This window comes from Pinus tabuliformis, chromosome X (genome assembly GCF_031772625.1).
Source record: "Pinus tabuliformis cultivar Carrire ecotype Pingquan chromosome X, CPIR1, whole genome shotgun sequence".
In the NCBI taxonomy this organism is placed as follows: Eukaryota; Viridiplantae; Streptophyta; class Pinopsida; order Pinales; family Pinaceae; genus Pinus; species Pinus tabuliformis.
In genome coordinates this window covers 368,776,942-368,849,030 of record NC_142308.1, presented here as the reverse complement: position 1 = coordinate 368,849,030, position 72,089 = coordinate 368,776,942, and the positions used below count along the sequence as shown (strand labels likewise).

At 36.2% G+C, this 72,089-nt stretch overlaps 1 protein-coding gene, 1 long non-coding RNA gene and 1 pseudogene across 3 annotated transcripts; all 3 read right to left on the bottom strand.

Moving 5' to 3' along the window:
* Positions 1-8,398: 8,398 nt before the first annotated feature.
* On the bottom strand, positions 8,399-9,351 carry LOC149140035 (uncharacterized). The gene is made up of 3 exons (XR_016264241.1): positions 9,162-9,351; positions 8,973-9,068; positions 8,399-8,472 (listed from the first exon to the last, which is right to left on the bottom strand). It is a non-coding gene; the product is annotated as an uncharacterized LOC149140035 (long non-coding RNA).
* A 21,318-nt stretch (positions 9,352-30,669) lies between these two features.
* Positions 30,670-35,993, bottom strand: LOC149140034 (disease resistance protein RML1A-like; annotated as a pseudogene). Its single transcript, XR_016265029.1, has 5 exons — positions 35,464-35,993; positions 33,637-34,798; positions 33,178-33,492; positions 32,188-33,036; positions 30,670-32,026 (listed from the first exon to the last, which is right to left on the bottom strand). The product of XR_016265029.1 is annotated as a disease resistance protein RML1A-like (transcript).
* Positions 35,994-39,916: 3,923 nt separating this feature from the next.
* LOC149140033 (toll/interleukin-1 receptor-like protein) lies at positions 39,917-43,233 on the bottom strand. Its single transcript, XM_089450193.1, has 2 exons — positions 42,029-43,233; positions 39,917-41,371 (listed from the first exon to the last, which is right to left on the bottom strand). Exons 1-2 carry the CDS (start codon positions 42,553-42,555, stop codon positions 41,311-41,313), a joined length of 588 nt encoding a protein of 195 aa, XP_089306319.1. The 5' UTR covers positions 42,556-43,233; the 3' UTR covers positions 39,917-41,310.
* Positions 43,234-72,089: the final 28,856 nt, after the last annotated feature.

Genomic DNA, 72,089 nt, shown 5'->3' with positions numbered 1-72,089 from the left:
TAAAACATTGGTTTCCTTATGTTTGTGGGAAATATAGCTCTCGTACACATTGCTAACCTTGCTAGTTACCAAATTAGACAAAATGAATCTCATAAAATAGGACTTTCGTGCATAGTTTTGGTCAATGAATTGCCATACAAGAAAATTATTTCTTCACAAGCTATCCCAACTCTAATGTCGCTTGTACAAACTTTGGGCTGGTCATTGTTTTTAGCTTAAAGAACTCCAATACAAAGGTGGTCTTCTCATACCTATCATGACTTCTTTCTTTGTTCGTTCCACGACTATAAAAATCATTCCGTTTTATATTTGTATGCAGACATTGACCTCCAATCTCTTCCATTCTGCTAGCAGGCATAAGCGATTGAAACACCCAACGATGTATAAAGTCGCACAGTTGTTTGGCTACAACATCATGTTTACATCTACACAACACAAAATTAAAGGGGTTGCGGTGATATAGAAAAATGTTTTGGATTTAAATGATTTCACTGCAGACATCAGAGATGATCTCAAAGAGTTCTTTGGGAGAAAAGTATCATTGAAGCTTCTCAGCATATCTCAAATCGATTCCAGCAATGAAAGTGCAAAGTTAAGTGAAATGTGCTTCTACAAGACTGGATCTCTATTGATGAAGGAGTCACCACCATCAAACCACCTATGCTTGGGTTTGTGTGAGTTTGCACCATGTGGGCAAAGAACCCAAGCATTGAGATTTTGTACCCAGGGTGTGGGTGTGAAATCAAGAAAAGGAATTATTATTTATTCATTGTTGCAAGTGGAGAACCCTTAGAGGAGCAAGGGTTTGTCTAGAAGCTTCAAGTCGGCCTAGGCTTGGAAAGACGCCTTTTGAGGGCAATGTCTACCCTCATGAGAAAACAATAAGAAGGGAAGTTGTGAAACTCATTTGATTATCCAACAAGTGCAAGACTTCCAGTGAGGATTGATCGAAGGAGGCTGCATACCTCAGGAAGCCGAGCTAGATAAAGAGCAAGAAGAAGGTCCCATGTTTATCTTTTTGTCTCATGCTCTGCTTTAGGTTCAAGGAGGATGTTGGCTAAGTTTGGTGAGGGTTTCAGTGGGGAAGTCTATGCATCCAAGTAGTGGAAGAGACTTGTGGAAAAGGGTCGAAAGTTCTAGGCTAATGGCAGTGGTACTTCTATGATCCACCTGCAAAGTCTTGTAGATTATTAAAGGGCCAAAATTCCTAGAATAAGGTTGTTTTGGTATGCCGTGAAGATTGGAGGAAAGTTGGAGTAACGCCGCATGCCTTAAAGGACCAATGCAACAGGTACAGGGCTGGAAGAAGGGTACCGCAGGTCTGAGGTGACCCTAGATTTGGGGCCTCAGAGGTCTGTAGCAAGGCTTAGGATATTAGTGAAAAAAATGACCAAACTGTTGTTGCTTGGGGGCTAAGTGGTAGCGTCCTCAAGAAGATAGATTATTAAGGTTGGAGGGTTGTCCATGAGGTTTTGGACAACAATTTTGATATTCCCTAGTTAGGGTTTCTTCTTATGTAGAGAGCTATCCTATGGTCTGTCCAAATCTCAGTGAATGAATAACCTAGATCTGTGATGAATGAAGAGTATCGAGACCGTAGAAATGGAGCAGATAACTCTTTGTTGCAGTTAGAAGTTTGAGATGGAAAGACAATGACAAGGGTGATGTAGTAAAGGAAAAGAGAAGGCTTGTTCAAATGTTTAAACAACAATTGTAATTAGCCCTAAGAATAGTGATATCGAATGCATCTTATCACTATTGATGGGTTGTTTGGAATAGCCCTAGATCTCGAAAATTTAAGGAAAAAAATTGCAAAAGAAACGAAAGTCTTGGAAGCCCTAGATTAGAAATGGTGTTCACTGTGTATGGGTAATTTTGGAATCCCTTTAGAATGCATCTTATCATTGTTGGTGGGTTGTTTGGAATAAACCTAGATCTGGACAATTTAAGGAGACAAACTGCAGAAGAAACGACAATCTTGGAACCCCTAAGGGTTGAGCTTTGAAGGATGAAAGGGCAGCCGAGAGGGCTAGCTCTGGGGTGGCCTAGGAGTACCATTCTGAAGCATCCAAGACGTTGACAAGTGGGTAGTCTAGAAGACCTCAAGTACAATGTTCATGAAAGTAATCAATGGGCTGTTAGGAAGCAGAGTAGTGGACACCTAGTTCAACTTATGAAAGGAGCCATATGGTTGACAAGAGGGCATATATAGAAGACCCAAGGAGCAAACTTCTTAATTGAGCTAGAAGGCTGTTAGTGGGAAGATCTGTGAGCTAAAGTTCAATGACACAAAAGGAGTTGTGATCATTGATAGTGGCAACTGGAGATGCAAGTGCATTGATCAACAGATTGGGCGGCAACAAGATCTGCCAGATGTGTTCAAGGTACGTGTTGAGAAATGGCAACAAGAAATTCCAGTTTAATTTGTCTTTGAATTAAATTGTGAATTAAATTTGAATTCTATTCTCATAGCAACTTAAAATAGTTAAATTAAGTTTAATAAACTTAACTTAGGAAATTCGAGTTGGAAGTCTTTCTGTCGTCATGTGTATGTTCTCCCTACTTAGTAGGAATCAGTTATGAGTTAATTGTGAGTTGTAAAATAGAAGACTTAGTTTCATGAGTCAGTTTAGTTAAATTAGTTCTCAAACTGATTGAGAGAACTAATAGTGAGTTAACAGTCAATGGTGTCACTAATGAACTCCACCAGTGCTACTCTAATTAACTAAATATTTACTCATCAGAAACTTATGCTTGTCAATTCTAAGAAAGACGCAATTGAGACTAAAGTGCAGGGACAGTGTACTATTTGTTTTAGATTTTTTTGAGTTGCACTGATAGTGCATGCATTCAGGAACTCATCCTTGAGGGATCGTGCAATTTTTAGAGGCTTTATTTCCCTTTAAATACAAGCTATCCTCCATAGGAATTACGATTGGAATAGAGACTTGGAGAGCTTATGAAGAGGCTAAGCTTTGGCCTTGAGCTTGCTTATGAGTTGGAGATTGAAATTGCTGAGTGTTGGGATTGTTCTAGAGAGAACAAGCATTGTAATTTCATCTTATTTTTCTGGATTAATACAAAAAAAATAGTGGGGTTTTGAGCTGTGGCTTTCCCCAGATATTTATTGTGTTATGTGCCTTTGATTTTCTTCCTCTATTGATTATTGTTTGCTCGATGTTTATGGGCTTCCGTTGTAAAGAGTAGAAGTAGATTCTTGTCTCTTGCTTTAGCAAATTACATTAGCTTGTGAATCTACAGGATTTTCTACATGGTATTGGAGCTGAGAACAATATACTAGAGGAGATTTCAAAGTTTTGAGTTTCTGGGTTACAGGTGAAAGTCGAATTTGCAATACATACTTCAAGATCGACAGATGGCATTCCATGGGTTGAGGCTTGAGTATGCCTTGGAAGGCAGCTCAAATTTCATAGCCTGGAGGGACAGGATGGAGGTTATGCTAGAGGACAATGGCTTGAAGGAATTTGTTGAACAAGCAATTCCTAAGCCAACAACTACTGATGCACAAAACTTGGCCGAGTGGAAGAAGTGTGTGGCGAAGGCAAGGCAGATAATCCTTGAGGGAGTTCAAGATCATATTGTCTCGAGTCTCCATGGAAAGGAAACCCTGCATGCTATGTGGAAAACATTGACGGACTTGTATCAGAATAGCAGTGATCAAAGGAAGTTGACACTGAAGGATAAACTATGTAAAATCATGATGGAGAAAGGCGAAATGATTCCAAAGTACTTGAGAAATTTCACTCAATGTCGGGATGAACTTGGAAGTGTTGGAATCACAGTTGCTGAGGAGGATATGGTGAGCCTTGCTCTTCTTGGACTCCCAAAGAGTCGGCATAGTTATCAGGACTTTTTCAATGGTCAGATTTGACGCAGGATGAGATCAGAAGGAAGACTGATGATGAAGAGAATTGTGCCTTAGCGATTAAGACAAGGAAAGGGAAAGGTAAACTTTCCCATTCCAAATTAGATTCTTATCATGGAGGTAAGAAGAAGGACATGGCGAAAGTTAAATGCTTTCATGGTCACAAGATGTGTCACTTTGCTACAAATTTTCCATTGAAGAAGTCCAAGGAGAAGTTCTCGGGAGGAGTGGCGGGTGAGGCTTTGGCCTCCTAATTAGAATTGGACTTTTCCCTCATTGCATGCATGGTGTCTTTAATGATGGGAATTTTCTGGTACTTAGACAGTGGAGCTTCTTTCCACATGACTGGCGACAAAGAGTTATTCAGTGAACTGGAGGAGAAAGATCTTAAGATGCATATCGAGATGGGTGATGACGGTAAGTATAGTGTTATTGGTGTGGGCACTATTACTTTTCAAAGGGAGCATATGACTCCACTCACCTTGAAGAATGTTATGCATGTACTCGGATTGACGAAGAACTTGGTATTCGTTGCCATTCTTGAGGATAGAGGCTATGATGGGATCTTTTCAAAAGGAAAGAAAGGCGTTATTTCGACACATAGCCATGGGTCAAGTAAAGAAGATAGGGATTCGAGTTTAGAATCTCTATAAGATATAAGTAGAGGATTGTGTTGCTTTGAGTTCAAAAGCGGAAAAGATGTGGAGCTGAGACGTCAGCGAGTTGTAGCACAGGCGATTGGGCCACTTGCATCATGGGGCTTTGAAGATATTGCAACAAATCTCTACCTGTCTTCCCAAAGGTATACTTGAGCAAGTTGATACATGCAAGGGTTGTATTTTGGGAAAATACACCAAGTCTTCCTTTAGAGACGAAGACAGTCAAGCACAGTCTATTCTAGAGAGGGTCCATTCATATGTGTGTGGACCATTCTCAACATCATCCACGACCAAACACAGGCATTATGTTATATTTGTTGATGACTATTCTCATAAATGTTGGGTATTTTTTATGCAAAAAAAGGATCAAACTTTCACAAAGTTTTGTGAGTTCAAAGCATTAATAAAGAAAGAATTTGGCAAGAAGGTTAAAGCTCTATGGAGTGATAATGGTGGTGAGTATGTCACCAATGAATTTAAGAACTTCTGTGCAGTGGAAGGGGTTAAACAAGAGTTGATGACACCCCATAACCCTCAACAAAATGGGGTTGTCAAGAAGAAGATCGGGAGCATAATAGGGGCAACAATGGCGATGTTGCATGATTAGGGCCTACCACTACCCTTGTGGGCTGAGGCACGCAACACCACTGTTTATGTTCAGAACCGTAGCCCACATCGGATACTTGAGATGAAGACACCAGAGGAGGCTTATTCCGGTAAGAGGCCAGATGTTGGTCACTTCAGGATTTTTGGGTCATCGGTTTATTGCCATGTGACCAAAGATGCATGGAAGAAGCTTGAGCCAACAATAGAGTTGGGGATCTTTGTGGGGTACACTGATACACCCCACAACTATCGGGTGTACATGCCGACCAGTTGGATGATAGTGGTTCGCAGGGATATCAGGTTCGATGAGGAGAAGGCCATGCAAGTATCCCTTGAGAGGGAGCTTGAGCTACATGCGGATGAGGAGCTTTTAGCTCCTAAGGTTGAGGGACCTCAGATTGATGTGGAGCAGCCACATGCAGAGGTTTAGAGAGTGGAGACATCCACTCAAGTAGAGTCTTCCAGAGAGGGAAGAAAGTGCACTAGAGAGGCTGACAGATTGTTGGATGATGCACAGGAGAATGTGGGAGCACCCTCTTCTCAGCGTAGACAGAGGAGGTCACCAGAGAGGTACACTGGATACATGGCACTTATGGGTGCATGTGTTGTGACAGAGCCATCTTCCTTTTAGGAAGCACTACAGCAGCTGGTTTGGGTTGATCCGATGGTGAAGGAGTATGACTCCATAGTTCGAAACAGTGTTTGAGATGTGCTCCCGAGACTAGAGGACAAGTCAGTTGTGAGCTCCCGTTGGCTTTACAAGGTAAAGCAAGATGCAGATGGTAGTGTGGAGAAGCATAAGGCCAGATTTGTGGCCTGTGGCTTTTCAGAGGTAGAGGGGATTGACTATAATGAGACCTTTTGTCCTGTTGCAAGGTAATCATCAATCAGATCTATTTTAGCACTATCAGCACAGATGGGTTGGAAGATCCATCAGATGGATGTGAAGACTACCTTCCACAATGGCATGATTGAGGAAGAGGTGTACATAGAACAACCTGAAGGTTTTGAAACTTTGGACCATGAGTCGCATGTGTTCTGACTCAAGAGAGCGTTGTATGAGCTGAAACAAGAAACCTGTGGTTTGTACACCAGGATTGATAGCTACTTCACTAGGTTGGGCTTCACGAACAGTGAAGCAAATGCGAACCTATATCACATAGTGGTGGAAGGTAAGTTGTTGATCACTGTACTTTATGTAGATGATTATACACTGAAAGGTGATGAGAAGCTCATCAAATATTGTAAGGAGGACCTTGCAAGAGAGTTTGAGATGAAGGACATGGGGCTCATGCATTACTTTCTTAGCATGGAGGAAAGGCAGGGATATGGGGATTTGTTTGTATCTCGTTGGCATCTCAAGGCAAGTATGCCAACGAGATACTCAAGAGATCTTGCGTGGAGAGCAGTAAACCCATCGAGACTCCTCTAGTTGGTAACTGGAGGAAGGAGGATGCTACATCAGGGGATGTAGTGGAAGCTACTATTTACACGTAGCTTGTGAGTTCACTCATGTACTTAGTGAACACACGACCAGATATGTGCTATGCAGTTAACCAGCTTAGTCAAGCGATGGTTAGGCCTACCAAGTTGTCTTGGAAGGTGACAGAGCATGTATTGAGATACCTCAGAGGTACTACTAAGTTTGGGTTATGGTACAGACGGGCAGAGGGAATGAAGCTTCAAGGCTTCACCGACGCAAATTGGGAAGGGAGTCGATTCGACAGGAAGAGCACATCAGGAGGGATCTTCAGTATTGGGTCAGCGACAGTTTCTTGGTATAGCAGGAAACAGAGATCGGTTGCACTCAGTTCGGCAGAGGAAGAGTACATGGCTACAAGTCAGGTAACACGTGAGGCTATCTGGATGAGGAAGATCCTAGTTGGTTTGTTTGGTCAGTAGATGGATCCGACAGTGATTTATTGTGATAATCAAAGTTGTATCAAACTCTCTGAAAATCCAGTCTTTCATGATTTGTCCAAGCATATTGATATCTGGTATCATCATCTCAGAGGTTGTGTATTGAGGTGGATCATGTCGTTAGATTACATTCCCACATAAGAGAAAGATGCTAACATCTTGACAAAGGCATTGTCAAGATGTAAATTTGAGTTTCACAGAGACAGGGTCGGGGTAGTTGATAATCCCCTTCTTATTGAGAGGGAGTGTTGAGAAATGGCAACATGAAATTTCAGTTTAATTTGTTCTTGAATTAAATTCGAATTATATTCTCATAGCAACTTAAAATAGTGTGTTTGTGTTCATGATTTTAGACTCAAACCAGATTCTTGAGTGTCGTGGAAAAATCAACAAGCTTACGCTTGAATTAAGCATACACATACCTGCCCTCCCTTGGCTAATATTATAAAAGCAACAATCATGAAAAATAAGCACTAAAGATGTGAACCTAAGTATAACTTTTCTATTTCTTTCATATCAAAGTTTTAGGAAAAATTCTTGAATCTCACACACATGAATAAGATCATACTACCTTGAAACCATTACAAAAGGATAAATTGTTGTGCAAAAAGCAAATATTTCAGTGTATTAAAGGACAATAGTATTTTGTAGGAGAAAAGTATGGCTCACCCATCCTTTGTGCCAAGTTTGTAGAATTTCTAGTGTATCTTCACCACTTTGTAGATTATACAATTGTAGTGGTTCACTACATAAATAAGATCATTATAGTTGATTATGAGAAAATAGATAACACATAATAAATTGAATAACAAACAAGTGGAGCCACAAATTAGCAAAAGATACTTTTAAGTGAAATGCACTGCATATAGGTATGTTAACTCACTTTCATTTATGAAGAATAACCTCCATTTTCTCTATCTGCTTCCTTCATTTCTTTCTCTGTCTGCATCCTTCATTTCCATTTGCGCATCCAACAAATGAAACCAAGACCAAACTACAAAAAACGAGAAAACAAAGGAAAACAAAAGAAAGCGAGTACAACAAACCCAACAAATGAAACCAAGACCAAACTACAAAAAATGAGCCAAGAAAAAAGGAAAAAGAAAAAAAAGAACAACTCAAAGCATGGCCATACTCAAAATCAGAAAACAAAACATCTAAAAAAAAAGGAAAAATTGTAAATATCCCCTTTGCACACCATCTCTCCGGCAATGTATTGTCCTTTGCTGAAAGGAAAAAAGTGGTTTGAATAAGGTTAAAATATACACACAATTAGTAATGGTAAACATATTTCAAAACCAATAATTATTCATAATAGAAAACGCACCTCCTCTAGAGTTTGTTAATAACGATGGACACTCTTTTGTATTCCACTTGTTCATGCTCATCAAAACAAGCCATCTACAATAGATACAAAATAAGATATTAGAATCGTTATATAAGTTAAACTAAAGAGTTGAACACAATAATTAATCGTAATAAGAAACACACCTTTCTTTAAGACTGTTATATAAAAGGGGAGAGTCCATTTTGTATTTCATGTATTCATGCTCAATGGAACAAGCCATTTGCACTAGATATACAATAAAATATTAGATTTCTAATAGAATTTAAACTATAGGGTTTGAAGGTATGAGCTTGTCATGCAACTTAAGTTCAAGTATAGTTATATTTTGTGCTATATGTCAAAAGAATATAAATTTTATAAACCAGATATACTTCTACTATAAGTAATAAAAACAAAGTTTTCATAAGATGTAATTTTTTCGGAAAAGCAATCTAACCATATCTAAACATATTGAAGACACAAAATCCCATAGTCCACAAGGCAGTAATTGTATGTTAACACAATGGTTGATAGGTTGAAGGGTTAGTATACTTGTCTGCTTGACCTTACCCACCTCCTCTACAAGGCACGTTGTGTGGGGGTGTGCATGTGATGTGGAGCAAGAACACATATGCTACACCATCTTAGACACTGCAACTATAGTCACTCACTACACAAAGTAATATTATATATGAGATCACAAACAAACCACGAGAGAAAATGAATAACAAATATACAAAATAACAAATAATCATACAGATACCTGTTCGCCCTTGGCTAATGTTATATCAGCAACAACCATGAACAATAAGCCTTGAAATTGTGAACCTCAATATAGCATTTCCCTTTATTCTGTGTCGAAGTTCTTAGACAATCTCAAACCTCACACCCATTAACAAGATCATACTACCCTAAAGGCATGACAAAAGGATAAATCGAATCGCAATAAACAAATATTTTAGTCGATTAAAGGACAATATTCTTATGTAGGAAAAAAATATGACTTATTAATCGTCCAAGCTGCGTTGGTAAAATGTCTAGGGTATTTTCACCTTGACCATCATAGACTATACAATTGTGGTCGCTCACTACACAAAGAAGATCGATATAGTTGAGCGTGAGACCACATATAAAACATAATTAATTGAAAAGAAAGAAAATGGATTCACAAATAAGAAAAAGATAATTGTGAGTGAAATGCATTGCATATAGTTAAGGTGACTGAACTTCATTTATGAAATGATAACCTCCATCTTATCTTTTTGATTTTCTCCCCTTGTTGCCTATGAAATGATATGCTCCATCTTATCTCTTTGATTTTCTCTCCTTGTTGCCTTCCTTTCTTATTGCACATCCAATAAAAAAATTCAAGACAAAACTACAAGAAATGAGAAAAAAAATGTAAAACAAAGCTATACGTGTACAACAAAAAGCATGACTATGCTCAAACTCAACAAAAACAAAACATGTAGACAATAACAAAAAAAAATTGCAAACTTCCCCTTTTGCACATTATCTCTACGGTAGTCTCCTCTCTTCACCTAAAAGGAAAACAAGTGGGGTGAATAACATTAAAATCCAAACATAGATAGTAATGGTAAGCATATTAAAAAACCAATAATTAGTCATAATAACAAACACACCTCCTCTAGAGTTTATTATATAAAGATAAACACTCCATTTTGTATTCCACTTACTTGTGCTCACCAGAACAAGACATCCACAAAAAATACACAATAAGATATTAAAATCAATATACAATTTAAACTGGAGAATTGAATGCAATAATTAATCATAATATGAAACATACTTGTCTTTGAGTTTTTTTATATAAAGGGGGATAATCCATTTTGTATTTCATGTATCCATAATTTGATGGATTGTAGTAAATATAACTTACTGCACACCAACAAATGCGCTTTAATTGTTTCAGTTTGTATTTATACCATAACACATTGAATTCCCATGGTGGGAGCTCTCTCTTGTGAGAGGAGAGGGAGAGGGATTTTGAAACAGAAAATCAAGCAAACTATTGAGTCTTGAAAATGTCATTCATTTCCATTACACTTTCACTATTATGTCCATTATATCACCTCCATTTCACCTCCATTTCACTACTATGTCACCACATTCATCCCACTTTCATTATCATTGGGCTACCTTTATGTTTTTCCAATATTTATTATTTCTAAGCCTTTTAAGTGAATTTGTGGTTAAACATTAGAAAATAATGTGCATATGCTTATACCTAACAAATGGGTTGAGTTTGTTGACATGTGTAGGTTGAAAGGAGGCTTCTAGAAGACCCTTATGTGGCACTCTAAGGCCAAATTCGAATTTGGTTGGAAAGAATCATGGGATCATGAGGATATGTGTCACATCTCCTAATTGTATTGTAATTCTAAAAGACATGTGTCTTATCAGTTCCTATTTTGATTAGGACTCTAGAGGTAGAGGGAGAGATTCATGGATTATCATTAATGAGATGGCTCTCATCTTTTTGTATAAATAGGAGATCTCTCTCCTTCATTAGTTAGTCTCTCTTTGGTCTTTCCTTTAGTCTTTTCCTAGTCCTTTTAGTTTGTTAGTCCCATGGCTTTTGAAAGCTTTGGAGAGCTTTGTTGTACTTTGCACTTTTGAAGAAATTGAATAAAGCTTTGATGTTCTCAACATGGAAGGAGATGTGAAGTAGATGTCATGGAGCATATTAGGATGTAAGTAGATTAGATTTCATTTTGTAAATATTGCTTTGTAGAATGTAAGGTAGATTAGATTTTCATTCATGCAATTTTAATTTATGCAAGTGTGTTTAATTTTGCTTTGATTTCATAGGTAGTAGGGGGCCCCTGCCTTGTACAGTTTGAATTACTGCATTTTATTTTCTCCCGGGATTTTGTGTGTTGTATTTGCTTTAATATCTAATGGTAGTTGCAGTTGTCTTATTCATAGTGCTGCCCTTTTTACTCTGTTTTCTAGATTAGCTTTTAGTTTAGTTTTACAAGTTGTATGCTAACTAATTTATGGTCTCTTTATCATGAATCATTTATCTTTAAGAGAACCGAATACTAATGAATTGCAGTTTGTTTTGAAGTAGTCTTGGCTTGTAGCACTAATTCTTTTTCCACTTGTTACACATAATCATGTATGTAGGAAGCAGTATGATGGAAAAGGCATAGTAGTGTTATAATTTGTCATTTAGAGTTTTATTATTTCTTGGATTTGTCTTTAGCTACTTCCTAATCGTGTTTTACACAGTACTATGTGATAGAAGCAGGGAGTTAGGAAGAGATAACCATTATCATCAGTCCTTGAAGTGATTTTCTTATTTCTTTTATTTGCAGCAATATGAGTAGTGACTAATGCCATTAGAACGTGGTTCTTTGCTTTCAGTTTCATTTCAAGTTATTTCTTTCAAGCTCTTTCTTTGCAAGTTTAAAGTTTGATTACTTTCTAGACTTATTTCTAACTACTTCTTAATCGTGTTTAACATAGTACTATATGTTGAAGCAGGGAGTTAGGAAGAGTTGAACATTATAACTGGTCTTTAAAGTGGTTTTTCTTACTTGTCACCTTAGGGCTTGATTACTTTTTGGACTTATTTCTGACTACTTCTTAATCGTGCTTAACATAGTACTATATGTTGAAAGCAGAGGGTTAGGGAGAGTTGAACATTATAACTTTACAAAACAACGAAGTAAGAAAGAGGTTAACTAAGCACATATAGTGCACCACACTTCATCAGTTTACGATACCCGGATTGATAATTTATGTAGAGCAATTTAAGACGTTAAATTGACTAGACACAAACTTACTCTAAGAACTTGTGACAAGGGTTAGCTAAGATAGCCTTGAAGCTATCAATGTATCAAATTGTTTTGAATAATTCCAAAAGAGACAAAAGCCTTGGAAGCCCTAGAATAGTCATGGTGTTCATTGTGTATGGGTAATTTTGGAATCCCTTTAGAAAGCATCTTATCACTGTTGTTGGGTTGTTTGGAATAGCCCTAGATCTGGAAAATTTAAGGAGACAAATTGCAAAAGAAACGACAATCTTGGAAGCCCCAAGGGCTAGTTCTGGGGTGCCTAGGAGTACCATTATCGAGCATCCAAGACGTTGACAAGTGGGTAGTCTAGAAGACCAAGTACAATGTTCATGAAAGGAATCAATGGGCTGTTAGGAGGCAAAGTAGTGTTCACCTAGTTCAGCTTATGAAAGGAGCCATATGGTTGACAAGAGGGCATATCTAGAAGATCCAAGGAGCAAACGTCTTAATGGAGCTAGAAGGTTGCTAGTGGGCAGATCCGTGAGCCAAAGTTGAATGACAAAAAAGGAGTTGTGATCATTCATAGTGGAAACTGATGATGCAAGTGCATTGATCAACAGATTGGGCGGCAACAGGATCTGCCAGATGTGTTCAAGGTACGTGGACTAAAAGGGATATAGTGCGCGTTGTCAACAAGAAGGTCAAGTGTACTTTGTTTAGGGTAGATTGGTGGTCATAGTAGTTGACATCAAGTCTTAGTTGTGTCCTTACATCAAGGTTTTATGTAAGGGCCATGATCCTTAGTATGTGAGCCCTAACACCGTTGTAAACAAGTAGAGGGTTTAGAAAGTAAAAAATTGTCATGCGCGCTAGTTGATTCATTGATGTATATTATTTCATAGTGCAAAGTAGAAGTGTTTTCGCATTTGAGTATGTTTGTCTTCGTGATTTTAGAGTCAAACCAGTGTCTTGAGTGTAGTGGAAAAATCAACAAGCTTACGCTTGAATTAAGCATACACATACCTGCCCTCCCTTGGCTAATATTATCTTAGCAACAATCATTAAAAATAAGAACTAAAGATGTGAACCTCAAGTATAACTTTCCTATTTCTTTCATATCAAATTTTTAGGAAAAAATCTTGAATCTCACACACATGAATAAGATTATACTACCTCAAAACCATTACAAAAGGATAAACTGTTGTGCAAAAAGCAAATATTCTTGTTTATTAAAGGACAATAATATTTTGTAGGAGAAAAGTATGGCTCATCCATCCTTTGTGCCAAGTTTGTAGAATTTCTAGTGTATCTTCACCACTTGACCTTTGTAGATTATACAATTGTACTAGTTCACTACATAAATAAGACGATTATAGCTGATTATGAGAACATAGATAACACATAATAAATTGAATAACAAATAGGAGGAGCCACAAATTAACAAAATATACTTTTAAGTGAAATGCATTGCATATAGGTATGTTAACTCACCTTCATTTATGAACAATAACCTCCATTTTCTCTATCTGCTTCCTTCATTTCCTTTTGCACACCCAAAAAATGAAACCAAGACCAAACTACAAACAACGAGAAAAAAAGGGAAACAAAGGAAATCGAGTACAACAAACCCAACAAATGAACCCAAGACCAAACTACAAAAAATGAACCAAAAAAAAGGAAAAAAAGCAAAACTCAAAGCATGTCCATGCTCAAACTCAGAAAACAAACATCAAAACAAGAAGAAAAATTGCAAATATCCCCTTTGCACACCATCTCTCCTGCAATGTGTTGTCCTCTGCTGAAAGGAAAAAAGTTGGTTGAATAAGGTTAAAATATACACACAATTAGTAAAGGTAAACGTATTTCAAAACCAATAATTATTCATAATAGAAAACACACCTCCCCTAGAGTTTGTTTTATAACGATGGACACTCTTTTGTATAAGACTTGTTCGTGCTCATCAAAACAAGTCATCTACAACATATATAAAATAAGATATCAGAATAGTTATATAAGTTAAACTAAAAAGTCGAACGCAATAATTAATCGTCATAAGAAACACAGCTTTCCTTAAGACTATTATATAAAAGGGGAGAGTCCATTTTGTGTTTCATGTATTCATGCTCAATGGAACAAGCCATTTGCACTAGATATACAATAAAATATTAGATTTCTAACCGAATTTAAACTAGAGAGTTTGAAGGTATGAGCTTGTCATGCAACTTAGTTCGAGTCCAGTTATATTTGTGCTCTATCTCAAAAAAATATAAATTTTATAAACCACATATAATTTTACTACAAGTAATAAAAACAATGTTTTCATAAGATGTAATTTTTTCGGAATAGCAATCTAAGCATATCTAAAGAAATAATTGTATGTTAGCACGATGGTTAATAAGTTGAAGGGTTAGTATACTTGTCTGCTCGACCTTACCCACCTCCTCTACAGGGCACGTTGTGTGTGGGTGTGCATGTGATGTGGAGCAAGAACACATACGCTACACCATCTGAGATACTGCAACTATAGTCACTCATTGCACAAAGTAATATTATATATGAGATCACAAATAAAACACAAGAGAAAATGAACAACAAATATACAGAGCGACAAAATAATCATACACATACCTGTTCGGCGTTAGCTAATGTTATCGCAGCAACAACCATGAAAAATAAGCCCAAAAATTGTGAACCTCAATATCGCATTTCCCTTTATTGTGTGTCGAAGTCCTTGGAAATTGTGAACCTCAATATCGCATTTCCCTTTATATTTAATATGAGCAGAGGGAAAATAGTTAAAGAAAGGAATTCCTTTGGGTATGAAAGCAATTAGTCTTCGCACTTTTCTGTCTAAGAATTCAACCCATATTTTTTCAGTGTCACATAGGAGTGACACGCTAACAACTATATAAAATAACTTTTCCAATCATGGTAACTTATGGTTTGTTGTGTCTGATTAAAACAAAAGGGCCATGGAGCAGTGCGTAGGTTGGGTGGTGATTTCAACGATATTTGCAGCCTACAAGAAGATTAGGCCAGCCATGCATGTGAGGAGAATCACTGCAGAAAACATTGGTTTCCTTATGTTTGTGGGAAATATAGCTCTCTTACAACTTGCTAACCTTGCTAGTTACCATATCAGACAAAATGAATATCATAAAATAGGACTTTCGCGCATAGTTTTGCTCAATGAGTTCCCATACAAGAAAATTGTTATCTTCTTCACAAGTTTTTCCTGACGCTAATGTCGCTTATACAAACTCTGGGCTGGTGATTGTGTTTAGCTTAAAAAACTCCAGTACAAAGGTGGTCTTCTCATACCTATCGATACTTCTTTCTTTGCAAGTTCCACGACTATAAAAATCATTCCGTTTTAAATTTGTATGCAAACATTGACCTCTATTCTCTTCAATTCTGCTAACGCGCATAAGCGATTGAAACACCCAATGATATATAAAGCTACACAATTGTTTGGCTACAACATTATGTTTGCATCTACACAACACAAAATTAAAGGGGTTGCGATGATATAGAAAAATGTTTTGGATTTAAATGATTTCACTGCAGACAATAGAGACGATCTCAAAGAGTTCTTTGGGAGAAAAGTATCAATTAAGCTTCTCGGCATACCTCAGATCCATTCCAGCAATGAAAGTGCAAAATTAAGTGAAATGTGCTTCTATAAGACTAGATCTCTGCTGATGGAGGAATCATCGTTGTCAGACCACCTATGCTTGGGTTTATGTGATTTTGCACCACAAAAGGGTTTGTCCTTTCATAAACAAAGAACCCAAGCATTGGGATTTTGTACCCAAGGTGTGTGTGTGAAATCAAGAAAAGGAATTATTATTTATTCATTTTTGCAAGTGGAGAACCCTTAGAGGAAAAAGGGTGAACTAAGGCTACGATGAAGGGTCTTGATCAAATAAAGAAATTACTTTTCCTTAAGTTAGTTGGGGTTTGTCTAGAAGCTTCAAGTCGGCCTAGGCTTGGAAATACACCATTTGAGGGCAGAGTCTACCCTCATGAGAAAACAATAAGAAGGGAAGTTGTGAAACTCATTTGATTATCCAACAAGTGCAATTCTTCTCAAGTGAGGATTGATCCAAGGAGGCTGCATACCTCGGGAAGCCGAGCTTGATAAAGAGCAAGAAGAAGGGTTTCGTGTTTGTCTTTTTGTCTCATGCTCTGCTTTAGGTTCAAGGAGGACGTTGGCTGAGTTTGGTGAGGGTTTCAGTGGGAAAGTTTGTGCATCAAAGTAGTTGAAGAGACTTGTGGAAAAGGGTCAAAAGTTTTGGGCTAATAGAAGTGGTACTTCTATGATCTAGCCGTAGAGTCATGTACCTTATTAGAGAGCCAAAACACCTAGAATAAGGTTGTTTTGGTATGTTGTGACGATTGGAGGAAATTTGGAGTAATGTCGCATGCCTTAGAGGACCAATGAAACAAGTACAGGGCTAGAATATGGGTACCGCAGGTCCGAGGTACCCTACATTTGGGGCCTCAGAGATCTGTAGCAAGGCTTAGGTTATCAGTCAAAAGACTAACCAAACTATGGTTGCTTGGGGTCTAAATGGTAGTGTCCTCAAGAAGATAGATAACTAAGGTTGGAGGGTTGTCCATGAGGTTTTGGACAACAATTTTGATATGCCCTAGTTAGGGTTTCTTCCTATGCAGAGAGCCATCCTATGGTCTATCCAAATCTCAGTGAAAGAATAGTTGAGATCTATGATGAATGAAGAGTGTCGAGACCCTAGAAAGGGAGAAAATAACTCTTTGTTGTGGGTAGAAGTTTGAGATGGAAAGACAACGACAAGGTTGATGTAGTAAAGGAAAAGAGAAGCTTTGTTCAAATGTTTGAACAACAATTGTAATTAACCCTAAGAACTGTGATATAAAATGCATCTTATCATTGTTGGTGGGTTGTTTGGAATAGCCCTAGACCTAGACAATTTAAGGAGACAAATTCCAAAAGAAACAAAAGTCTTGGAAGCCCTAGATTAGTCATGGTGTTCGCTATGTATGGGTAATTTTGGAATCCCCTTAGAATGCATCTTATCACTGTTGGTGGGTTGTTTGTAATAGCCCTAGATTTGGACAATTTGAGACAAATTGTAGAAGAAACGACAATCTTGGAAGCCCTAAGGGTTGAGCTTCAAAGGATGAAAGGGCAACCGAGAGGGCTAGATCTAGGAGTACCACTCTGGAGCATCCAAGATGTTGACAAGTGGGTAGTCTAGAACACCTCAAGCACAATGTTCATGAAAGGAATCAATGGGTTGTTAGAAGACAGAGTAGTGGACACCTAGTTCAGCTTATGAAAGGAGTCATATGGTTGACAAGAGGGCATATCTAGCAGACCCAAGGACAAATCTTCTTAATGGAGCTAGATGACTGCTAGTGGGCAGATCCGTGAACCAATGTTCAATGACACAAAATGAGTTGTGATCATTCATAGTGGAAACTGAATATGCAAGTGCACTGATCAGCAGATTGGGCGGCAACAGGATCTGCCATATGTGTTCAAGGTACGTGGACTGAAAGGGCTATAGTGCATGTTGTCAACAAGTAGGTCAAGTGTACATTGTTTAGGGTAGACTGGGTTCATAGCAGTTGACACCAAGACCTAGTTGTGTCCTTATATCAGGGTTGTACGTAAGGGCCATGATCCCTAGTACGTGAGCCCTAACACCGTTGTAAACAAGTAGAGGGTTTAGAAAGTAAAAAATTGTCATGCGCACTAGTTGATTCACTGACGTATATTATTTCATTATGTAAAGTAGAAGTGTTGTCGCATTTGAGAGTGTTTGTGTAACTGATTTTAGAGTCAAACCAGATTCTTGAGTGTAGTGGAAAAATCAGCAAGATTATGCTTGAATTAAGCATACACATACTTGCCCTCCCTTGGCTAATATTATCTTAGCAATAATCATGAAAAATAAGCACTAAAGATGTGAACCTCGAGTATAGCTTTTCTATTTCTTTCATATCAAAGTTTTTGGAAAAATTCTTGAATCTCACATGCATGAATAAGATCATACTACCTCGAAACCATTACAAAAGGATAAATCGTTGTACAAAAAGCAAATATTCCAGTGTATTAAAAGACAATAGTATTTTGTAGGAGAAAAGTATGGCTCACCCATCCTTTGTGCCAAGTTTGTAGAATTTCTAGTGTATCTTCACCACTTGACCTTTGTAGATTATATAATTGTAGTCGTTCACTACATAAAGAAGATCATTATAGTTGATTATGAAAGCATAGATAACACATAATAAATTGAATAACAAACAAGTGGAGCCACAAATTAGCAAAAGATACTTTTTAGTGAAATGCTTTGCATATAGGTATGTTAACTCACCTTCATTTATGAACAATAACCTCCATGTTCTATGTCTGCTTCCTTCATTTCTTTCTCTGTTTGCTTCCTTCATTTCCTTTTGCACACCCAACAAATGAAACCAAGACCAAACTACAAAAAACAAGAAAACAAAGGAAAGCGAGTACAACAAACCCAACAAATGAAACCAAGATCAAACTACAAAAAATGAGCCCAAAAAAAACAAAGGTCAAAAAGCACAACTCAAAGCATGGCCATGCTCAAACTCAGAAAACAAAACATCCAAACAAGTAGAAATAAAAATTGCAAATATCCCCTTTGCACACCATCTCTCCTGCAATGTGTTGTCCTCTGTTGAAAGGAAAAAAAGTGGGTTGAATAAGGTTAAAATATACACACAATTAGTAATGGTAAACATATTTGAAAACCAATAATTATTCATAATAGAAAATGCACCTCCCCTAGAGTTTGTTTTATAACGATGGACACTCTTTTGTATTCCACTTGTTTGTGCTCATCAAAACAAGCCATCTACAAAAGATAAAAAAATAAAATATTAGAATTGTTATATAAGTTAAACTAAAGAGTCGAACACAATAATTAATCGTCATAAGAAACACACCTTTCCTTAAGACTATAATATAAAAGTGGAGAGTCCATTTTGTATTTCATGTATTCATGCTCAAGGGAACAAGCCATTTGCACTAGATATACAATAAAATATTAGATTTCCAATAGAATTTTAACTAGAGAGTTTGAAGGTATGATCTTGTCATGCAAATTAGTTCGAATCCAGCTATATTTTGTGCTATATCTCAAAAAAATATAAATTTTATAAACCATATATACTTTTACTACAAGTAATAAAAACAATGTTTTCATAACATATAATTTTTTCGAAAAAACAATCTAAGCATATCTAAACATATTGAACACCCAAAATCCTAGGGTCCACAAGGCAGTAATTGTATGTTAGCATGATGGTTGATTCGTTGAAGGGTTAGTATACTTGTCTACTCGACCTTACCCACCTCCTCTACAAGGCACATTATGTGGAGGTGTGCATGTGATGTGGAGCAAGAACACATACACTGCACCATCTTAGATACTGCAACTATAGTCACTCATTGCACAAATTCCAATAAATAAATATATAATTTGATATATAAAAAAATTTATCTATAAATATATATATGGCTTTCAATTATAGACTTTTATATTTACAAAATGATAATAAATTAATTTTTAAATAAAACACATTTTATGAAAACATATTGAAGCCTAAAATACTTTCAATTTTTTTTTTTATTTTTTTTTTTTGAAAAATGTACACATTAAAGTTTAAATTTTAAAATGATAAGCACTTCCAATATGATTAAGAATTTTGAGAATTTCAAATTATTAAGTTTTTTTAATATTTTAATATAATAGAATTTTATTGTTTTTATATAATATTTTAGTAAGTGTATAATTAAAATTTTTAAAAATTGGGAATTTTAAATTATTAATTTTTTTTTAAATACTTTAAGATAATAGAATTTCATTGCTTTTATATAATTTTTAAATATTTTTTGTTTTTAAATTAATTTAGTAAATATATAATTTTAATAAATTTTATGTAAATTTTTAAAATAAAATTTATTTATAAAATAATAATTAAATTTATTCAAAAAAATCAAACATATAAAAAAAATATTTTAATTTTATATTAAAAAAATATTTTTAACACTTCCAAAGAGTTAAAAGTTATTTAATTTCTTCTTGTGTATTTTTAATAATATTGAATGAATTTTAACATAAATTTATATTAAATGAATTTATATATATATATATATATATCCTTCTATTAATTATGATATACTTTTGGTCATTTTAATTTCTTTTGTTTCTTGATCTCCTTATATTAAAGATATTATTACTAATGTATTTTTACACATTTTATTTTATTATATATATATATATATATATATATATATACACTTTCGATTACAATTTGTTGATATAATCCATATCTATATACACACACATATACATTATTTTTTTATAATTTTTAATAAATATGATCGTTTGAATCATGTTCTTACAATTTTATTAATGAATTAAATTTATCTCTAACTTTTATCTAACCTAACGTCTATTTTCCACTCTTTGACCTTGCATCTCTCTCCTATTTATCTTTCTAAACTAGACCATATTTCTTATCTATGTCTTGATGATGAGCCACGGTTGCTAGCTTGAAACGTCAACCAGAAAATATATTGTGATGAATCAGGAAATATCAGATCATTTTTTTCCTTTTTTTTATTAATTTATTTTTTCAGTAAATTTAAAAAAAAAAAATAGTAAATAAATTTCAAGTGCCAATTTTAGAGTCAATTTTGATTTTTTAATCTAGATTTGTTGACCTAGTGTTCTCATTTTGAGATAAAAATTCTCATTAAGTTGGTAACTATATTATCCTTCACAAGTGAATCCATACTCTCTATTTATGGAATAGATCCCTTCACCTAAGAAGGTGCACATTGCTCAATATGGGTATCATTAGAAGCTGCAATTTTTAAAATCTTTTGTTCCTTTGAAAGACACCCTCAGCTAGGCTCTAAGTTATTCTTTAAATGATCTTTCTCAACCTCTTCTTCATTGTCAGAGATCCAAATATATTATTGGAGGGATTGGATAAGTGTACATGAGATTGGTTATCAAGTTGAGTCCCACCAAGGCTATTGTCACTTATGCTTTCTTCTTACTTGTTTGAGTGCACCTTGCTCAATATTATTTTGAGAGGTTGAAATTTTTTTTGAACTCTACTTCGAGGATGGTGAATTTCTTGGGATTTTAAGTAACATTTTAAAAAATGTCCACACTCATGTTACATTTAAAAATAACTTGCTCATAATTAGGGCCTATAGATAACTTTGGTCAGCCAAATTCAGTTAAATTGCCTCAGACACTCTCGATTGAAAGTCCATTTCCACACAAAAAATGTTTGTGGTAGTAACAATGTTCTCTAGGGATGTTTAAGAAAATCGGAGCTGCTCGACCTGCTAAAGACCTAGTCGTCGTCTCAGCACTGCGCCCCTGGCCGCAGGCCAGCCTCGGCCTTCTACGCTGCTCCAGAGGATTTCTCAGTCGAAGCCTGCCAGCTTGATAGATCGGAGAGCTTGGGCTTTTGGGAGCAAGCCTGCGCAGCCCCGCGGATGTAGAGCTTCACTAGCAGAGACTCTCCCATGGAATCCAGTGGGGGCCCTGCCCCTCCTTTCAACCTGCCTCCAGAGATTTCTGCATTCAAAGCATTGATTGCTGCAAGTTCGAAGCGCCCTCCCACGGCTAGTCAGCAGAAGTTTGTCAAGAAACTAGATTCAATCCCTACGGTTTCCCTTCCTGAAGAAGAAACATGCAAAGCTGCTCTGAATCTCGCTGAGAGAGGGTTAATAGGCCAGTTTATGGGCCTCTGGCCATCCCCAAAATCGGTAGAAGACTGGACACCCTTGATTAAAGAGGGGGTCAAGAGCTATTTTGTGGGCAAAGGGTTCTTCGTATTTGTCTTCAAAAACCCGGATGATAGAAGTCTCATCTTTAGAAATGGTCCTTATTTCATGGGACCACAAGGCCTGTACCTAAACAAATGGTCTCCCGACTTTGATCCCTCTCAGGATGTCCCCTCCACCGTCCCGGTGTGGGTACGACTTCCCCATTTGCCACTCCACTGTTGGAACCAAAAAACCTTCCAGATCATTGGTAACGCGCTCGGAAAATACATAGATCAAGCAGCAAGGAAAGATCAATACTCATGCGCCCGAATCTGTGTAGAAGTCGACCTAGAAGAGGGTTTGCCTGAAGCAATTAAGCTCACTGTTGCTGGGTGGACACACATCCAGGAACTGGATTACGAACAGCTCCCTTTCAAATGCAGACACTGCCATGGTCACGGTCATTTTGCAAAGCACTGCAAGAAAAAAGCAGAGGAGCAGGCAGACAAAACAAACGAGGATCAATGGACAGTAGTTCAAAAGAACGCCCATCAAAAAAAGGGAAATGGCAAAGGGCATACCTCTGGAGCTCCAGGCAGTTCCAAGAACAATCAAGAAAAGGATGCAACCCTGAATGACTTAGAAAAAACTCAGATCAAACCAGCAGGTACGACTCAGGAAAACCAGGTACATACAGAAGCCCCTCCACCCAACAAAGAAGGGGAAGAAGCTATACAGGTAGAGGCCTCACAAGGTAGCCCCTCCAACCCATCTTATGCTGAAGTAACAAGGAAAAAACCAGTAGATAGTTCAGGTTCTTCAGAGGATGAAGCCTTTGAGCGTCCCTCCAGAAGAGCAGGCAGGAAATCTCGCAAAGAGTTAAGGGAAGAGGAGGCAGAGAGACTCAAAGTCCAAGGAAGTCAGTCCACCATAGAAATGTCCATCGGAAGAAACACCAGACCAAGGCCTTCAAAGGGAGGCCCTATTCCCCCTCTCAAGTAAATCATGAAGCTCGCCTCTTGGAACTGCAGAGGACTGGGGAACGCCTCCAAAGCTAAAGCAGTCATGGACCTCCTGAAAATAGAACCTTTAGATATCCTCATGCTCCAAGAGACGAAGATAGAAGGCCGAGTGCTTCTAGACATCAGCAAGTCAAAGTGGAAGAAAAGTGCAGGCAAAGCAGTAAGTTCAAGGGGCTCGTCCGGAGGGCTGGCAACTCTTTGGACAAAAGATTCATTTTTGCTAAACAAATCACATGAAACCCAGCATTGGATCTTCACGGAGCTGACACATTGTGCAAGTAAGCTGACTATCTCTCTATTTAATCTTTATGTCCCTGTCACTTACTCTGAAAAACGAGAATGCTAGGCCTCCCTCTCAGCATTTTTAGAACAGCATATCCCAAGTAACATTATCCTAGCAGGTGATCTTAATATAGTTCTGAAATCAAAAGAGAAAAGGGGCGGCTCCAACAGCAGAGATCCGATGCTGACCTTTGTGGAAGAACTTTCGCAGCAATGGGATCTATTAGACTTCAGTCCCATACGCGGCCTTTACACTTGGTCCAATAACAGATCTGGGTCAGAGCATATCTCTGCTCGTTTGGATCGATTTCTGGTCCAAGGCTCCCTTATTATGGATAAAAAGATAATCAAAACAAAAATTTTACCCAAGCTGACCTCTGATCACAAGCCGATCCAGCTTCTCCTCGAAGATGAAGAAGATCTAGGTCCCCTACCTTTCCGCTTCAGCCCCTTATGGATTGAGAGAGAAGGCTTTTTCGAAACTGTAAAAGAAGCCTGGGCCAAATCATTTTCAGGGTCCTCAAGTTTTGTGTGGGAGCAAAAATTGAAGGCTACAAAACAAGCTCTGAAGGAGTGGATAAGGAAACCAGCCCCTACTCCAACCAGCATAAGGAAAGAAGCAGTGTACACTTTGGAGACCCTGCAAACAGAAATGGAAAGCAAAGAGATTACAGCGGATCTTTTGGAACAAGAAATAAAAGCCCAATCCTCAACATATCTATCCTTCTGAAAAGAAGAAGAATATTGGAGAATCAAATCCAGGAGTCTATGGCTAAAAGCAGGGGATCGGAACACCTCCTTCTTCCACATAAAATATAGAGCCCGGCTGTCCAGGAACCACATCTCAGAAATAAAGACAACAGAGGGCCAGGTCAGCAAAGGCTTTACTCAAGTCAAAGCTGCAGCGGACAGCCACTTTAGAAATCTATTTAGTGAGGGAACTCAGGCCTCCGAAGGAGAAATAGCAAAATTCCTCTCGAATATTCCTCACCTAATCAGACCTGAAGACAACGCTGCCCTCACCAGCGAGGTAACAGAGGAGGAAATCATCAAAGTTATCTGGTCCATGGAATCAGATAAGGCTCCGGGCCCAGACGGATTCACGATACATTTCTATAAAGTCTGCTGGAACATCATCAAAAGAGATCTTCAAAAAATGATAAAGGGGTTCATGAGAAAAGCTAAGATCGGTGGAGGAACCAACTCCACTTATCTAGCATTAATCCCCAAAGATTCCAATCCAGAAACATTTGCCAGATTCAGACCCATATCACTCTGTAATGCATCCTATAAAATACTGGCCAAATTGTTAGCAAGCAGGATCAAGCCTCTACTCAAGAGGCTGATCTCCAGCCCCCAAGGAGGCTTCGTGGAAGGCAGACACATTCTCGACAATGTCATTCAAGTCCAGGAGACAATCCACTCCAGCAAAAAGCGAGAAGAGAAAGGTATGTTGATTAAATTAGATATGGCAAACGCGTTTGATAGAGTCAATCGTTCTTTTCTCATCAAGGTTCTCCTCTCCTTCGGCTTCTCGCCCCATTTTGTCCAGCTTATAAATGCCTGCATCGATAACCCTTGGATCGCCCCCTTGTCAATGGTCGTCCCTCTAACTTTTTCCAAGCCCGGAGAGGCATCAGGCAGGGATGCCCCCTCTCTCCTTTCCTGTATATCTTAATGGTAGATACCCTCAGTAGAAAACTCACAGCAGAAAGAATTGTTGGCTCTCTCCCTAGTCTCAAATCCTCCTCAGATGTCGTTCCTCTGAATCATGCTCTCTTTGTAGATGACTCACTTCTCCTCGGAGGTGCGTCCCCCAGAATTGCCAAAGTCTTTGATTCGGTTCTAAAAAGCTATTGTAGAGTCTCAGGTGCTCTTATCAATGAGAGAAAGAGTGAAATTTACAGTTGGAACACAGGCCAACAAGAGCTCATTAACATCTCGAACATCCTGGGATTTAGAGGACATGCCAGTTGGGATCGGATTAAATACCTCGGCCTCCCTATTACAAACGGAGTCAATAGAAGGTCGCTATGGTCAGATATCATTTGTAAAATCAAATCAAAGATAGCAGCATTGGGTGGCTATTGGTTAACCAAAGGAGGAAAAGTCATATTAATCAAGTCTCAGCTGGCCGCGCTCCCAATCTACCAATCCGCTTTTTTACTGGCCCCCAGAAACGTCATGGAGCAGATCTCTAAATTATTAAGGGATTTTTTATGGCAAGGTGGGAAAGGAAACGAAAGCAAGATGCATTTAGCAAACTGGGACCTGGTTAGACGGCCGATAGCAGAGGGGGGTCTCCAAATTCGAGATCCCGCCCTTGTTAATCTGGCAATGGGTGGAAAACTCCTCTGGAAAATGGCTCATGAGCCCAATCACCCAACCAACAACACATTACTGTCTAAATATGCCCGAAATTCGTCCTACAGAAACCTGCAATTTGATTCCTCTGTCAACAGCATGCAAGTATGGAAACTCTGTTGCAAAAGCAGCAAATTTTTTAATAAATCCCTGTACAGAGTGCCGGGCAATGGCAAGCGCATTAACATGTGGCAGGACAGAATAATGGGGAGTGATCCACTGGAGGGGAATGAAGACATAGCCGACATCAGAGAATGGCTATCACGCGCAGGAAAAAACAGACTTTATGATCTCTCGATTTGGGACTGCCGGGGAGAATGGGCCGGTTGGGATCTCAACGGCATACCAGATTGGCTAACGCCTCAAAAAAATCTCCTTGTCGAATTGTTGGAAGGCGCCACTCCTGAAAACCGCCATATGAGAGACAGTTGGGCTTGGGGACTGTCAGGCACCTACACCACAGCAGCAGGATACAAAGCACTTCAGAATTCAAAGAACAGCAGTCATCCTCCGGCCTTCTGGAAGCTAGTCTGGGACAATCTAGCTCTCCCTAAAGTGAATTTCTTTTTCTGGACGCTGGTGCATAACAAACTACTTACAGGAGACAATCTAGAGAAAAGGAATATTGCAGGGCCTCATAGATGCGAGCTATGCAGAAGCAACCCTGAAACAACCCAACACTTATTTCTGGAGTGCAATTTTGCCAAGGAAGCATGGAGGCTCTCTCTTTTGGACCTGCAGATTCCAGCCTTCCCTTAGAGCACTGTTGCAGAACTGTTCGCCTCTTGGAACAATATCTATCCTCATAGCATCCCCACCAAATCCTTCTGGCGAAAAATTTGGACAGCAGTCCCCAAATTCATTTGCTGGCAGCTATGGTTGGCTCGCAATGACCAAATTTTTAATGGAAATAGACATTCCCCTCTTCAGGTTGCAGTTAAAGCTAAAGCACTCCTCTTGGAAGCAGCCCAACAACAGTACTTCAAAGAAGATCCTCTGCTCCGTCCTGAAGAAAGGAGATGGCTTTGCCCGCTTGAGCCTTCTCCTCGCAAGCTTCTCCTCACTCCTCAGACAGCAAATCCGGAGTGGAGAATAAGAGAACCCGAGGATGGTTTCATAAACTGGTGGAGATCCAAAAAACTTACCACAATCTTCTTTGACGGGGCCTCCAAAGGAAATCCCGGGAACGCTGGTGCTGGAGGGGTCATTTACTCTTCGGATGGGATCTTAAGAGACTGCTTCTACTGGGGTCTAGGCCAGAAGACCAACAACCAGGCAGAGATCTTCGGTCTCCTCAAAGCTTGTCTAATAGCAAGAGAAAAGGGAGTTAAAGACCTCCAAGTCTTTGGAGATTCAGAGATTCTTATAAAAAAATTAAACACGGAGGACCTCTTCAACAATGCTAGTCTCAATAAAATTCTGGGCAGATTGAAAAGAGTCCTTCAAGATTTCACCTCCTACAAGTTCTACCACATTCTTAGAAACCTGAATGGCGAAGCGGATCAGATGGCGAACAAAGGATGCTCTCTCATGAAAGGGCAGATATTTATCAATGACGATAACTTCTTTCAAATTCCTTGAAAAGGCTGTAACTCATAAGCTGAATATGCTGGCTGTTTTCTTTGTAAATGGGGCTGCTTTGGCAAAGACCCCTCCTATCTTTTACAAATAAATAAAATCTATATCTGTTACAGTTAAAAAAAAAAAAAAAAAAAAAAAAAAAAAGAAGAAGAAGAAGAAGAAGAAGTCCATTTCCACACAAATTCTAGCACATGTAAAAAAAATTCCCATAGGTTCAATGTAAATTATGTAACACCCCAACTTGTCTCCAATAATTTGAAGGAATCAAGGTCCCAAAGATAATAGGGAGGTGTGGGAGTTTGATCCAAATAGGAGCAAACATGATTTCTATATCTGGGTTAAAGTCTAAAGTCCATTGAAATAAATACATTCCCCTATTCCCCTGCAACCCATAGAATAGGAACGAGTTCTAAAGATAGAGTCCCTTTATTCTATATTTTCAAATAAAAATCGATGTGGATTGGATCGTTGCATTGGTTTTTATCAATCTCAATGCTTATAGAGTGGAAAATTAGAGAAATCAACTTACATGAGCAGTTTTAGCGGTAAGGCCCAATTTGGAGAATTGGGGCCTTGAACCTTCTAGGGCCAGTGTGAGGCCTTTAATGATGTTTTTTGTGGAGTAAAACTTTTCCCCTTAAGCACTCCATCCACTAGTGTTATTATACAACACAGAAGTTTCCAACTATCTACAAAAGTCGTTAATTAGAGTTTGCATGCAAGAGTTATGCCTCCCAAAGTTCACCTATCGTGATGAACCACCATAATTTGAGAGGATGCCACACCAAGCCCTATTATTCATAGAAAAGGCACTAGACACGTGAACATGATGAAGAGAAATCTAGAAGGGTCGATATTGTAACTTTACTTAAGAGTTCAAAGCACTCAAACTTAACCACTAGTTGGCTACCAAGCTATGTTATAACCATGCCACTAGGAGGAAACAGGGTTCCATTCTATTCAAGTGCATTATGTTCCATAGTTGAAAAAAGTTGCTAAGAGTGGATAGAGAGAGAGAGAATAACAGAGGGTTTTGTTTTGTAGCAGCCCACTGGCCGTAGGTCTCACTACTTTGTATTTGCACCATTTCCATTTAGAGGAAGAGAGAGCAAAGCAACCTCACCTTCCAACTAATTTTTCTCCTAAAAGGATTTCCCAAAGCATATCTTATGTTCATTGTGGTTTGTTGATGTTTACTTTTCACTGTCCTCTATTTTCCGTATTTTTCGTTGTTCTAGATTTATTAAATTAATAAATTTAGAAATCTAAGAAAAATAAAACCTCATAGTATACATTTTCAATTTTAATATATTTTATCAAATATGTTGAGACGAACTATTCAATGAAATATCCACTGCATTTTATAGATAAAAAAATATATAAAAAAGTTTTTTTTTTTGCAGTAATAATAGAAATAAAGTTTTGATTGATGCAATTCTTAGGGGTCAATTCTTGAACAATATTGGGGCTAGACCAAAGGCTAGTGAAATCATTAATTAATCTTTTTTGCATCGAATTTTTGATGTTCGATTTTTCCATAGAGTATTTCATATCTAGAGTGGAGTTGGAACTCGCCCTTTTGACAATTTTGCATCTCCTCACTTTTTGAACCAAGGGCTTCCACATTTGATGTGGAAGGCCCAACCATTGAGATTGTTTAACAACACACCAACAAAAAAACTTAGCAAATATGAAGTGCAAGCCTAGAGAAATGAAAGGCATAAGTAAACACACAATAATATATGGGAGTGATGTTGACAAAATTGCTCAAAGATCCGTTCATGAAATTGGGATAAAGAAATTAATAATTTACAAACACAACTCACAACTTCACTAGACTAAAATAGCATGACAACAAAAGAAACCCTAGGTGCAACTTAAACACAATTTTTAACCGCATATATATATATATATATATATATATATATATATATATATGAAATTAATATGATTAATTTAATTTTGAAAATTAATTAGATTAAACTTACAAAATGAAAGATATATTGAGAAATTAAATATAATTTTTTTATTATACAATCTACTTTTATTAAATATTTTATGAATAAATAATAAATTATATATGATATTTTATGAATTTGCTTCTCTACATATTTATATAAAAATGGAGTTTAATTAAATAAAAATAAAAATTTAATTAAATTTATTGTCATCAATATTTTTATAAAAAAATTGAAAATACTTGAATTTATAGAATATTCAACTCTCAATGACTATCAACAAATATGACTCCCACTTGTGAGAAATTGCATATAAAATAAAAAGTTTCCTTAGTATTTTGCATACCCACTCTCTAATTTGTTTCTCCTTATTTATAAAAATAGGTATAAATGACAAGCAATGAAGGGTTACTTTATAGCAATATTATTATTTAGTTGGTTAATGGTTATTTGTATGTAGATGCTTTGATGAGGGTTGTAAATGCCTAGAAGTATATTGATTTATGTAAGTTAAAGATGTTATTTATAAATGTCTAGAATATAAAGTTTAAAAAAATAGAAAAATTAAAAATAAATAAATAAAATAAAAATAAAAATATACTAATGAATGAATCAATCATAAAAAAAAACTTTATTGATAGATATATATATATAGCTTTCAATTATAGACTTTTATATTTGCAAAATGAAAATAAATTAATTTTTAAATAAAACATATTTTATAAAAAAGTATTGAAGCCTAAAATGCTTTAGATTTTTTTTTTTTTTTTATATTTGAAAAATGTACACAATAAAGTTTAAATTTTAAAATGATAAGCATTTAGAATATGATTAAGAATTTTCAGAATTTCAAATTATTAAGTTTTTTTAATATTTTAATATAATAGAATTTTATTATTTTTATATAATATTTTAGTAAGTGTATAATTAAAAATTTTAAAGATTGGGAATTTCAAATTATTACTTTTTTTAATATTTTAATATAATAGAATTTTATTATTTTTATATAATATTTTAGTAAGTGTATAATTAAAAATTTTAAAGAGAGAAAATTTTAAATTATTAAGTTTTTTTTTATATTTTAATATAATAAAATTTCATTGCTTTTATATAATTTTTAAATAGTTTTTGTTTTTAAATTAATTTAGCGAATATATAATTTTAATAAATTTTTTAAATAAAATTTATTCATCAAAGAAAAATCAAACATTTAAAAAAAATATTTTAATTTTATATTAAAAAATATTTTAAACACTTCCAAAAAGTTAAAAGTAAATTAATTTCTTCTTCTGTATTTTTAATAATCTTTAATAAATTTTAACATAAATTTCTATTAAATGAATTTACATAAATTTAATGTAAAAGTCTCAATAAATTTGTGTTAAATGAATTTACATCAATTTAATATAAAACTCATTCAAAGAAATTTTATAATATCACTCTATATCTTTAAACCTTTAAAAAAAGGTTTAGTTCTGCAAATACATAATTCGTCCTCGATAATAATCTTTAATCAAAAACTTTGTTCTCCAGATATATAAACCTTAATAAATTTCTTTGATAATATAAACTGCACTGTAGCCACCAGACCACGATTGTCATTCTGAAAGTGCTGTTATATTGTACCACTCCTTTCGTCTCCCGGATACCCGCTTTCTTCACTGAAATCTATTTCTTCATTGAAACCTTCTCCATCACTGGAAACTTCTTGCCATCCTTCTTCAATAAATCCTTCTCCATCACTGCAATCTTCTTGCAATCTTTCTTCACTGAAATCTATTTCTTCATTGGAACCTTCTCCATCACTGCAATCTTCTTGCAATCTTTCTTCACTGAAATCTATTTCTTCATTGGAACCTTCTCCATCACTGGAAACTTCTTGCCATCCTTCTTAATAAATCCTTCTTCATCACTGCAATCTTCTTGGCATTGGCCCAGGCGTTGGCGCAGCTGCTCTACTATTTCCTCATCCCATTGCAGTTTGGAGCATTGAGACACATTAAGATACTTCAACGAACCCAAATGCTCAACATTGGGCACCATCTTTAAATTGGAACAACCGGCCAACGGAAGAGTTTGGAGGCTCGTTAGGTTGCCAATCGAGTCTGGGAGCCTTTGCAGAGCAGAGCACTGAGACAGGACAAGACTTCGGAGGCTTCTCAACTTCCCGCCTGAGTCCGGAAGCGTCTGCAGAGCGGAGCAGCCACTCAAGTCCAGATGTTGGAGGCCTGCTAGGTTCCCAGCCGAGTCCGGAAGCGTCTGCAGAGCGTGGCACCAGCGCAAGTCCAGATGTTGGAGGCCTGCTAGGTTCCCAACCGAGTCCGGAAGCGTCTGCAAATCGTAGCACCCGTCCAAGTCCAGATGTTGGAGGCCTGCTAGGTTCCCAACCGAGTCCGGAAGCGTCTGCAGAGCGTAGCACGCGCCCAAAAACAGATGTTGGAGGCCTGCTAGGTTCCCAACCGAGTCCGGAAGCGTCTGCAGAGCTTCGCACCCACACAAGTCCAGATGTTGGAGGCCTGCTAGGTTCCCAACCGAGTCGGGAAGCGTCTGCGGTGCGAGCGTCTGCAGAGCGTCGCACCGGCCCAAGTCCAGATGTTGGAGGCCTGCTAGGTTCCCAACAGAGTCCGGAAGCGTCTGCAGAGCGTCGCACCGGCCCAAGTCCAGATGTTGGAGGCCTGCTAGGTTCCCAACAGAGTCCGGAAGCGTCTGCAGAGCGTCGCACCAGCCCAAGTCCACCAGCCCAAGTCCAGATGTTGGAGGCCTGCTAGGTTCCCAACAGAGTCCGGAAGCGTCTGCAGAGCGCACCCGCTCAAGCCCAGATGTTGGAGGCCTGCTAGGTTCCCAACCTAGTCTGAAGCGTCTGCAGAACGTCGGACCAGGTCAAGGCCACATGTTGGAGGCTTGCTACGTTCCCAAACGAGTCCGGAAGCGTCTCCATATGTTGGAGTCCTGCTAGGTTCCCAACCAAGAGCGTCCGCATATGTTGGAGGCCTGCTAGGTTCCTAACCGAGTCCGGAAGCGGCCCCAGAGCGCGGCACCCGCTCAAGTCCAGATATTGGAGGCCTGCTAGGTTCCCAACCGAGTCCGGAAGCGTCTGCAGAGCGTCGCAATGGCTCAAGTTCAGATGTTGGAGGCCTTCTAGGTTCCCAACCGAGTCCGGAAGCGTCTGCAGAGCCTCGCACCTGCTCAAGTCCAGATGTTGGAGGCCTGCTAGGTTCCCAACCGAGTCTGGAAGAGTCTGCAGAGCCTCGCACCTGCCCAAGTCCAAATGTTGGAGGCCTGCTAGGTTCCCAACCGAGTCCGGAAGCGTCTGCAGAGCGTGGCACCCGCCCAAGTCCAGATGTTGGAGGCCTGCTAGGTTCCCAACCGAGTCCGGAAGCGTCTGCAGAGCGCTGCACCCGCCCAAGTCCAGATGTTGGAGGCCTGCTAGGTTCCCAACCGAGTCCGGAAGAGTCTGCAGAGTATGGCACAGGCCCAAGTCCAGATGTTGGAGGCCTGCTAGTTTCCCAAACGACTCCGGAAGAGTCTGCAGAGAGCAGCCGCTCAAGTCAAGATGTTGGAGGCCTGCTAGGTTCCCAACCGAGTCCGGAAGCTTCTGCAGAGCCTGGCACCAGCGCAAGTCCAGATGTTGGAGGACTGCTAGGTTCCCAACCGAGTCCGGAAGCGTCTGCAGAGCGGAGCAGTCCCTCAAGGCCAGATGTTGGAGGCCTGCTAGGTTCCCAACCGAATCTGGCAAACTTTCAAGATGAAGACTCTTGGACACTACAAATATTTCCAGATGCTGCAGCTTCCCAATGAAATCTGGAACATTTAGAAGGGGAGCCTTAATCCACAATTCCCTCAGCTGCAGAGGTACCTGCATTGTTCACATACATTATTAAAGGACGTCAAAGACTGTAAATGTCACAGGCAGTGTGTTAGAGGAAGACAATTCTTAAATGCAGTAAATATTTACAATTTGAAGAAAAAACAAGAAATAGAAATTTAAGAAGAATACCTGAGATTCGTGTTGCCATAGTGTTTTCAAAAAATTTCCAATAATATGTAAAACTCTTAAATTCTTTGTTGAAATCGAGGAAGGGAAGGAGGAGTAGGGACAGTTCAGCCAGTCCAAATATATTAGGTTTGGTAACTGGTGGCAAACATTGAATAGGCGTTCAACAGAATAACCTTCAGCCTTAAGCAACTGCAACCCGCTCATATTACTCAATAAACGAGTGCGAGCAGGCTCTGCAAGGTCTTCGAAAGATTGTTCGAAGTTTTCGACAGATGGTTCATCCTCATTTTCATCAACCAGGTTAATTCCACGAACCTGAATTGTTCACTAGAAGCTGTTAGGAGCTGTTAGAAACAAGATTCATTTTTGCAAAGTTTTAGGAATTCAAAACTAACCAGACAGAATTTTGATAACAGGACGCTAATTGGAAATCTGTCGAAAACACTTCAAAATACTTACAGGTAATTGGCCGGAAAGCTTATGAAAAAGGTTGTCAGTTGGGTTCCAAAGCCGAAGCTCACCATCAGGAGGTTCCTTCGCCGCCAGAGATCTACCCATATCTCTAACGTGGTCATGCATTCTCAAACGGTTTTGACTGTCCACTTCCACCAAGCATCTCTTTTCCAGCTTCCAAAGACCTACCGACCCTTCCCAGCGAGATCCATTCCATATTCTAATGACTCTGTCTCTGTCTTCTCCTCTGAAGAAGCAGGCAATGTCTAAGAATATCTTCTTTTCCTCTTCATCCAGACCGTCGTAGCTAATTTTTAGCCTGCCTTGTATATCATCAGGAAGCATGTAGGAGATTTTGCGTAATTGTGCTTCCCAATGATTTAAATCATTTTTTCCACGAAAAAGCGAGGCAAGCACTTTAATAGATAATGGTAATCCAAGGCAGGAATCCAAACACTTGTTAACCACTATGTCAAATCCCGCAGTAGGATGATGCTGGCGGAATGCATGCAAGCAAAAGAGCTCTTTGGAGTGCTGTGGATCCAGACCTCTTAGCGTGTAAATCGAGGACTCGGGGATGTCTGATCCTGTGAGAACATCCTTATTGCGAGATGTCACTAAAATTAAGCTACTGCTTTTAAGGGCATCCTTCGCTGGATAAAGTAATGCCTCCAGCTGCTCAATATTATCTACATCATCTAAAATAATGAGACAATCAGAAGATGGAAGAAGCCTTCGGAGCTTTCCTTTACCTTCATTAATGCTGCGTATTTCCTCGTCCTTCTTCTGGGTTAAGTCCTTTAGAAGGTATTTCTGCAAGGTAGTTAAAGGATTGTCTCTGATATCTTCTAAAATGCAAAATCGCTTGTATTTTGATCTTTGACTATTAAAGAACTCTTTCGCTAGGGTGGTTTTGCCAACCCCTCCAAGGCCGACAATTCCGGTAACTATAACCTTCCCAACGTCCTGCTGCAATGGTATTGTGGTTCCAAAATCTTTTAATTTTTCTTGCAAGCCTGTTGGATATTCTGACACATGCAGCGTTATTTTAACTTTTTTCAGCACTGCTTCCACGACGTCTTCGAGGAGCTGTTCTTCTTTGAATACGAAGGGAAGGTTGCAGAGTTCAAAGACCGCCTCAAGGCACTGCAAGACACCTGTCTTCCCACTTAAACAATAAAAGAAACCAAATATAAACAGTGATTTAGCAAAGGATAGTCACATTCAACCAAAAGGGCAGAGCTAAAAATCTAAAAAAAGAAAATGCAACCACTGTGAAAACCAAGGGAGGCATGAACGGAAAGAAGGATTTATAAACAATTGAATTTATGTCATTAGCCCTAATTAGAAATAATTTAATAAATGAAGCTGCATATATCCATGAGCCATCTGCAACCCTTAGAAGTTTTAATCACGAAATCTCCCGATTGCCTCTCCTTCATAAAGCATGGAAGGTTAGTAACTAATTGAAGCCAGAAGCTATGCAGTTTTGGCCGTTCAGGTTATCAGTATCCTACCATGCTTTGGCTACCATATCAGTATAACTCTGACAATTTTCTAAATTTCATCTTTGTTTGTTTGTTATTTATCTTTCCAAGAGAACAAAGATTTTATTGATCTTATTATAGAAGTGCGTATTGCCACCATTTAAACGAAAATCATCTTCACCTCTCTCATAACCCTTTGAAAATGAAGTACAAACCAATAATAATAAATGACTCTAAGTCAGCCTCTTTCACAACCCAGAAATGTCTATATATGGTGCCATCTAGTTATCAATTCAAGGAATTAAATGTCAAGATTTACATGAAAGGATGGTCATGTTCTACTCACCTGTTATACTTCTTTCTGTCAAAACCTGATATACCCGCAACTTTAGCGAGAGCATTCTTCCATTTTTCAATAGTATCCATGTCGTGTCGTTGTCGACCATCATTATTTTTTTTCTCTTGAAGCTTTAGTAGGGCTTGACCGTAGACGCCCTTTCCGGCCTTCACCCATCGTACTTCTTCAGGCTTGACACCGTAGAAGACCGGGATGATGGTGGACTTATGCTTTAACATACATTCCACCATCAGTACCAGTTCATCGAGGCACCATTTTGAATCCGCATAGCCAGGAGACAGGATCGCTATATGCACAGAGGATGTTTTGATGGCGCTTTCAAGTTGAGGGTCTATACTATCTCCCGGGCGCAATTCCGGGTCATCTAAAAATACCTGCAACTCATGTTTGCAAAGGCTGTTGTACAGATCGGTGGCAAAGGTTTTTTTGACGTCGGGACCCCTATGATTTAAAAAAATATCATATACATAGTCGTTGTTGACGCTATGTGAGGTGGATGTTGAGGAGGAAGCCATGGGATATTATAGAAATGAATAACAATGAAGTAAAGATTGAAGATGTGTTGCAGAGCTTGGGAATGCGCACTTAACCTTAATATTGTGGTCCTCTTCTCATGGTACCTGCCAGGCTAGTAGCTGCGCCTTTATCACTCTCTTTATGTCTCAATATTTCAATGTGTAAAACCAATATATGAAACACAAAACAGCACTGAGATGTGGTTGATTTCTGAAAATCGCATAACAATGGGATATAGAAATGAATAACAAAGAAGTAAAGATTGAAGATGCGCTGCAGAGCCGGGAAATGCGCACTTAACCTCAATAGTGTTGTCGTCCTCCTCGCCTGTATGGTCTCACTATTTCAAAGGCTGTTGTACAGATCGGTGGCAAAGGTTTTTTTGACGTCGGGACCCCTATGATTTAAAAAAATATCATATACATAGTCGTTGTTGACGCTATGTGAGGTGGATGTTGAGGAGGAAGCCATGGGATATTATAGAAATGAATAACAATGAAGTAAAGATTGAAGATGTGTTGCAGAGCTTGGGAATGCGCACTTAACCTTAATATTGTGGTCCTCTTCTCATGGTACCTGCCAGGCTAGTAGCTGCGCCTTTATCACTCTCTTTATGTCTCAATATTTCAATGTGTAAAACCAATATATGAAACACAAAACAGCACTGAGATGTGGTTGATTTCTGAAAATCGCATAACAATGGGATATAGAAATGAATAACAAAGAAGTAAAGATTGAAGATGCGCTGCAGAGCCGGGAAATGCGCACTTAACCTCAATAGTGTTGTCGTCCTCCTCGCCTGTATGGTCTCACTATTTCAGAGAAACCAGTATTATGCAACTTTATCACTCTCAATATTCAGCCAATCTATTAAAAAATTGAGCACTGGGATCTGGTTGATTTCTGGACTTCTTATTTTCTTGAAGAAACTGAGTCGTGAGGGCTTTTCTCTGACTATTAATCCCCTTTTTTGTTATTTGGATGGCAATTCTTTAATAATTAAATAATTTTTTAATCATGCCACCGCCCAGATATCTACGAATCTTGCCACCAACCATATACGGAGGCATTGTGATTAAACATAAAGCTGACCGAACGCATTTTCAATTCCTCCCACTACCAGGTATGGCGCATTGATTAGACATAAAGCATTTAGTCCAAGTTGTTGGCCATTCTTTAATAATTAAATAATTTTTTAATCATGCCACCGCCCAGATATCTACGAATCTTGCCACATAAACATAAAGCATTGAGCATTGTGATTAAACATAAAGCATTGAGGAAATTTCGTGGGCACTTTCTTAGTCAGTGCAGTAATGATAGTAATGATAGCTTCACGTTCTTGGATGCCACAATGGTGGCAAGTTGTAAAGAAAGTGGTTTTATTTTCCTGAAAAATTCATTTTTTTAAATTATTATTGAACATTGTTAATTTTAAATTTGGAAATGTATAGAAAGATCAAATTTAAATTAAATCTCTTAAATTTGTGAATGTATAGACAGATCAAATTTAAATCAAATCTCTTTTAAAATAGAGAGGGATCAAATTTAAATCAAATCTCTTTTAAAATAGAGAGGGATCAAATTTAAATCAAATTTCTTTTCATTAAAAAAAAATTGCATCTTAATAGACTTTGATTATTTTTAGTTTTTAGTAGATCAAGAGTTAAAATGAATCTAGACTAGTGTCACTTTGAATGACACTCTAGTGGTTCCTAAAGAGACAATCTCTCACTCCAACTAAAATGCCTCTGGGTCTGGCCTCTGAGTCATACAAAATCAATTTTGATAAGAATTTCACTACTTAACATACATAACATATATGTGTGTAAAGTATTAAATTTGTATATGGTTATTAATTAAATTTAGAATTAAAGTTTTGAAAATTATTATTTAAATTGTTTTCAATTTGATTAAATTTTTATTTATTTATTTTTTAAAAATGTAATTTTCTTCATAAAAACAAATATAACAAATTAAATTTAACTTTATTTTTTATTATTTTTAGCTTTTTTTAAATATTTTTTTTCTTAAAACCCTAATTTTCGTTCATTTATAAAATTATTCAAAATTACATTATGCATATACACCCTTAAGGCTAAAGTTTTGAGTGACTGTACTTTGACCTAGCATGCTTCTTCTTAATATATTTTAGATAATATTACTACAAAAATTGATGAAAAAACTGCATATGGATTGTAGGATTCAATGCATCTTTTATATGAAGTGTTTATACAAGAACCAGTACAAGAACTATGGGAGTTGTAGCTCTCTGCAGGTAGAAGCCTGCGTACTGGTATAAGACTGCACCAGTACAGAAATATTGTAAAAGGATTTTCTTATTAAGAAGAAGACTAAGATGACTTGCAGCAGGTGGTTTTCTCCCACATTGGGTTTCCACCTTATATCATGGTGTTCATGTGTGTGGCTTATGTGTGATGATTTGTTCTATTTCACTGCAGCTGTTTACTGTTAATATGGTTGATAATGTTCTAATGCACTTATTAAGGATCCACTAACTGAATCATAAGAAGTTGTGGAAGTAGCATATATGAATCCGAATATGGAAATGAAAAAGTTTTATTGATGTGATAATACTGATTCAACTCCCCCAGTGGTATTTCCAACAAGAATGGATGTTTCTTGATATGATTTTCTAAAAATATAAAAATATAATCAACGATGTTGCAAGCTAGTTGGTTCAATGTCCAAGCCATAAAGTCTAACATGAATGAAATATTACTAGCATAAGTCAAAGACACCACATAAAAAATGCAACCTAAATTGAAGAAAATGTTGAGATTGAGGAGGATTGACAATAATGCAGACAAAGTTGTTGTTTGGTATGTAAACCAAAGATGTTGAATTAAGGATGAACAACACTACACTCTCTAAAAATTTAAAGAAAAATTGAGACCCTTGTTAGGGTAGAAACGTTTGTCGAGAAATGTGAATTGAGCTAGATAAAGTGACACCCTAATGGAAAGGCATTAGGCATTTATTAGCATTTTATTTATGAAAATAATGGAAATTAGGAGAAAAGAAAGGTGAAAAGTCATAGGTTGCATGTGAGGAGGAAAATAATGTAAAATGATAGAAAATGAAGAAAATAGAGGCCTCATTAATAAAAATGCTTTTTAGGATTAGTGGGCAAGCTTGGTCAGTGCTAAGTCTTGGTCACTTCAGTGTTGGAGCTCTCTCATTTTCTCTCTCCTCGTACTCTTGGATACTTAGAGTTCTCTTCGAGCACTCTTGGAGGGTGTGGCATACTTAGATTCTTGAAGCAAGAAGGCAAAGGAAGAATAGGAAAGCACAAAAAGGCATTGGCATCAGCAACTACATCAGATTTTCTTGCAGTTATACCAAGTTGCATGTATGATTTCTTCACTAGTTTGGCCATGCATGGCATATGTGTTGGGGAGATAGATGTTGTTATAATTCCAACATTAAATCATTAATCTGAGACTCGTAAGCTTCAAGGCACAAGAGCATGTAACGCAGGATTAGAGCGCCTCGTCTAATCTAAACTAACATCATGAAATTTGAAATCTATTCCTAAATTAAGTACAGAATTCCTATTCCTAATTTGAAACTAATCCATTGATAAAAACATGCTCAAGCAATACCAATCACTATTCAAACGAAACTAACTCTAATTAATCATAAATCAAGGGATACAAATTACTATTCAAACGATTTTAATCTAAATGGAAATCTCAATCTAAATAATAAGATCTATTTAATCTAAGTACAAGAATCTTAAATCAATCAAGATTAATTTAAAATGATACCAAATTTATGCTATATCTTAATTCCAACAAAATTCACTCTCATTCAAATGATCTTAAACTAAGACAATGGACAAACAAGACTTCAACTAATCTAATCCCCGGGATGCATAAAACAAATCAAATAAACATTCATATCTAAAAGACTGCAAAGTAAGAAACTACTTTATCCTTAGATTAGTTTAATCAAACTCAAGAAATCATTCAAACATAATCACATTGACTAATGATTCTACCAATAACTAATTACAATTATAATGAATTTCAAAACTAAACTACAACTGCAAACAATGATTTAATGGTCTCGTTGCATTGTTTTCAAATACTTGATTTCCAAAACACAATGTTACAAGAAATAATAGTGAATCAATAAGGTTCGGAATTGATTTCAATTCATATCTAAAATAAATAGAGTTATCGATCTCTTGTTTATCCAATTAAGAAGCACCTTTAAGTATTACAATCGTAAACATGTAATAAAGGGATTATTCGTGCAATAAAATCATTGATCAACACCATTCATTAGCTAGCAACGAGTTGGAGATGATACATCTATTTAATTTCAAGAAAACAAATTACATCCTTGAGTAAAGAATCAAAATTATGAGATCTAATTAGCAAATGCTTTCAAAATAAAATCCCTACGTTTAGATCTTGCCCAAATCCCAGGTCATATGAAGTCAATCAATAAACAATCTACTTTGCAAGCGTTCTAAAAGATCTAATCACACAACCCTCATTCAATTTTCCACGCTGACTGTGTTACATATTCAATTCAAAAATCCAAACCCTATGTTAAAAGAAAGCTATTATAACCAAACTCAAGAAACCTTTCACAAAAAAGATTTACACTTCAACTTCAATTCAATCTTATTCTAATCATGCTAAATTCCAGAACCATCGAACTCAACTAGAACTGATATTTATTTCACTACTCCTGAGCATTCCTCACATAGGCATAATGTTACAAAACTCGATGTTGAATAGAAAACAACATAGCACAAAACCAAATTCGATGTTAATCTTATGATATGGTAATTAACCCATGTATGTTTCTAGATTAAGGATATTCTCAAACATTCTAGGCTATGGAATCATTCATGCATTAGAAAGCATCACTCGATACACTCCTTGCTTGTCTTTTGATGATTGAGGAATGAGATCTATCACATTCGGTTTAGATCTACGAAACATAGTAGAGGTTTTAAGTACAAAATAAAGATATTAATTCTGATATCTAAGTAGTAACTTTCTTAAGCAACCTTCACACTTCTAACTATTGATCAAATGTAATTCCTATTATCTATATTAACTGCAGAACTTGTTCCCAGGGTGTGTTGGGCCTTTTCTACTCTCGGAAAAAGTTTAAATTAATGCAACACTCTTTTAAAATCAGGAACACATTAATACTTACAGCAGATGGAGTGCAGAATCAGATTTTTGTGGTATGGTTCAACAATCATGCATTTAAGCAAACTTCAACACAACTTCCATTGTATTCATAACGTAAACAATATTACATACAACCCTTCTAATTGCTACAACCCGCCTCAAAGACCGCCTCAAGGCACTGCAAGACACCTGTCTTCCCACTTAAACAATAAAAGAAACCAAATATAAACAGTGATTTAGCAAAGGATAGTCACATTCAACCAAAAGGGCAGAGCTAAAAATCTAAAAAAAGAAAATGCAAGCACTGTGAAAACCAAGGGAGGCATGAACGGAAAGAAGAATTTATAAACAATTGAATTTACGTCATTAGCCCTAATTAGAAATAAATGAAGCTGCGTATATCCATGGGCCATCTGCAACCCTTAGAAGTTTTAATCACGAAATCTCCCGATTGCCTCTCCTTCTTAAAGCATGGAAGGTTAGTAACTAATTGAAGCCAGAAGCTATGCAGTTTTGGCCTTTCAGGTTATCAGTATCCTACCATGCTTTGGCTACCATATCAGTATAACTCTGACAATTTTCTAAATTTCATCTTTGTTTGTTTGTTATTTATCTTTCCAAGAGAACAAAGATTTTATTGATCTTATTATAGAAGTGCGTATTGCCACCATTTAAACGAAAATCATCTTCACCTCTCTCATAACCCTTTGAAAATGAAGTACAAACCAATAATAATAAATGACTCTAAGTCAGCCTCTTTCATAACGCAGAAATGTCTATATATGGTGCCATCTAGTTATCAATTCAAGGAATTAAATGTCAAGATTTACATGAAAGGATGGTCATGTTCTACTCACCTGTTATACTTGTTTCTGTCAAAACCTGATATACCCGCAACTTCAGCGAGAGCATTCTTCCATTTTTCAATAGTATCCATGTCGTGTCGTTGTCGACCATCATTATTTTTTTTCTCTTGAAGCTTTCGTAGGGCTTGACCGTAGACGCCCTTTCCGGCCTTCACCCATCGTACTTCTTCAGGCTTGACACCGTAGAAGACCGGGATGATGGTGGACTTACACTTTGACATACATTCCACCATCAGTACCAGTTCATCTAGGCACCATTTTGAATCCGCATAGCCAGGAGACAGGATCGCAATATGCACAGAGGATGTTTTGATGGCGCTTTCAAGTTGAGGGCTTATACCATCTCCCGGGCGCAATTCCGGGTCATCTAAAAATACCTGCAACTCATGTTTGCAAAGGCTGTTGTACAGATCGGTGGCAAAGGTTTTTTTGACGTCGGGACCCCTATGATTTAAAAAAATATCATATACATAGTCGTTGTTGACGCTATGTGAGGTGGATGTTGAGGAGGAAGCCATGGGATATTATAGAAATGAATAACAATGAAGTAAAGATTGAAGATGTGTTGCAGAGCTTGGGAATGCGCACTTAACCTTAATATTGTGGTCCTCTTCTCATAGTACCTACCAGGCTAGTAGCTGCGCCTTTATCACTCTCTTTATGTCTCAATGTGTTCAACCAATATATGAAACACAAAACAGCACTGAGATCTGGTTGATTTCTGAAAATCGCATAACAATGGGAGATAGAAATGAATAACAAAGAAGTAAAGATTGAAGATGCGCTGCAGAGCCGGGAAATGCGCACTTAACCTCAATAGTGTTGTCGTCCTCCTCGCCTGTATGGTCTCACTATTTCAGAAAAACCAGTATTATGCACCTTTATCACTCTCAATATTCGGCCAATATTCAGCCAATCTATTAAAAAATTGAGCACTGGGATCTGGTTGCTTTCTGGACTTCTTATTTTCTTGAAGAAACTGAGTCGTGAGGACTTTTCTCTGACTATTAATCCCCTTTTTTGTTATTTGGATGGAAGGAAGGAAGTAATAATACATTACTCTGAACGGGGCAGCTAGGAGTCCTTGGCCACTGCTTTTTCGAGTCTTGGGTGTGACGCATTGATTAGACGTAAAGCATTTAGCAGAAGTTCCTTATTTATTTATTATCAAATCTTTACCAACCACATACCACTGATGTATTGTGATTTAACATAAAGCATTTAGCAGAAATTCTTTGGCAACTACTTCCCAACGCGTTTTCAACTCTTTCCACTACCAGATATAAAGCATTTAGTCCCCGTGGAACACTGAATTAAACATAAAGCATTTAGCAGAAATGGCGCATTTTCAATTCCTCCCACTACCAGATATGGCGCATGGATTAGACATAAAGCATTTAGTCCAAGTTGTTGGCAATTCTTTAATAATTAAATAATTTTTTAATCATGCCCCCGCCCAGATATCTACGAATCTTGCCACCAACGATATACGGATGCATTGTGATTAAACATAAACCTGCCCGAAAGCATTTTCAATTCCTCCCACTACCAGGTATGGCGCATTGATTAGACATAAAGCAGTTAGTCCAAGTTGTTGGCAATTCTTTAATAATTAAATAGTTTTTTTAATCACGCCACCGCCCAGATATTTACGAATCTTGCCACCAACCATACACTGATGCATTGTGATTAAACATAAAGCTCCCCGAATGCATTTTCAATATCTCCCACTACCAGGTATGGCGCATTGATTAGACATAAAGCAAGTTATTGGCAATTCTTTAATAATTAAATAATTTTTTAATCATGCCACCCCCCAGATATCTACGAATCTTGCCACTAACCATATACGGATGCATTGTGATTAAACATAAAAAAGTTGAGCAAATTTCGTGGGCACTTTCTTAGTCAGTGCAGTAATGATAGTTCTCAGTAATTTCTTTGTCACTCCAATAATGTAATGATAGCTTCACGTTCTTGGATGCCACAATGTTCACAAGTTTTTTTTTTTTTTTCCGAAGGTGGCAAAACCTATCAAACTCAGGTGTCAAACCAACAGTGAGGACAACCATCTCTGGCTGCTATCCGCGAATGTCGATTTGACTCATCACCGTTATCAAGGAAAACCACGCCACCTGTAATAACCCGCTGGTGGTCCGTAAGGGAGCAGGCTTTCACTCCTGCCAGATGCCTCTGGGTCTTGGGCCGTTAACCTGTTTCCTTACGTCCGAGGAAGACGAGCTCTTAGCCAAGCAGAAGCAGTTTTACGGCATACTCCAGGCCGGCACAATGTTCACAAGTTGTAAAGAAAGTGGTTTCATTTTTCTGGAAAAAATATATTTTTAAATTATTATTTAACATTGTTAATTTTAAATTTGAGAATGTATAGAAGGATCAAATTTAAATCAAATCTCTTAAATTTGTGAATGTATAGACAGATCAAATTTAAATCAAATCTTTTTTAAAATATAGAGGGATGAAATTTAAATCTTTTTTTTTTTTATTTTAAAACAAATTTGCATCTTAATAGACTTTGATTATTTTTAGTTTTTAGTAGATCCAGAGTTAAAATGAATCTAGACTAGTGTCACTTTGAATGACACGCTAGTGGTCCCTAAATAGACAATCTCTCACTCCAACTAAAATGCCTTTGGGTCTTGGGCCTCTGAGTCATACAAAATCAATTTTGATAAGAATTTCACTACTTAACATACATAACATATATGTGTGTGTAAAGTATTAAATTTGTATATGGTTATTAATTAAATTTAGAAATAAAGTTTTGAAAATTATTATTTAAATTGTTTTCAATTTGATTAAATTTTTTATTTATTTATTTTTTAAAAATGTAATTTTATTCATAAAAACAAATATAACAAATTAAATTTAGCTTTCTTTCTTATTATTTTTAGCTTTTTTTAAATGTTTTTTTCTTAAAACCCTAATTTTCTTTCATTTATAAAATAATTAAAAATTACATTATGCATATACACCCTTAAGGCCTATTTCAAGAGAAAGTTTTGAGTGATGGATTGTAGGATTCAATGCATCTTTTATGTGAAGTGTTTATACAAAAAATTAAGGCCTTTTAGCCTGTATTATTTGTTCTAGTATAAACTGTGATAGTAATAATACTCATACAAAGAATATTCACACTACTTCTAGATATGCCAAAGGTCTTGATCCTTAATCAAACTTGATTTTGAAAGCCTAAAGCCTACAACCAACCCATTTAACTCTTTATTTAACTTTTATAATTTAACTAACATTATATCTTAACATTTCATGATAACATCTCTTTATAACTGTTATTAATTTTTTATATTTAATATTGCCTGATTTAACTCTAAAGAACCACTACAATATCTAATCCATATTAAACTGTGAAACACTCTACATAATTACCTTAAAAAATTATCCCAAAACTAAAACGATTTACAATTTTTTTTACCAAATTTTGATTCAACAAATTGTGATTAATGCTACTCACCTTACAATGCAAATGGTTGGAGAGAGCAGCTTGTAAAATAATATTAGCAAACGTTAATGGAAAGAATTTGGTAAGAATTTTACACAGATATTTAAAGAAAACTTGCAATATAAAACAATCTAATTTTCTTATTTTTTTGGATGATTTTTGAACTTTATGTTTGAATAACATAGTTTAGAAGATCTTAGCACACTCTATAGAAAAATGTTAACAATAGACAACAAATATAATAGTGTGGAAAAAAATGGATAAACAATATCATTTGCAAATTATAAAATTCTATAATAATTTCATAATGTAAATGAAATTATATATAAGATTTAAAGAAAATAAAGCAAATCATTATATTTTGAGGAATTTTAAGGACACTGATTATTTTTATTGGAAAATTTATTAGACTTTTATGCTTTTAAATAGGCTACATTAAAGAAAAATACTATGAGAAAAGCCATAAAATTTTAAAGAATTCAACAGTGTAATTTAATATTATAAATTTTATGTGTTAAAATTATAATTATTAATTTTATTTTTTTATTTTTATACTTTTAATTATGCATTGATTTGTGTTTTTTTATTATTTTATTTTATTTTATTTTTATTTGTCTATAATTTGATCAAGTGAAAATATTTACAAGACATGATATTACAACATCTAATCTATACTAAGTTGAAATGCCCTTCTAGTACATAATAATAATAATTTAAAATTATAATCAATTTAATTAATTTGTTAAATAAATAATGTTATTTTAAAATTATATATATATATATATATATATATATATATAATTTAAAAAAACAATTACATTTTAAATTATTAAAAAAACTACCTTTTTAACTCATAAAGGGTAAACTTCTATTCTCAATTAACCAAGAGAACCTTTATTCGTATTTAAAGCCAAAGTGGTTCCCAAGTCAGTTGTTTTTAGTGCTATTTTTTGGAAGCCTTTCCAGTAGGTTTTTCCCGTCTAATTTCTCTAAAATCTCGCAGGAATTTATCGAAATCACAAGTTTGATAGGTAGCCCCTGCACAATCGATGTGCCCTAAGGGTTTTTCAGGGTGTTGAATCCATATATACAGTCAAAAAACCAGTTTAAATAACACAAATCAAGATTTCAACTCAAATTTTTCCGCGAGATTCCAGCACCGGAAAATCCAAAAAGTCGCACTAAAAACAACTTCGTTTCCAAGTCCTTTCCTCTATGTCAAACGGGTATTTTAATCACCCACTTTTCGATGATAAACATCATATATGTTTTTCACCCAATTTTCAAGGATAAACCTCATATATGTTTTTGAGGATTGTGTGTGTGTGTGTTGTCTTATGATGCTTTTGATTGTAGATATTGATATATGTTACAATTGAATATATGGGTGTGTGTCTTATGATGATCTCACGGTAGAACTTATGTTTAGTTTAGGGTTTTTTGCCCTAGAAGGCAACCCCTCTCTTTGTATGAGGGTATTGTATTTGAGGTTGTGCGATAGATGTGTATTCTGTAAGCGAGAAACAAAGACGTGAGATTGTGAGAGAAAACAGAGGATATTACATCGGATTTGTTGTAGGTTGTGTCTCATCATTTTGTTGGATAATAGAAAGGAAGTACTGGTTGTTGGGGTGGACGTAGCCCAAACTGGGTGAACCACGTATATCTGTGTCTCTCTTGTTTTGTGCATTTTCTGTGTTTATATTTCTGCAATATTTTATGTGTTCCATTGCTCCGTAATATATAATTTTCTAACAACTGGTATCAGAGCCGAAGGTCTATTTGGCTGATAAACTCGCAGGAAAGAAGGGTTCCTGGTTCAAGTGGGAGCAATGGCGGAAGATGGCAAGTTTAGGGTCGAGAAATTTAACGGCCAAAACTTCTCGCTGTGGAAGATGCAGATGGAAGATTATCTGTATCAGAAAGATCTATACCTACCATTGGACGGAAAAACAAAGATGCTGACGGGTATGAAAGACGAAGAATGGAACCTTCTCGATAGAAAGGCACTCGAAACAATACGGTTGTGCCTTGCTGCGTCAGTCGCCTTCAACATTTCGAAGGAAACCACGACAGAGGGTTTGATGCAGACGTTGTCGAAACTATATGAAAAACCCTCGGCCTCAAACAAGGTATTTCTTATGAAACGATTATTTAATATGAATATGTCGAAAGGCGGATCTGTTGCAAACCATTTAAATGATTTTAATACAGTTACAAGTCAGTTAAGTTCTGTAGGGGTAAACTTTGATGATGAAGTTAGAGCTCTGTTATTCTTGTGCTCATTACCAGAAAGTTGGAATGGTTTGGTAATGGCCATTAGTAACTCTGTTTCTGGATCTAGTACTTTAAAGTTTGATGATGTTGTCGGTGCTATCCTTAGCGAGGAAATGCGACGGAAAAGCTCCGATGAGACATCGGGAAATGCTTTGAGTGCAGAGTCTAGAGGAAGAAAAATGGAAAGAGGAAATAGCTCAGGATATCGCAGTAAATCAAGGAAAGGCAGATCCAAGTCTAGATCGGGGATAGTGTGCTGGAAATGTGGAAAGAAAGGACACCTAAAGAAAGACTGTAGATCTCGAAAGGGAAAAGAAGGAGATGCACAGCAAGAAAACAATCATGAAGCAAATGTGACAGGTGAGGTGTTACAAGATGCTTTGATTCTTTCTTTCGAAAATATTACTGATTCCTGGGTGGTAGATTCAGGGGCTTCATTCCATGCCACACCTGATAAGAAATACTTTCATGACTATGTTCAAGGAGATTTTGGACAAGTTCGTCTGGGTGATGATAAACCCTGTAAAATTGTTGGAATGGGTAAGGTTCTTGTAAAACAGTAGAATGGAAACCAATGGCTATTAAAGGAGGTAAGGCATGTTCCAGATCTAAAGAAAAATCTGATTTCAATAGGGCAGTTAGGCGGTGAAGGTTGTGTGACAACTTTCACAGATAAAGCTTGGAAGGTCACCAAAGGAGCCCTGGTAATAGCAAAAGGCGAAAAGGTTGGTACATTGTATTTATGCAATGGTATTTCTAACTCTGTTAATGCTTTAACTTCCAAAGGAGCAGATGCAGCATTATGGCATCATAGGCTCGGACACATGAGTGAAAAGGGGATGAAGATTCTTCACTCAAGGAATTTGTTGCCGAGTTTGAAGAATGTTGATTTGGACTTCTGTGAGAATTGCATTTATGGAAAACAGAAGAGAGTCAGATTTCTCAGAGTTGGGAAAGAAAAGAAGAATGAAAAATTAGAGCTTGTGCATACAGATGTATGGGGACCTGCTCAGGTATCATCTCTCGGTGGCTCTCATTATTATGTTACTTTTATTGATGATGCAACTAGAAAAACTTGGATTTATTGTATTAAGAATAAATCTGATGTATTTGATACTTTCAAGAAATGGAAAGCTTTGGTTGAGATTGAGACAGGAAAGAAATTGAAGTGTCTTAGATCAGACAATGGAGGTGAATATTGCAGCAAAGAGTTTGATAGGTATTGTTCAGAACATGGAATTCGCAGAGAGAAGACAGTTCCAAGAACACCACAGGAAAATGGTGTGTCAGAAAGGATGAACAAAACAATCATGGAGCGTGCAAGGTGCATGAGATTGCATGCAGGATTGCCTTTACAGTTTTGGGCAGATGTTGTAGATACTGTTGTTTATCTAATAAACAGAGGGCCTTCAAGTTCCTTGGATGGTGGTGTTCCAGAGGAAGCATGGACAGGTAAAAAGGTAAACTACTCTATTTTAAAGCCTTTTGGTTGTGAGACCTTTGTCCATATTGATAAAGAAAATAGAACAAAGCTTGAGGCAAAGTCAAAGAAATGTACCTTTATTGGATATGGTGTTAATGATTTTGGTTATCGCTTATATGATTACGAAAATCACAAAATCATTAGGAGTAGAGATGTAATATTCAATGAAAAGGTCTTGTATAAGAATCAGTTGCAGGAAAAGAAACAGGAAAAGGAAAACAAGGAATACGCAGTTCTTGATGAAATCAATGAAAAAGGAAAGGTGCTTGAAAATAATAATAATCAACAACCACAACAACAGCAACCACCACAACAACAACAGGCACCCAAAACACCTGAAGGTGGTGTTAGAAGATATACCAGGATAAGTAGACCCCCTGAACGATACTCTCCTTCGTTATATTATTTATTGTTGACTGATTCCGGTGAACCCGAATGTTATGAAGAAGCAATGCAGGTTGAAAGCAGGAAGAAGTGGGAGGTAGCCATGGAAGAAGAGATGGACTCCTTAATGCATAACCAGACTTGGGATTTAGTCAAGTTGCCTGTAGGAAAAACTACATTGAAGAATAAATGGGTTTACAGGCTGAAGGAAGAAGATGGAGGAAAACAGAGGTATAAAGCTAGACTTGTGGTGAAGGGGTTTGCACAGAAGAAAGGTATTGATTTTGATGAAATATTTTCTCCTGTTGTTAAAATGACTTCAATCAGAACCATTTTAAGTCTTGTAGTAGCTGAAGACTTGCATCTTGAGCAGTTAGATGTATAGACGACCTTTCTCCATGGGGATTTCGAGGAAGAGATATATATGCAGCAGCCACAAGGATATGAGGTGAAAGGGAAGGAGAAACTAGTGTGCAGGTTGAAGAAGAGCTTGTATGGCTTAAAACAGGCTCCAAGGCAGTGGTATCTAAAATTTGACAAGTTTATGTCTGAACAAGGTTATACTAGATGTCACTCTGATCATTGTGTTTATTTGAAAAAGCAAAATGATGGTAGCTATATTATATTGTTATTGTATGTAGATGACATGCTTGTTGCGGGATCTAACATGCAGGAAATAAATGTTCTCAAAAGAAAATTGGCAAATTCATTTGCAATGAAGGATTTGGGAGCTGCAAAACAAATCCTTGGTATGAGAATAACTAGAGACAGGAAAAATCGTAAATTAACATTGTCTCAAAATGAGTACATACAAAAGGTGTTGAAAAGATTTAACATGCACAATGAAAAACCAGTTAGTACACCTTTTGCTAGCCATTTCAAAATTAGCAAGGAAATGTGCCCAAAGACCCAAGAAGACATGGATTATATGTCTAAAGTTCCATATGCATCAGCAGTTGGAAGCTTAATGTATGCAATGGTCTGCACAAGGCCTGATATTGCACATGCAGTGGGAGTTGTAAGCAGGTACATGAACAATCCAGGAAAGGAACATTGGATGGCAGTGAAATGGATTCTCAGATATTTGAAAGGTACCACAAATAAAGCATTATGCTTTGGTGGTTCAAACATCTCCCTACAAGGATATGTTGATGCAGATATGGCAGGTGACATAGATAACAGGAGGAGCACTACAGGATATATATTTACTGTTGGAGGAACAGCTGTCAGTTGGGTTTCAAAAATCCAAAGTGTTGTTGCACTTTCAACAACAGAAGCAGAGTATGTTGCTGCTACAGAGGCTAGTAAAGAAATGATTTGGTTACAAAGGTTTATGGGTGAATTGGGTAAGGAGCATGATATGGGCACATTATACAGTGAGAGCCAAAGTGCCATTCATCTTGCAAAGAACTAAGCATTTCATTCCAGGACTAAACACATACAGCTCAAGTACCATTTCATACGATCAGTGTTGGAAGATGGAGAGTTGAAGTTGGAAAAGATACACACTAGCCAGAATCCTGCAGATATGCTAACAAAAGTTGTAACCAGGGAGAAACTGAGAATATGCTCAGTTTCAGTTGGTCTTCAAGGATGACGATGAAGATGAGAAACAACCAGGTCCAAAGAGGAGTCATTATCCAGCAAATGGAGCAGCGGTGGAGTTGCTACAATCAGTCTCCAAGTGGGAGATTGTTGGGTGTGGAGCTTGATTATCTTCTATATTCAAAGGTATCGCCACATAGGACCCCAGTTCGAAATGGGGGCGGCAATGCCGCCCATAAAATATTCGCTGCAGGGGGAGTCCAGGGGGGGGCGGCAGCCCCCCCCGGCGGGGGGTTTCGGGGGCAGCGCCCCCGAAGCTAAAAACAACTGTAAAATTGCCTTGTAAAAGTATAGTAATTTCTAGTCAATCTGGGCCGTTCATTAGGCGGATGATCTGATGGTAGAACTTATGTTTAGTTTAGGGTTTTTTGCCCTAGAAGGCAACCCCTCTCTTTGTATGAGGGTATTGTATTTTAGGCTGTGCGATAGATGTGTATTCTGTGAGCGAGAAACAAAGAGGTGAGACTGTGAGAGAAAACATAGGATATTACAGCGGATTTGTTGTAGGTTGTGTCTCATCATTTTGCTGGATAATAGAAAGGAAGGACTGGCTGTTCGGGGTGGACGTAGCCCAAACTGGGTGAACCACGTATATCTGTGTCTCTCTTGTTTTGTGCATTTTCTGTGTTTATATTTCTGCAATATTTTATGTGTTCCATTGCTCTGTAATATATAATTTTCTAACAAAACGGGTATTTTAATCACCCACTTTTCGAGGATAAACATCATATATGTTTTTTCACCCAATTTTCAAGGATAAACCTCATATATGTTTTTGAGGATTGTGTGTGTGTGTGTTGTCTTATGATGCTTTTGATTGTAGCTTTTGATATATGTTACAATTGAATATATGGGTGTGTGTCTTATGATGCATTTGATGTATGTTACAATTGAAATTTATAGTGGTGTTTCATAGATAGGTTTGGGCATTAACCTTTTGTAAATGAGACGACTAATAAGTTTGGAGAAAATTGACATTGTAGTTATAACGTAATTTATTAATTTCGTTTTATATTTTGACAATGTAGTTGTAATGTAATTTATTTTCTTAAAAATTAATTAAAGAGGTAGATTTGTATAAATAGATGATTCATTGAAAATTTTGCAAGGAAATGATTGTATTAGTATGAAGAATTGAATGCATTGTATGTGGAGTATGTTTAGGAGTTATAGAGGTTTTCAAACATGATCAAATGGAAGGAAATTGATGGATCATCTATTATATTCATGAAATTACAAGTGAGAATGGATGTTTCTTGGTATGATTTTCTAAAAATATAATCAATGATGTTGCAAGCTAGTTGGTTCAATGTCCAAGCCATAAAGTCTAACATGAATGACATATTACTAGCATAAGTCAAAGACACCACATAAAAAATGTAACCTAAATTGAAGAAAATGTTGAGATTAAGGAGGATTGACAATAATGCAATAATGCAGACAAAGTTGTTGTTTGGGATGTAAACCAAAGATGTTGAATTAAGGATGAACAACACTACACTCTCTAAAAATTTAAAGAAAAGTTGAGACTCTTGTTAGGGTAGAAACGTTTGTCGAGAAATGTGAGTTGAGCTAGATAAAGTGACACCCTAATGGAAAGGCATTAAGCATTTATTAGCATTTTATTTATGAAAATAATGGAAATTAGGAGAAAATAAAGGTGAAAGGTCACAGGTTGCATGTGAGGAGGAAAATAATGGAAAATGATAGAAAATAGAGGCCTCATTAATAAAAATGCTTTTGAGGATTAGTGGGAAAGCTTGGTCAGGGCTAAGTCTTGGTCAGTTCAGTGTTGGAGCTCTCTCATTTTCTCTCTCCTCATACTCTTGGATACTTAGAGTTCTCTTCGAGCACTCTTGGAGGGTGTGGCATACTTAGATTCTTGAAGCAAGAAAGCAAAGGAAGAATAAGAAAGCACAAGAAGGCATTGGCATCAGCAACTACATCATATTTTCTTGGAGTTATACCAAGTTGCATGTATGATTTCTTCACTAGTTTGGCCATGCATGGCATATGTGTTGGGGAGATAGATGTTGTTATAATTCCAACATTAAATCATTAATCTGAGACTCGTAAGCTTCGAGGCACAAGCGCATGTAACGCAAGATCAGAGCGTCTAATCTAAACTAACATCATGAAATTTGAAATCTATTCCTAAATTAAGTACAGAATTCCTATTCCTAATTTGAAACTAATCCATTGATAAAAACATGCTCAAGCAATACCAATCACTGTTCAAACGAAACTAACTCTATGTCAGGCCAGGTTAACTCCAGAGGTTATTGAGCGCAAGACAGAACTTGTGATTTTATTCATTAGACAATTATTATTTATACATATACAAAACAGATCAGTTCATCTTCTAGATGACTGTCCAGCTTCACCTCATCCGTTTCGGATTAGGTGTCAACATTCCCCCCCTTAATCTGAAGGGATGTTGGTGAGTCCAAGCATCGTTCTGAATCTTTCAAGCTTTTCTCTTCCAAGCGCTTTGGTGAAAATGTCTGCAATTTGCTCATTTGTGGAACAATGACGGAGATGGATTGTTTTGGCCTCAACATGATGTCGGATCATATGATATTTAGTATTGATGTGCTTAGTACGATCATGGAACTTTGGATTCTTGGCCAACTTTATTGCAGATGTGTTATCAATCATGAGTGGAGTAGATTGTATTTGTTTTACTTGCAAATCTTCAAGAATTTTCCTCAGCCACACAATTTCTTTTGTTGCTTCAGCTGCTGCCACGTATTCTGCTTCTGTTGTGGAATTTGCTGGTACTGATTGTTTGCGTGATCTCCAGGAGACAGCTCCTGATCCAAGACTCATAGCATATCCTGAAGTAGATACCCCAGTTTCTTTGTCTCCATCGAAGTATGAATCAGAGTATCCAATCAAGTTGAAGTCGTCCACCTGTGTATACTTGATTCCAAGGTCTTGAGTTCCCTTTAAGTACCTTAGAATTCTTTTTGCAGCAGACCAATGTCCCTCACAAGGCTTTTGCATAAACCTGGAGAGGATTCCAACAGCAAATGAAATGTCTGGTCTGGTAGTAGTGAGGTAGATGAGACTTCCTACAAGCTGTCTATACTTTGTTGCATCCTCAAATTCTTTTCCTTCAATAGATGTGAGCTTCAAGTTTTGTTCCATTGGAGTAGAAAGGGGATTGCACTCTGTCATGCCAAATCTGTTTAACAAATCTCCAATGTATTTCTTTTGAGAAAGAAATATGGACTTTGGATGTTGGGTTACTTCAATGCCAAGATAGTAATGAACATAGCCCAAATCAGTCATTTCAAAAAAATTTCCTAATTCTTTCTTTATGGATGCAATATAGCTTTCATTGTTCCCTGTCATTAAAAGATCATCTACATATACCACAAGATATACAACTGTTTTGCCAACTTTCTTGACAAATAAAGTTGCATCATCGAGATCAAAATGTTTGAAGTTGAGTTTCAGAAGATGCTCAGTTAGTTTTTCATACCAGGCTCGTGGTGCTTGTTTGAGGCCATACAAGGACTTCACAAGTTTGCATACTTTGTGTTCATGTCCTTTCACAGCAAATCCTTCAGGCTGGGACATAAAAACATTCTCTTTTAGATCTCCATTCAAGAATGCAGTTTTTACATCCATTTGATGGACTTTCCAACCGTTCTGAGCAGCTAGTGCAAAGAGTGTCCGGATGGTGGCCCATTTTGCTGTGGGAGCAAAAGTTTCCTCATAATCGACCCCTTCCTTCTGTGCAAAACCTTTTGCCACAAGCCTAGCTTTGTGCTTGTCAAGTGAGCCATCAGCTTTGTACTTGTTCTTGTAGACCCACTTGCAGCCAATTGGTTTGGTTCCAAATGGAGGATCAACCAGCTTCCAAGTGCCATTCTTTATGAGGGCATCATACTCCTTCTGCATCGCTTCTTTCCATTCATCATGAGAAGCAACTTCTTTGAAGGAAGTTGGTTCAAAATCTGTAGACAAGTTCAATTCACAATCATAAGTAACATCCATATCAACAGGTGAATTAGAGTTATCTACATCACCTCCATCTTGTCGGTTTGTATTTCTGGTTCCTGTTTTTCCAATTTCATCAGGATGAACACTTGCAAGTGTCTTTGTCAGCCACTTTGGGGGACCTTTCTGAGATGGTCTAGGCTGTTCTGTTGATTGAGTTGGGACTGAATCAAGATTAAGTCTCCCAATTCTATCAATTACATCACTTAAAGCATCATCCGTTGTTGGAGTGTCATGCAGGGGAGATTGTTCTTAAGAAGGAGATTCCACATGTTGATCTAGTATAGGAATCCCCCCTTCAAGATGTGGAATCTGATTATCAAACTCTTGGAATGATTTCGGTTTTGTGAATCTATCCAAGCGATTAAGTTGCCGCTCAACAACACTGTCAGATTTGGATGATTCAAGAAAAATGACATCTCTAGATAAAACAAACTTTTTATTTACTTCATCATAAAGGCGGTATGCTTTAGATGTGTTTGAATACCCCAGGAAGATACACTTACGACTTCTAGCACCAAGTTTGTTTCTATGTACCTTTGGTATTAAAGCATAACAGGTGGAACCAAATATCCTAAGATGTTTTACCGAAGGAACATGTCCATACCACAATTCATAAGGAGTCTTGTTTCTTATAGCACTAGATGGACATCTATTCTTTATATATGCAGCACATAGAACAACATCAGCCCAAAACATTGTCTTTACATTTTTGAAGAAAAGCATGGATCGTACCATATTAAAAATTGTTATGTTCATTCTTTCAGCTACACCATTTTGTTGAGGATTATAAGGCACAGTTGTTTGATGTTTAATCCCATGTTGGCGAAGATAGTGTTCAAATTCATTTGATGTATATTCTTTTCCAATATCAGTGCGAATAGACCCAATATGAGATTGTGCATCATTTTCAATCCACTTATGAAAATTCTTGAATGTTTGAAAAGCATCAGATTTGTTCTTCAATAAATAAACCCAACACATTCTGGTGTAATCATCAATAAATGTCATGATATACTTATTTCCATTTGCAGAAGGAACAGGCATTGGACCACATAAATCTGAATGAATAAGTTCAAGCTTCCTATGTACTCTTGAATGTGAATCATGAAAAGACTCTTTGCTATGCTTTCCTAGAATGCAAGCATCACATTGTTTATGTTTTCTAGGAATTGTAGGCAAACCAACAACACCATTTTTCTTCAACAAGCGGAGACTATCATAGTTTAAATGTCCAAATCTAGCATGCCATAATAAACTTGATGGAATTGTACCTTCATCATGATGAGAAATATATGAAAAATGTTGTGCATGAGCAGAGGTTCCTTGCAGTTTAAGAAGTCTTTCTTCTTCTATACCCCTCATGACAAGTGAATGGTCAGATGCCTTTCTTACCTCAAGCTTTCCATCAAACATATGAATGGAGTGACCTTGCTGGCGGATGTGGACCAGGGACAACAAGTTTCTCTTGAGCTGTGGGAGATATAGAACATGATCCAGAAGAAAGTCTGGAAGACCAGGCAGTTTAAGCCTGACTGTGCCAAGCCCTGATGGCTTGATTTTTGACTGATCTGCAAAGTATACTGCTCCATCAACATTATCAATGAAATCTTCAAAAAAATCTTTCCTATGAGTCATATGACAGGTTGCTCCTGAATCAAGCAACCAGTCATTTTTCGAAGAAGTAAGTGAAGCATTAAACAGATCTTCATTTACTCCAATGTTACATTGTGCCTCAATATAGTGAGCGGATTCAGGTGCTTTACCTTTGTCTGTGTCATCAGTTTTACCTTTCTGCTGATTTCTTCTCTGCTCAACTTTGTCCCATGGTAGCTTGCATGTAGAAGCATCATGTGATCCATTTCGTTTGCAGCGAATGCAATGCAGATCTGCCTTTTCTGCTTGAGGATGTCTGCCCCCCTGCCTCTGAAGTATCTTCCTCTTCCTCTTCGTCCACCTCTTCCTCTTGTAGAATCTTGAGCAGGATGCTTTTCTTTATGAGCAAGGCAAACAGTCTCTTCAGAAGATTCAGGGTCTGTTTTCTTTCCAAAGGCTTTCTCTCTTTCAGCAAACTTTTTCACAAGAGTGTCAAAGGTTATATCTTTAAGATTTCCATTTGCTTGTAAAGACTCAAGATAATTAGAGTAGGTAGGATAGAGTTCTTTGAGAAAGGCAATAAGAGAGATATCCAGCTCAACCTTAGTGGATTTAATATCATGCATTATAGACTTTATTTTAGATGCAAGAGCAAGAGGATCATTATTTTTTAGTTCAAGAGTGAAGAGTTTAATCATGAGCTGAACAACTTCAAGTGCAGAATGTGTATCATAGAGTTCTTTAAGCTTTTGTAAAGCTTCAAAGGCAGTGGAATAGGATGAAATATGACGACTTACTTCCTCATTTACAGATGTTGCGATCAATGCATAGGCTTTGCTGTTCTTGTTTTCCCAAATAACAAGTTCTTTATCTGATGTAGGCTGCACGGGGTCTTTGTCTTCTTCTCCGACAAACACTCCTTTCCACAGCTCATTGTAGATGAGGGTGTGTTTTACCATCCGAGACCATTCTGAATAGTTCTCCTTGCCAGTGAGAACTATTCCTACCATAGAAATGATTGAATGCATTCTGTCAAAAAAAATCTCTGCTAAAAATACTTCTGTTGATAAAAGACTTCTAGGTTAGTGGAGGTAAAACCAAAATGTACAGTTGTTGTTTGTCGGTGAAATGATATCGTGATATGAATCACAAACCAGAAATATCATCATTCTGCCTTATAAAATCTCAAGCAATCCTCTTTCTTGTCCCTAAATATCATAATGCTGACTTATGAAAAAATAGAACTTCATTTACTGCTGCAATAACATCACTTTGACTTCAAACATTCCAAATAATAAAAATCTGGAACTTCATTCCATTTGCTGTTGCAATAATATCACTTTCACTTACAAAAAACTCAAACCATAATCGAAAACCATAATTTGAGGCTCCTTATTACTACACCGGATAGAGGCGCAGCGGTTACCACAGCAACAATAGGAGCAGTTCTTACCACAGTCTTTACAAAAAAAACGCAGCAAATACCAGTGTCTTGCAATACCACAGTCTTTACAAAAAAATGCAGCGAATACCACAGTCTTGCAATACTACAGTCTTTACAAAAAAAACGCAGCGAATACCAGTGTCATGAAGTCACATACAGTTCAAACACATGTAGCAGTTTAAAAAGACGCACAACACAATTTCCCTGGCAGACGGCAGATTCCTTTGGCGGTCTTAGAGGCCTCGACTCAAATGGTCGCATGGACCTATCACCATGTGCCAGTTGAGGCTTTTAAAGCCTTCGAATAATCTTCAATGGAGACGGGTTATGGAGCATCTGGTTTGGGCCTCGTACAATTATCGGATTGCATATACTGGACTTCGATGGTGATGGGCCTCATACAATTATCGGATGGCATACATTGGACTTCGATGGTGATGGGAAGGTCGTAAGAGAATGAAGGCACTTGGGAAAGAGTACCCCCATTTGAAACAGTTACCAGGTATGGATTTCGCACTTGATCAACCTCGGCCAACTGGTTATGATCAAGCCAGTTGATGACACCGCATAAGGTTCCCCAGGAATGGATCGAAGGGAAAAAAAATGGAGTTCCGAAGCGGATTTATGGCTGCATATCCCCAAAGAAGATAGATACATTCAATATTCACCAAAATATTACGATGATACATACGAATACAGGCACGTTATTCTTCCTGAACATATTGCTCGAAACCATCCGAACACCAAACTTCAGGTCATGCTGTTCCGAAGGCCACGCCAAGATAGGAACCCTTCAGTGAAGCAACAGAAACAGCAACCCCAGGCTAGTCATGACGGGCAGGAGAAGGAGAAGAACGTTTCAGGCAGATGCGTTGGCATAAATGAATGCGCTGACAGTCCATATGCCAAGGCCAGAGGTAGCGCAGAGAGGGGCAGCGAATTCAGGCAAACGTTTATAAAAAATTCGCAGTCTCCAGGACAGAGGTTTCATGAGGCAGCAGAAACCTGGCAGAGGCAGGAGTTATTTCTGGGACCTGTGCTCTGATACCATGTCAGGCTAGGTTAACTCCATAGGTTATTGAGCGCAAGACAGAACTTGTGATTTTATTCATTAGACAATTATTATTTATACATATACAAAACGGATCAGTTCATCTTCTAGATGACTGTCCAGCTTCACCTCATCCGTTTCGGATTAGGTGTCAACACTCTAATTAATCATAAATCAAGCGATACAAATTACTATTCAAACGATTTTAATCTAAATGGAAATCTCAATCTAAATAATAAGATCTATTTAATCTAAGTACAAGAATCTTAAATCAATCAAGATTAATTTAAAATGATACCAAACTTATGCTAAATCTTAATTCCAACAAAATTCACTCTCATTCAAATGATCTTAAACTAAGACAATGGACAAACAAGACTTCAACTAATCTAATTCCTGGGATGCATAAAACAAATCAAATAAACATTCAAACTAACTTCTATGGCATCACTCTACAATTGCTTCAAAGGAAGCTAAGTAAACCAAGATTCTAATTGACATGCTTTCATATCTAAAAGACTGCAAAGTAAGAAACTACTTTATCCTTAGATTAGTTTAATCAAACTCAAGAAATCATTCAAACATAAGCACATTGACTAATGATTCTACCAATAACTAATTACAATTATAATGAATTTCAAAACTAAACTACAACTCCAAACAATGATTTAATGGTCTCGTTGCATTGTTTTCAAATACTTGATTTCCAAAACACAATGTTACAAGAAATAATAGTGAATCAATAAGGTTCGTAATTGATTTCAATTCATATCTAAAATAAATAGAGTTATCGATCTCTTGTTTATCCAATTAAGAAGCACCTTTAAGTATTACAATCGTAAACCTGTAATAAAGGGATTATTCGTGCAATAAAATCATTGATCAACACCATTCATTAGCTTGCAACGAGTTGGAGATGATACATCTATTTAATTTCAAGAAAACAAATTACATCCTCGAGTAAAGAATCAGAATTATGAGATCTAATTAGCAAATGCTTTCAAAATAAAATCCCTACGTTTAGATCTTGCCCAAATCCTAGGTCATATGAAGTCAATCAATAAACAATCTACTTTGCAAGCGTTCTAAAATATCTAAGCACACAACCCTCATTCAATTTTCCACGCTGACTGTGTTACATATTCAATTCAAAAATCCAAACCCTATGCTAAACAAAAGCTATTATAACCAAACTCAAGAAACCTTTCACAAAAAGATTTACACTTCAACTTCAATTCAATCTTATTCTAATCATGCTAAGTTCCAGAACCATCGAACTCAACTACAACCGATATTTATTTCACTACTCCTGAGCATTCCTCACATAGGCATAATGTTACAAAAATCGATCTTGAATAGAAAACAACATAGCACAAAACCAAATTCGATGTTAATCTTATGATATGGTAATTAACCCATGTATGTTTCCAGATTAAGGATATTCTCAAACATTCTAGGCTATGGAATCATTCATGCATTAGAAAGCATCACTCGATACACTCCTTGCTTGTCTTTTGATGATTGAGGAATGAGATCTATCACATTCGGTTCAGATCTACGAAACATAGTAGAGGTTTTAAGTACAAAATAAAGATATTAATTCTGATATCTAAGTAGTAACTTTCTTAAGCAACCTTCACAATTCTAACTATTGATCAAATGTAATTCCTATTATCTATATTAAATGTAGAACTTGTTCCAAGGGTGTGTTGGGCCTTTTCTACTCTCGGAAAAAGTTTAAATTAATGCAATACTCTTTTAAAAATCAGGAACAGATTAATACTTACAGCAGATGGAGTGCAGAATCAGATTTTTGTGTTATGGTTCAACAATCATGCATTTAAGCAAACTTCAACACAACTTCCATTGTATTCATAACGTAAACAATATTACATACAACCCTTCTAATTGCTACAGCCCGTTGCCACCAGCGTTCATGCAGAGAAAATCAATTTTATATAGAGTTATCAATGAAAACAAAGCATAACTATTTGACTATAAAAAGAAAATACAACAGCATGCTAAAGGAGGTCGCATGCAATCTTCTGGAGATCCTTCAAATGGGTGATGGTTGGGTTCATCTTGATCATTGCATGGATGGAGGAACCATTTCCATGTTTAGCATAAAGAAATTCATCTAATCGTTTTCCTCCACGTGGACCCAAAACCGTCCAGAACTGAAACCATTCAACGATTCTCTACTTACGCAGGCACTAATTATGTACTTAAAATTGTTTTGAACATAACTTCTTGTTGGTGATGAATTTTGACAAATTTGATATTTTCACCTACAAGAATTCTACATTTCGTACTTAACATGTAGTAGCTAGTTTAATTGACTTGTGAGGAATTTCGGCAATGGAACCCTGTGACAAATGAAATTAGCCAAACCATCATTAGAAAATCATGTCAAAATTATATTTAATCATTGAAAATTCAAGAAAACTAATGATAATTAACCACAAAGTGTAAGATTGTTAGATTGGTTTTTATCCATCTCAATGCTTATATAGTGGAAAATTAGAGAAATCAACTTACATGAGCATTTTTAGTGGTAAGGCCCAATTGGAGAATTGGGGCCTTGAACCTTTTAGGGCTAGTGTGAGGCCTTTAATGATGTTTTTTGGGGAGTAAAACTTTCCTCATAAGCACTCCATCCACTAGTGTTATTATACAACATAGAACTTTCCAACTATCTACAAAAGTCGTTAATTAGAGTTTGCATGCAAGAGTTATGCCTCCCAAAGTTCACCTATCGGGATGAACCACCATAATTCGAGAGGATGCCACACCATGCCCTATTATTCATAGAAAAGGCACTAGACACGTGAACACGATGAAGAGGAATCTAGAAGGGTCGATATTGTAACTTTATTTAAGAGTTCAAAGGAGTCAAACTTAACCACTAGTTGGCTACCAAGCTATGTTATAACCATGCCACTAGGAGGAAACAGGGTTCCATTCTATTCAAGTGCATTCTGTTCCATAGTTGAAAAGAGTTGCTAAGAGTGGATAAAGAGAGAGAGCATAATAGAGGGTTTTGTTTTGTAGCATCCCACGGGCCATAGGTCTCACTACTTTGTATTTGCACCATTTCCATTTAGAGGAAGAGAGAGCAAAGCAACCTCACCTTCCAACTAATTTTTCTCATAAAAGGATTTCCCAAAGCATATCTTATGTTCATTGTGGTTTGTTGATGTTTACTTTTCATTGTCCTCTATTTTCCGTATTTTTCGTTGTTCTAGATTTATTAAATTAATAAATTTAGAAATGTAAGAAAAATAAACCCTCATAGTATAGATTTTCGAATTTTAATATATTTTATCAAATATGTTGAGACGAACTATCCAATGGAATATCCACTGCATTTTATAGATAAAAATATATATATAAATGTTTTTTTTTTTTGCAGTAATAATAGAAATAAAGTTTTGATTGATGCAATTCTTCAGGGTCCATTCTTGAACAATATTGGGGCTAGACCAAAGGCTAGTGAAATCATTAATTAATCCTCTCTCCATGGAATTTTTGATGTTCAACTTTTCCATAGAGTGTTTCATATCTAGAGTGGAGTTGGAACTCGCCCTTTTGACAATTTTGCATTTCTTTTCACTTGTTGAACCATTGAGATTGTTTAACAACACACCAACACAAAAATCACGACAAATATGAAGTGCAAGCCTAGAGAAATGAAAGGCATAAGTAAACACACAATAATATATGAGAGTCTGATGTTGACAAAATTGCTCAAAGATCCATTCATGAAATTAGGATGAAGAAATTAATAATTTACAAACACAACTCACAATTTCACTAGACTAAAATAGCATAACAACAAAAGAAACTTTAGATACAACATAAACTATATATATATATATATATAGAGAGAGAGAGAGAGAGAGAGAGGATTAATTTAGTTTTAAAAATTAATCAGATTAAACTTACAAAATGAAAAATATATTGAGAAATTAAATATAATTTTTTTATTATACAATCTATTTTTATTAAATATTTTATGAATAAATAATAATTTATATATAATATTTTATGAATTTGTTTTCTACATATTTATATAGAAATGGATTTCAATTAAATAAAAATGAAATTTTAATTAAATTTATTGTCATCAATATTTAAAAAAAAAAAAAAAAATTGAAAATACTTAAATTTATAGAATATTCAACTAATGACTATTAACAAATATGACTCCTACTCATGAGAAATTGCATATAAAATAAAAGTTCCCTTAGTATTTTGCATACCCACTCTTTTGTTTACCTTATTTATAAAAATAGGTATAAATGAGAGAGAGAGAGAGGATTAATTTAGTTTTAAAAATTAATCAGATTAAACTTACAAAATGAAAAATATATTGAGAAATTAAATATAATTTTTTTATTATACAATCTATTTTTATTAAATATTTTATGAATAAATAATAATTTATATATAATATTTTATGAATTTGTTTTCTACATATTTATATAGAAATGGATTTCAATTAAATAAAAATGAAATTTTAATTAAATTTATTGTCATCAATATTTGAAAAAAAAATAAATTGAAAATACTTAAATTTATAGAATATTCAACTAATGACTATTAACAAATATGACTCCTACTCATGAGAAATTGCATATAAAATACAAGTTTCCTTAGTATTTTGCATACCCACCCTCTTTTGTTTACCTTATTTATAAAAATAGGTATAAATGACAAGCAATGAAGGGCCACTTTATAGCAATATTATTATTTAGTTGGTTAACGGTTATTTGTATGTAGATGCTTTGATGAGTGTTGTAAATGCTTAGAAGTATATTGATTTATGTAAGTTAGAGATGTTATTTATAAATGTATAGAATATAAAGTTAAAAATAAATTAATTAATAAAATCAAATCAAATTAATAAATAAATAGAAAAAATAAAAATAAATAAATAAAAATAAAAATATACTATGATGAATGAATAAAATAACAATCAAACAATTATATATTTATTTGAAAAATGCATTTAATTATAATAAATAAATATAGAATTATATATATATAAAATAATATTTATACTTTAAAAAAATTATATATATATATATGGAAAACTTATTTAATTCCAATAAATAAATATATAATTTAATATATAAAAAAATTTATTTATAAATATATATATGCCTTTCAATTATAGACTTTTATAGACTTTTATATTTACAAAATGATAATAAATTAATTTTTAAATAAAATGAAAACATATCGGAAGCCTAAAATAATTTCAATTTTATTTTTTTTATATGTGAAAAATGTACACATTAAGTTTAAATTTTAAAATGATAAGTACTTCCAATATTTGATTAAGAATTTTAAGAATTTCAAATTATTAAGTTTTTTTAATATTTTAATATAATAGAATTTTATTGTTTTTATATAATATTTTAGTAAGTGTATAATTAAAATTTTTTAAAATTGGGAATTTTAAATTATTAATTTTTTTAAATACTTTAAGGTAATAGAATTTCATTGCTTTTATATAATTTTTTTTTTTTTTTTTAATTAATTTAGTAAATATACAATTTTAATAAATTTTATGTAAATTTTTAAAATAAAATTTATTTGTAAAATAATAATTAAATTTATTCAAAAAAATCAAACATATAAAAAATATTTTGATTTTATATTAAAAAATATTTTTAACACTTCCAAAGAGTTAAAAGAAGTTATTTAATTTCCTCTTGTGTATTTTTAATAATCTTGAATGAATTGTAACATAAATTTATATTAAATGAATTTATATATATATATATATATATAACCTATTATTTTTGTAACCCTCATTATTGTAATAATAATTGCTTGGTGTTACTAATTTTCTTTTGGACTTTATATCTTTAATTATTTCTTTTATAATGTAAGAATTGATTTTATATATATATATATATATATATATCTTTCTATTAATTATTATATACTTTATTTTTGTAACCCTCATTATTGTAATAATAATTCCCTGGTGTTACTAATTTTCTTTTCGACTTAATATCTTTAATTATTTCTTTTATAATATAAGAATTGATTTTATATATATATATATATATATAGATATATCCTTCTATTAATTATTATATACTTTTGGCCATTTTAATTTCTTTTGTTTCTCAATCTCCTTATATTAAAGATATTATTACTAATGTATTTTTACACATTTTATTATATATATATATATATATATATATACACACACTTTTGATTACAATTTGTTGATATAATCCATATCTATATACACACACATATACATTATTTTTTTTATAATTTTTAATAAATATGATCGTTTGAATCATGTTCTTACAATTCTATTAATGAATTAAATTTATCTCTAACTTTTATCTAACCTAACGTCTATTTTCCACTCTCTGACCTTGTATCTCTCTCCTATTTATCTTTCTAAACTAGACCATATTTCTTATCTATGTCTTGACTCTTTGACCTTGCATCTCTCTCCTATTTATCTCTCCTATTTATCTTTCTAAACTAGACCATATTTCTTATCTATGTCTTGATGATGAGCCAGAGTTGCTAGCTCAAAAGGTCAACTAGAAAATATATTGTGATGAATCAGGAAATATCAGATCATTTTTTTCCTTTTTTTTTATTAATTTATTTTTTCAGTAAATTTATAATAAAAAAATAGTAAATAAATTTCAAGTGCCAATTTTAGAGTCAATTTTGATTTTTTAATCTAGATTTGTTGACCTAGTGTTCTCATTTTGAAATAAAAATTCTCATTAAGTTGGTAACTATATTATCCTTTAGAAGTGAATCCATACTCTCTATTTATGGAATAGATCCCTTCACCTAAGAAGGTGCACATTGCTCAATATGGGTATCATTAGAAGCTGCAATTTTTAAAATCTTTTGTTCCTTTGAAAGACACCCTCAGCTAGGCTCTAAGTTATTCTTTAAATGATCTTTCTCAACATCTTCTTCATTGTCAAAGATCCAAATATATTATTGGAGGGATTGGATAAGTGTACATGAGACTGGTTATCAAGTTGAGTCCCACCAAGGCTATTGTCAATTATGTTTTCTTCTTACTTGTTTGAGTGCACCTTGCTCAATATTATTTTGAGAGGTTGAAATTTTTTTTGAACTCTACTTCGAGGATGTTGAATTTTTTGGGATTTTAAGTAACATTTTAAAAAATGTCCACACTCATGTTACATTTAAAAATAACTTGCTCATAATTAGGGCCTGTAGATAACTTTGGTCATCCAAATTCAGTTAAATTGCCTCAGACACTCTCGGTTGAAAGTCCATTTCCACACAAATTCTAGCACATGTAAAAAAATTTCCCATAGGTTCAATGTAAATTATGTAACACCCCAACTTGTCTCCAATAATTTGAAGGAATCAAGGTCCCAAAGATAATAGGGAGGTGTGGGAGTTTGATCCAAATAGGAGCAAACGTGATTTATATATCTGGGTTAAAGTCTAAAGTCCATTGAAATAAATACATTCCCCTATTCCCCTGCAACCCATAGAATAGGAACGAGTTCTATAGAGTCCCTTTATTCTATATTTTCAAATAAAAATCGATGTGGATTGGATCGTTGCATTGGTTCTTATCAATCTCAATGCTTATAGAGTGGAAAATTAGAGAAATCAACTTACATGAGCAATTTTAGCGGTAATGCCCAATTTGGAGAATTGGGGCCTTGAACCTTCTAGGGCCAGTGTGAGGCCTTTAATGATGTTTTTTGTGGAGTAAAACTTTTCCCCTTAAGCACTCCATCCACTAGTGTTATTATACAACACAGAAGTTTCCAACTATCTACAAAAGTCGTTAATTAGAGTTTGCATGCAAGAGTTATGCCTCCCAAAGTTCACCTATCGTGATGAACCACCATAATTTGAGAGGATGCCACACCAAGCCTTATTATTCATAGAAAAGGCACTAGACACGTGAACATGATGAATTGAAATCTAGAAGGGTCGATATTGTAACTTTACTTAAGAGTTCAAAGCACTCAAACTTAACCACTAGTTGGCTACCAAGCTATGTTATAACCATGCCACTAGGAGGAAACAGGGTTCCATTCTATTCAAGTGCATTATATTCCATAGTTGAAAAAAGTTGCTAAGAGTGGATAGAGAGAGAGAACATAACTGAGGGTTTTGTTTTGTAGCAGCCCACTGGCCGTAGGTCTCACTACTTTGTATTTGCACCATTTCCATTTAGAGGAAGAGAGAGCAAAGCAACCTCACCTTCCAACTAATTTTTCTCCTAAAAGGATTTCCCAAAGCATATCTTATGTTCATTGTGGTTTGTTGATGTTTACTTTTCACTGTCCTCTATTTTCCGTATTTTTCGTTGTTCTAGATTTATTAAATTAATAAATTTAGAAATCTAAGAAAAATAAAACCTCATAGTATACATTTTCGATTTTAATATATTTTATCAAATATGTTGAGACGAACTATTCAATGAAATATCCACTGCATTTTATAGATAAAAATAAATAAATAAAAGTTTTTTTTTTTTGCAGTAATAATAGAAATAAAGTTTTGATTGATGCAATTCTTAGGGGTCAATTCTTGAACAATATTGGGGCTAGACCAAAGGCTAGTGAAATCATTAATTAATCCTTTTTGCATTGAATTTTTGATGTTCGATTTTTCCATAGAGTGTTTCATATCTAGAGTGGAGTTGGAACTCGCCCTTTTGACAATTTTGCATTTCTTCTCACTTGTTGAACCAAGGGCTTCCACATTTGATGTGGAAGGCCCAACCATTGAGATTGTTTAACAACACACCAACAAAAAAACTCAGCAAATATGAAGTGCAAGCCTAGAGAAATGAAAGGCATAAGTAAACACACAATAATATATGGGAGTGATGTTGACAAAATTGCTCAAAGATCCATTCATGAAATTGGGATACAGAAATTAATAATTTACAAACACAACTCACAACTTCACTAGACTAAAATAGCATGACAACAAAAGAAACCCTAGGTACAAGTAAACACAATTTTTAACTGCATATATATATATATATATATGAAATTAATATGATTAATTTAATATAGACGCCCTTTCAGGCTTGACACCGTAGAAGACGGGGATGATGGTGGACTTATGCTTTAACATACATTCCACCATCAGTACCAGTTCATCGAGGCACCATTTTGAATCCGCATAGCCAAGAGACAGGATCGCTATATGCACAGAGGATGTTTTGATGGCGCTTTTACGTTGAGGGTTTATACCATCTCCCGGCGCAATTCCGGGTCATCTAAAAATACCTGCAACTCATGTTTGCAAAGGCTATTGTACAGATCAGTGGCAAAGGTTTTTTTGACGTCGGGACCCCTATGATTTATAAAAATATCATATACATAGTCGTTGTTGACGCTATGTGAGGTGGGTGTTGAGGAGGAAGCCATGGGATACTATAGAAATGAATAACAATGAAGTAAAGATTGAAGATGTGTTGCAAAGCTTGGGAATGCGCACTTAACCTTAATATTGTGGTCCTCTTCTCATGGTACCTACCAGGCTAGTAGCTGCGCCTTTATCACTCTCTTTATGTCTCAATATTTCAATGTGTTCAAACAATATATGAAACACAAAACAGCACTGAGATGTGGTTGATTTCTGAAAATCGCATAACAATGGGATATAGAAATGAATAACAAAGAAGTAAAGATTGAAGATGCGCTGTAGAGTCGGGAAATCCGCACTTAACCTCAATAGTGTTGTCGTCCTCCTCGCTGTATGGTCTCACTATTTTAGAGAAACCAGCATTATGCACCTTTATCGCTCAATATTCGGCCAATATTCAACCAATCTATTAAAAAATTGAGCATTGGGATCTGGTTGATTTCTGGACTTCTCATTTTCTTGAAGAAACTGAGTCGTGAGGGCTTTTCTCTGACTATTAATACCCTTTTTTGTTTAATGGATGGAAGGAAGGAAGTAATAATACATTAGTCTGAACGGGGCAACCAGGAGTCCTTGGCCACTGCTTTTTCGAGTCTTGGATGTGACGCATTGATTAGACGTAAAGCATTTAGCAGAAGTTCCGGGCAATTTCTCCTTATTTATTATCAAATCTTTACCAACCACATACCACTGATGTATTGTGATTTAACATAAAGCATTTAGCAGAAATTCTTAGGCAACTACTTCCCCACGCATTTTCAACTCTTTCCACTACCGGGTATGACGCATTGATTAGATATAAAGCATTTAGTCCAAGTTGTGGGCAATTTTTAATATTGTAATTTAGGTTGAGGAATTGCCGGGAAAGTTATGGAAATTCTGGGTATATTTAAAGAAAAATATGGCAACGATTTTTGTAAATCCAAATTATAGTTGTTAAATTTCAAAATTTTAGGTGTCTTAAAAGTTTTTTATGGTGTTGAATCCATTTCCACCATCAAAAATATGATTCAAGAACTTTCTCTACAAGATTTTTTAAATAATTAAATAAAATTTTAATAATGTCACCGCCCAGATATCTACGAATCTTGCTACCAACCCTATACGGATGCATTGTGATTAAACATAAAGCATTGAGCAAATTTCCTCGACAATTTCTTAGTCAATGCAGTAATGATAGTCCTTAGTAATTTCCTTGTCAATGCAGTAAAGATAGTTATTAGTGATTTATAGTTTCACGTTTTAATGTAATGACAACTTGACGTTACTGGATGCCACAATGCCCATTTATTTTAAAATCTTGACCCATATTTACCAACCACATACTACTGATGTATTGTGATTAAAGTATATACTGATGATGACTGGGTTGGCAGTGTGGTGGATCGTAAGAGCACATCTGGATTGCTTCTCATTGGGGTCTGTTTCAATTCCTTGGATGATCAGGAAGCAGAAATCAGTTGCTTTAAGCACCATCGAGGTTGAATACATTGCAGCTAGTATGGCCCGTTGTGAAGTTGTTTGGTTGAGAAGCTCTTTAGTCAGCAATTTGAGCATGTGTTGGATACCATCATGATCTATTGTGACAACCAAAGTGGGATTCGCCTTTCAGATAATCTCGTGTTCCAAAACCGCTCCAAGCACATTAATATCACGTACCACTTTATTCGAGATATGGTACAGCGAGGAGCAATAAGGCTCCAACACATTAGGATTGATGAGTAGGTCACAGAAATCCTCACGAATCCCTTAGGGAAGGTCAAATTATTAGCCTTCCAAGAGAGACTTGGAGTCATGGAAAGACCCTCCTATGAGGGTCCCACTTGAGTTGGACACTGAGCTCTAGAAGCTCCTAGGGGCTTGGGGTAATTCTTGGAGCTATGAGAAACCATAGGGTGAGTGGTTCACCTTCCCCTATTAGTGCGCTATGTGCAAGGTGAGTGGTTCACCTTCCCCTACGTATGATGACACGTGTGTAGGGTGAGTGGTTCACCTTCCCCTAGGGCATACGAGCAGGATGAGTGGTTCACCTTCTCCTGCTGACGCCCCAACATACATCCTACCCATGTAGTCAGGGACTCATGGGAAGTACCTCTCATATGGCCAATGAATTGGGGAAAGTGGATAGGGACCATAGCAGTATCGATGGACGCATCGTGTATTGTCGTACTCCCTATGTTTAGGATGCATGGTGTTCTACAACTTGATCTGGGATAAATTGAGGTTCTACCTCTAGACTAACTTTTGTTAGTGGAGAGTGGTAAGGGCTTGTGACTCACTCTCAATCAATTCTTCCTCATTCTTACATCATGGTTCAGCAAAGCAGAGATGAGATGACAAAAATGGTAAATGACGACAGGATGGCATGATGATCGATGACGACAGATGGATTTGCAGGTGGAATTCTCCCTAGTTGAGAGGGAGTGTTAAAATTGGCAACTAGGGCAAAATTCAACCTTGGAACATCTCATCTGGAGATGATGATTGCATTAAATTCCTCTTTTCGAGAGGACCAAAATTGATATAAAGATCATCTCATTTGGACAAGCCAAAGTGTGATTTTAAATTTATGCCCACACATGTGCAAATTGTCAAGGTCGACCACATCATCATGTAGGCTCAAAAAGCCCAATAGATGTGTCACTTCACCCTCAACGACTTGTATAAATACAAGTGGCCTCTCACCTCATTTAGCATCTTCATCACTCACACATTCTCTCTCCTTCTCTCATTGGTTCGTACTACATTGGGCATTCTTCTCTCTCACACGTGTAGATCAAGAAGGACAAATTTTAGAAGCTGAATTACAGGGCTGAAATTACAGAGTTGACTACAGTTTGACCAGTGTTGACTAGCACCTTGTGGGCATCATTTGACTTCGATCTTTTGGGGATATTTTTGTCTCAGCAGGCTGCAGTTTTTGGCAGAGAAACCGAGGTTTTCTATGCACTTTGACTGTACATAGCAAATTACACGTTGACCGCAGATTTCAGGACACCAGTTTGACCGAGTTTGACTGTTGACTTTGTCACTATTTTGGGTTGACTTTCACCTCCTAATCAAGCCGAGTTTGACTGGGGAAGACCAAATTGTTTTGAGGACATCTTATTGTTTCTTTGACAACATTGACTTTTTGGTTAGGGTTGAAGTTTGACTGCAGAAATTGCCAGGGTTGTTTTGTATTTGAATTGGGCAAGTCAATTTGACTTTTATACTCTCTATGCTGAACATTTTGATATAATAATAAGAAGAATTGATCAAATGGTTTTTCCCACATTGAGGTTTTTCCTTGGCATC

Coding starts and splice junctions, on each gene's coding strand:
- LOC149140033 (XM_089450193.1), bottom strand. CDS start 42,555: ATGGCTTCCTCCTCAACATCCACCTCACATAGCGTCAACAACGACTAT. Junction 41,372..42,028: donor GACAGAAACAAGTATAACAG/GTGAGTAGAACA, acceptor TTATTGTTTAAG/TGGGAAGACAGGTGTCTTGC.